Source organism: Sturnira hondurensis, unplaced genomic scaffold (assembly GCF_014824575.4).
Source record: "Sturnira hondurensis isolate 20B ecotype Veracruz unplaced genomic scaffold, ASM1482457v3 Scaffold0023817, whole genome shotgun sequence".
In the NCBI taxonomy this organism is placed as follows: domain Eukaryota; kingdom Metazoa; phylum Chordata; class Mammalia; order Chiroptera; family Phyllostomidae; genus Sturnira; species Sturnira hondurensis.
In genome coordinates, this window is record NW_028096448.1 from 12,790,653 (window position 1) to 12,862,331 (window position 71,679).

Here is a 71,679-nt window from a genome sequence, read left to right on the forward strand (position 1 = left end):
AGGTCAGCTGCACGGATTTTTCACAAGTGGAGGTAACACGTGAAGTGTGCAAACACCACTGTTCATTCCTTTGTCCCTGCTCTCCCCGACCCTCTCCACCAGCTCTCTCGGCTTGGCACGCGTCCTACTTTCCAAACAGCAGCTGTGCACAGTTGAATAGTAAATCAAACACCCTAAAAAACCGTTGTTTTAAAACAATGTCTCAGATTTCCCAGATATTTCATTTCTATTTTCCTTCCCCCAAACACTCCCGCCTCAGACGGTAGTGGTGGTGAACCCGTTCAGGTAGTGAGCCTCTACCGTTCACTGGGGCCTCGTGAGTGATTTCCCATTGAGAAGTGGTTTTAGGGGCAGAATTTGCAGGCACGTGCATTTCAGGCTGATCCCGTATGTTGTTAGGGAGCATGTTGGTAACAAATGCTCTTGAACAGGGAGGGATAGGGTGGCTAAGGTTTTCTGGGGACAGATTTCCCCAGGGCAAGCCCTAAGTTTCCAAGGCTGGCATTGTGAGGGTTTTCCATGCCCGTGGTTCTGCAAACCATTTTACAGAAAGCCTTTGCTAGCAGCCCCCAGCAAAAGCTATGCAGGTTCCAAATTCACTGTGTGGGGAGGCAGTTTTCCTAGGGAAAAAGGCTAATGGTTGTGGTGAGGGCTTTTCTAGAAGGGGCAGTGCCAGGCTTCCGGGCAAATCTCATGCCTGTGCACGCACACACAAACACACACCTACAAACCCTGGTGCTAGGAGTGCCTCAGCTACTAACCAAAGTCACGGCTTCCCAGTCTCACAACTGACATCTGGGTCCGACTGGTCTTGATTGAGGGAAATTGTGGGAACTGAGAAAGGTTGGATGGCTCACCGAAGTGGCATGCTATTAAGTCACAGAGCTATCGGGCAGTCACTCAACAAACATGCCGTACCACCTATTGTGTGTTGAGCATTATTATAGGCACTGTCAGCCAGCAAGTTTTTATTGAACATCTGTAAGATGTCAATACTACAGATACAAGAGAGAACCAGACAGACCTTCTCACTGTGGAGGAGATGGAAAATAAATACGTAAGCCAGAATTTCTCAGCACTGGTGATATTTGGGACTGAGTCATACTCCGCTGTGGGGCTGCTGAAACTGAGGGTCCTTATGACTTTGGTTAAAGTTAGCTTTCAACTCTAGCTCTGGAAATTGTGTCTCTCTCTACATATGTATATAGATACATATCCCTCAGAGACCTAGCTTTCCCCTGGAGAATCGGCAGCCCCTGATGCGGCAGAAGACAGTAGCCTGGACCCGACTAAGGGTCACCGATTCAGACCCCTGGCAGTCTAAAGATAACATCTTGACCTAGGTTACAATGATCCCCTGTCTACTTCCCCGTGAAAACAGACAGAGGGATACCAGAACTGACCTCAGAACTGTCCCCCAGACCTGAAGAAATGATTTATTACCCTTCTGTACCTTTGACCAACCAGCTCCCAGCACGGCTCCAAGCCCTAACCAGGTGTCTTGTGATCTTGCCCTATCTACTCTGTAACTCACATGCCATCACAAGTTTGGGCCTTTGAGCATTAGATTCCTATCCTTCTGGGTGGTGCCATTCACAATAAAATAGCCAGTCTTTCTCCTCTGCAATCTCCGTGTCCAGTGTCTGGCTCTCCTAGCACCAGGTGGATGAACTCTCTCTGTTGGATAACACTGCCGGGTGCACTGAAGGATGTTTAGCAGCATCTTTGTCCTCTACTAGGTTTGAGTAGCATCTTCCAAGTACAACAACCAAAAACACCTCCAGAGAATGCTGAGTGTTCTTTGGGGGACAAAATCAACCCCTGTTGAGAACCATTTGGCATACAGGGAATTTAAGAAAACAGCCTTAAAATAGGATGAGTAATCTAAGTAAGAGGAGAAACCTGTCTGTCCAGAGGAAAACAAATGTGTTCTGGAGCTAGCCTCCCTCCGGCAGGGCTACCCCGAGATAAGAGCTGCGCCTCGAGTAAAACAGTCAACCCAACCCAGACGGAAGGCACTAGCTTAGTCCATTACTGGACTGGCCAATAATACATGAAATACCTTCTGAAGCCATCAGTGTCCCTTGCTAAATGGTAAAGTCTACGAGATCAGGGACTCTGTCCCTCTAGGTGACTGTAATATTCCCAGAACCTGGAAGAGTACCAGAGACAAAACCCTGGACTATAAGTGAAAGAATGAATGAGTCTGGACAACCTCCTTTTTAAGAGGCCTGTGTGGGTTTTGCCCACCATTTCCTTACCCTCTCTCACTTTTCCCACTTTGTCTCTCTGGCCTCTTCTCTCTTTTCATGGGTACCAACACATACACACACAGACGTACACACAGGCACACACAAACACAAACACACTAATGCTCCCGTAAACAGACACACAACCCACCAACACATAGAAGTAAAGACCGAAAACATGTCTTTGACTCAACATTCTGAGAAAATGAACCATAGTGAATGAACCCAACAGTAGACTGCAGGGACGCAGAATGTACCAAAAATGTCAACAAGCCTTTGAGCCTCTTGGCATCTCTTGATTTGTCACCACTGGAAGCCTTGCTGCCCTCACCACAAGGTCACCAGAAGTTCTGTGCACAGGCCAGGAAATTGTGTGATCCTTTGCATTCAAAGCAATTCACTTTACCGTCACATCTGTAGTGAAAAATAACATTAAATAGCCACTCCCTCCTCCCCCATCAAAAAAGTAAAATGAAATAAAAACAACACAACCACTCTGTGGTTATGAAGCCCATATAAAGTGGTTCCAGTCTCTTGGCAAAGATTATTAAAGGCTGGCAGAGCCAGCAGAGACGCAGTTCAGAAAACATAATCTTTTATTTACCCAGATAAATATGATCCTTGCTACATAAATTTGAGGCCACTTTGTTAAACACTTTATATGCTGTACTACCCCCAAAAGACCGTAACTGCCTTTAGATTGAGGACGATGATTGGGAAATAGCAAACCAGGCAAATAAATAAATTATATGTATTTATTTATTTTTAACAGGCTTTTCTAGACAGGCCACAAGGCCTTTCTCAGGTAACACACACTTGGCAACCTAAAATAAAAAGTGACCTCCTGATCGGGAACAACTGAACTCCAACTCAGTTTCCTCCTTGGTTGCGGCTGAATAGTCGTCCATCTGCCGTTCTTGGTGAGACACAGGAAGTTCAGGCCCAGTGGCTGCTGTGCTAAAGCAGAGCACCCCCTTCTTGTTCTAAACTCCACACGGAGGAACCATCACAAATTAGGAGGCAAAGTCTAATCAGTGCATAGAGTCAACCCGGACACTGTATTTGAGCTGAAGGAGGAACCAAGGTATCCATGGAAACCGTGCCATACCACATAGGGGATTGAGTCTGAGAAATAAGCAGAGTTTAGCATTCTTCCCAAATGCCAGCTGGTCTCCTGTGATTAGGGATATTATGATGTCTTATGACTTATGAAGTCTCTGAGGAACCTTCTTAATCTTTACAGGTCCCTTTGCTCTTTTCAATCCCCCCTGATAACATTTATGGAGCATTTTCTATGTGTGAGCTGGTTCTAAACACTTTACATGACCATAATGTTATCTAAAATGCTATGAGGTACTGTCGTCATCTGTGTTTTACAAATAAATAATTAAGACCTAGGGAGTTGAGATAAATCTCCAAAATTAACACAGTCATTGAGAGGGGGCAATGGGACACAAATCCAAGTCATTTCCTGTCAGAGCTAACACTCTTGCCATTGCAGCTGTGTGTTTTACCAGGTGTCAGCTTCCAATGCAGTTCACTCCTCCCTCACCACACTGGGTACCCCAACCCCTCCATAGCTCCAGGCATCACCTCTATGAGAGCCATCAAGAAGATTTCAATTGCCATGCCAGCTCCAATCTATTGGTAATGACTGCCTGAATTGTGGTGCTTAAGCAGCCAAACTCAATGAAAAAGACTCCATGATTGATTAGTGATGCCTGTTCTGGGTGCAGAAGTGAGGATTAGTGGCACGTTTGCTACCTATTTGCCATTCTCTTTCCATGTGCTGATGACTGTCCAATTTCTATTGCTAGCCAATATTTAATCATCCAAACTCCACAGGATGTTTTTAAACTGCCTACTAGACATCACTGGTATATCCCACTGGCATCTCAGGCTCTTCAGAGATGTCCTCTTCTCTCACGGTCCCTAATCAGGTTTGAAAAATAACTGTCCACAGAGATTTCTGGCTGGAAACCTGAGAGGGAGGCTTGACTCTTCTCACCCCTTCATTCAATACTAGAGTCAATCATGCAGCTTTTCAGTGTTACTTTTCAAAAAATTTGAGAACTTGCTGTGATCTGTCATTTCCCCACTCCTTGCATCTAAGACATGCTCTTATTTAAACTATTGAAATAATCACCCTGGCTGATGTAGCTCAGTGGATTGAGCGCGGACCTGCAAACCACGTGATCGCAGTTCGATTCCCAGTCTGGGCACATGCCTGGGTTGCAGGCCAGTTCCCAGCAGTGGACTCATGAAAAGTAACCATACATTGATGTTTCTCTCCTTCTCTCCTTCCCTTCTTCTCTAAAGATAAATAAATAAATCTTTTTTAAAAAAAGAAATAATTGACTAGCTAGTGCTCTTGTGTCCAGACTTGCCCACCCACAGCCAAGCATTTCTTCTAAAGCACAAACCTGTATGTACATGGTCTGGTACAAATAACGCCCCTGATAAATATGTAAAATATTTAATAATTATTTAATAAATAAAGAAAAACAAGTGTGCATAATACTACAAATGTGCATATTCATTTATGACATTTTAAGTGAAACGTTCAAATTGCTGTCCATCTCATGCGAGACATTCACGAGTCCTACCAACCACACTCCATGGCATTATTTCTGCCGGACCCTCTATATTTCCCTGCCCAAGTGTCTCTGTAGCTCCCTGAAGGTCCAAACTCTTCAGCTAGCATAGGAGACCCTTCACTATGAGGCCTCCGTCTAACTGTTCAGACACTCCCATGCTGCTCCATTAGACATCTCATCACACATTACTTGTGCTTGACCTGTGTAGTCACCTCGCTCTATTATTCCATCATCACTCACACCTATGTGCCTTTGCACAAGCTATTTCTTCCACTAAGAATGGCCTCTACGATCGAGTGATTCCTCATAGAGAAATCCGTGCCCTTGAATGGCAGGAGCCAACAGGCACAGACTTCATCCTGAGCTCTAAGAAGCATTGTCTGAAGGCCCCAGTGTGGCTATGTGCACAGGGGCGGGCCTTACCCCAGCTGACTCTTTTTTTTTTTTTAAGTCCCCTTCAAAGGAGCAGCTATTAGAATGAGACTTACAGCCTATATGTCCATAAACAAGAGGCACCCTTTGCATAGTGTCCCCAAGGAGGCCGATGGTGAGACCTATGGCCCTCACTCACCCCCTAACTGTGTCAGCTGTACTCCAGGCACCTTCGGTAGATTTGTGCACCAGCCTACAGCTGTCATTGGCATTTGGACCTCACTTTTTCAGGCCACACAGCTCACAGTCAGCCTTGCGACATTTGGCTATTACTCAAGAATGTAAGTAAGCTCCTTGAAGGCAGGGGCCAGAGACATCCTTACCTTCCTGTTGTACCTGAGCTTGGTACCTGGTACAACACAGGCATTCAAGAAATGGCTGTCCATACACTGAGTGGAATGAACCAGAGAATTAGATGAGTCAGTCTCAGAACCATTTTTTATTAGCTGGGTAATCTTGGTCCTATTTTTTAACCTTTATATGCCTCAGTTCCTTCAACTGAAGAACTGGGATAATAGTTTCGATATAATACTAGGTTCTTCAGACCTTGCTATCAATAGGTAGAGGATGGGTGGATGGTTGAGTGGGTAGATAAATATCCCTATTGACTAGTGATTGGATTAAAAGATATAAAAGTTTTTTGATAGAATCACTTTATTATGTAATTAAGAAGAATGTCCTTCCATCACTGCCAGAAACTACGAACCATTCACATGCTAAATTAAGTGACCCAAACACAAATAGCCCATCAGAAAACAATCAAATAATAGTAACTTTTGCAGCCCTAGAGATAAAGTGAAGGCTTCCTCTGGGCACTCTTTACCAAACACCCTTCCCAAAAAGAAAAGGAAAGGGAAGGGAGGAAAGAAGAAGGAAGAAGAGGGGAAGGGAGGGGAGGGGGGACACAGGGAAAAGAGCACACAGGGCTATACTCTCAGATAAATGACTTAAAGGGGCAGCTTCCTTTTAAAAATACTGTCACTCTACCAAAGCCTCTTCCCTCATCCCTAGTCTTCAGGTCTGAAGTTTTGCCTGGCCTTGAGCATGAGGGCCGGCTGCCCCTGGAGGCTTCTCTAACCTATTAGAGGTCACCCCTCACCTGCTTTGGATTTCTTGTCTGTGGCTAAAAGACCTAGAGCACCCTGAAAACCCTGACCCTCCTGTTGGGGCGCTCTATGGACCCCCACACTGCTTCAGCCCCTCCCTGGCTCCTCGTATCAGCTGAGTAATCTCCCCAAGCATTCTGACACACAGCTGCAAGAGATGAAAACTGTACTGTTGATAGATGAAACTTTGGATAAGATTACATGGTTTTGAATATCTTGATGACATATTTGTCTGAAAAGTCTTTTAGAGGACGGCCTAATATAAATGCACGGAAATGTTTCTAATGACTAGCATTTGTCTACAGACTTCGTGGGAGAAATTAGCATTCATGTGTCTCAGAGATGCCATTTGCATTTGTATGTAGGGACCAACTTTTGAATAATCATTTCTTCCAGCCCAGAAGAGTTAACTATTTACTCTGAACATAGGCTGGCTTCTTTCTCAGGCTAGCTGGTTTGGTCTGTGGGGTCCAGAAATAGGCAACGAGGTTCTAGCCATCTATCCCACGGCTCTAGTACCACTGGAACCTTCTAAATAGTCCTGAGATACCATTTGGACTAGCAAATATTTAACTTGGCTTTGCTCTGCTCTGCTCTGCCCTTATGCACCTAGTTATTGTAGGTACCTCCCGTGTCCCAGGAGTTACTATGAACTCCAGGCCCACTAGACTGAGACCTACCTGGTCACAAGGATGCCTGGAATTCTCCCCATAGTAACACTGCCTGCATTGGCAACCCAGAGAAGCAGCAAGTATAGAGGCAGCCTGGGTCTCATTTTCTAAGGCAGTTTCTTAGAGGTCCACTGGCTGAAGTCCAGGGTAATTTTCCTGGTCCATTTCACATGAAGCTCACGGAGAAGAGAAGGCCTGGATAAAGTCAAGCAGAGCTAAGCCTTCTAACAAGGCTCTTATCTGCTCTGGGATGTCCAGAAAGAAAACTCTGATGTCCAGAACTAAACTTGTTAGGTACAATTTATTTATCTATGATTTGGAGAGGTAATTCCACCAATTGCCCAGCACTGAGAAGGCAAGTATTGATATTGTATGTAACATCCCAGGACTTGGCCCACAGTTGATGTTCAATAAATGTTATTTCCTGTCCTGACTCCCCAACATTTCCTAATGCTGGCTTCAGTGTGAAGTTCAGCTGGGAGAGTTTCATGGAGGGCCCTTGTATTTGCTGGTAGCTGGACAGCTATGGGATTCATTCACCGTGTGAGCTCTGGGTCTCTAGTAAAAGGCCTCAGTGTCTATATTCTCTGACATCTTCCCAGCAGCATCAGAAGGGACCCCCAGTCTTGTTCTGTCTGAGTGGCTGACTCTGGAGTCAGAAGGCCCAAGGTCAGGTGTGGTCTGCAGCCCAGCTCAGATCTGGGACCCAGTGCTGTGCATGCAGCAGGCGTGTCCCAAGTGCCCAGTAAATGCACTGATATGCGTTAAGGAGTCCTGCCAGCACCTCGCTGCCTCCTCCTAGAATGTGGAACAGGAGCGTTGATGGTCTACATTCCAAGAGATAAGTATCTTCAATTATAAGATAGAAGATGAACACTAGCAGCAGCAATGATCATAATCTTTCTGGAGCTTCTACTCCAGGCCAGACTTTGTGTTAGGTGCTACATGGTGGTGTTTAACTCAGACACCACAGGCCCCCAGTCCTCAGCTGTCACCTCCTATCGAAACCGGAGACTGAATGGGGAATGGAAAGAGGTGGTTTGGAAGCCCTAAGGCCATTGTCAAGGAGGCCAGCCTCTAGACACCTCCACCTGCCATTCCTCCCACTCAGCATGCCCCTGCTCTGTTCTGTTTTGGAGCACAAGTAGCTCATTTCCCCCAGGAATCTCCTCTCAACCTCCAGGTTTGGGGACCTGTGCCCCCAGACTGGCTGGATTCAACCTTTTAGAGGCTCCAAGAACTGGAAGATGCTGGTAATTTTACATGCATTTAAACACGGAAACAATATTAGACTGGTACAGAAGTAAAAGAAGTCTAAAAAAGTCAGCCCGTCCCATAATCTTGACTACGATTTGTGTTTTAAATTGCTGTCAACAGAAATGTGTCTTTGTAGAGTGGGGGAACAGTTGCTTTGCTGGCATCTTCAGCCTGTGCCTTGCATGACGCAAGTTGGCACAGGTCCTGGGCATCCCCTGCTTCCATCTACGTTGGAGGATGTTACCACCCTTGTAACCGCGGCCTGCCTGTCTGTCTCCCCACCACATGAAACCTCCTGCAGGGCAGGTCCTGGTGCTGAGCGCCGGGGCTGACCCAGAGAAAGTGCTCCGTGCATGTCTTCAGTATGATGCATGTTTTCTCAATTTGCTGGTGTGTCCCAACTGGAAAATGACTGTTCTATAAACTGGGATCTCTCTCTATGGCTGTGTCTGTCTGTCTGTCTGTCTCTCTTTCTCTGTCTTTTTCTGGTGCTGGCAAAGAGGAAAGGAGGATTGAAACCGAATTTGCCAAAATTATTTGAGCTGTTTCCACTTTTCGGTTGGGCCCTGAGTGCACACCCGGCTGAGCTCTCTGCCACTGTGTCAATGCCTCCTGTGATGCTATCTGGTGGCCCACATCCCCTGCCAGGGGCAACGCCTGCTCCAGAAGATGCCCAGGCCATGACCCACCCTTTTCGTATCTGTGAGGGCAGGTTGGGAGAGGCAAAGCTGGTCATCCTTGAAGCCAGGATTTTTCCTTTTAATCGCTCCACCTTGAGAACATTTTTATGTGCCTCTTGCCACTCCTGAAACTCGGTGTTGGAATCTGCAGTGCTGCTCCGAGACTCAGAGCACGCCCGACCACTCCCAACACAATACGCATTTCCTAAGCACCCGACAGCTAGCTACAGCTCATCCTCAGGGTAGGAGCCGCTCAGGGGAATGGCACAAGATCTTCTAGAGTCACTTTTCATTGTTCTCTCAAAAGGAGTACATGAACTATGGATGTGGCTACTGTAGATAGCCCTTATTTTGACTGAGTTGACGGTCCACTGGGCAAACGTGTTAATAAATAAATTTATACACATATATGTGTATGTAATTGATATGTACATGACTTCCCCTTTCCTTTTGTCACCAGCCCTTTGTTTTAAATGTCTACTGCCTGCTTGCAAATCATGTAGTTCTTAACTGCATTACCATTTAAAGGAAAATGTATGAATAACGCCTCCCCCATTCATTCCACCCAGTCCCTTAAGGAAACTCATGTTCTTAGAACTTGAATCATATAATTTATAGAAGAAAAGGATATAGTGACAAAACTGGCACTGAGTGTGCCTCACCAAGGTGCCACTCCCTGGAGCATATCTAGGAGAAAACACAACCGAGGGTATTTCTAATCTCCTGTCATAAAATTTGGAGCATGGGCTGGACTGTGAAAACAGGCAGGCAGTCAGGCACTGTGGGTAAAGGCAGAGCTGGCCACAGCAAAGCGGCTTTGTCCTATACATGAGTCCCGTCTTCAATCACCCCATGGAAACTTCTGGAACCTTCAATGGTGGGGATCACTGCACCAGCATAAAGGTCAGGCTGTGTTATCAGCCTCTTTTCCCTCACGCAGTTTTGTGCTGGATGTCCTTTTGTTGGGCACCCCCCACCCCACATCCTTTCTCCACCTTTCCTCACTCAGCCCTATGCTTGGAGGCCCATCTACACAGATACATGAGTGGACACCCCGAGCTCTCCAACACCCTTTGGGTCAGATCTGTGAGCGACAGTGGACATGGGGTGGGCGGGCATGTTATCTGCTGCCTCCCTCCCAGGGGGGTCACTATGGGCTGCTGTGTCTTTGGAGCGATGATTATAGCTAGAGTCAGACTGTACTGTCTACTCAACCCTCTCTCCCCTCTCACTTTCTCCCTGGGTGGACTGACGCTCACAATGGGTGTGCTTCTCCTACAGTGCTTGGAGGTGGACCACAGGGGGTCTCCTTTGTCGTTCTCCACTTCTCCCCTTAGACACAATCAGGAATCTATACAGAAGATTGTGAATTCAGGGGTCAAAACTCTGGACCCCTGAATCAGAGCCAAGGTGTGCAAAAACGCAGAGCTACGCTGTGACTTTGGCTCATATACATGCTTTCTCAAGGCCATCCACCAAGTTAATGTGACAGCCTGAGTCCAGTTCTCATCGAGGCCTTCAAAGGATAGGAAGAGTATAGGAAGACAACTCAGCAACTGAAACTTGTCATGCAGTTAGCCAGTGCATTTGCTCTATTTTTGGTTAGTGTCATCACAGACTCCCCAGTTAGCCAGGAGTTCTTTTGGGTCAGGAACAGTAGCTTGTGCATAATTTTCTATTCCTCTGCAAGATCTACCCCAGTGCCCTGCACCTGGGAGCTTGTGAAATGATAGCTGATCAGCAGTGATTATTTACTTTGTGATTTTTAAAAGAATGCAAAAGACAGTCTTCTGGGGCTTCAGAGAGGCAGGCAAAGGGTGCCCACCACATTCAGACTCTTGAACGTAGAGGAAGAATTACTTTGCCTAAATCTGAAATTATACCACAAGTCTGCAAGTCCAATGATATTTAAGTAGGTAGTTTTAAAATAAGGAAATCTGAGGACACTATGGCAAGTACTGTAAGTTTACTGCTCAAATGTTTTTGCTCTTATCTGTGTCTACTACAGAAGCTGATAAATCTAAAAAGAGGATTAATATTTTTTGAATCACTCTATAGGTATTCTTGTAGCTAAGAGTGGCCATGTACTCAGTTCTCATGAGTAAGATGTAAGTATTCCAATGGTGCCATCAATTTTCTTTTTTCTTTTCCTGAATGCAGATGTGATGGCTGGAACTTGAGCAGCTACCTTAGGAAGATGAGGTGACAGCAAGAAGGGAAGGACATGAGGATTGTAGAGGTGGTGACCTTGATAGTATTACACCATTGAGCTAATGTGAGCACCCAGCTACCTCCAGAATGGGGGGTGTGTGGGTGTGTGAGAGAGAGAGAGAATATTCACTCTTCTTTGTGTGATTGTATATTTCTTTGTTAATAGGCTACTCTGTTGCTTGCAGCAAAAGGCATCCCTATGTGACACAGTGAATAATGTGTCAATAAAATGACTTCCTTTTCTCTAACATCCCGTATGCTTTGTAAATTGAAATCTGTGGACCATAGGCTTTTATTTTTAAGGGAGAAGACTCCATCAGGATTAATTTACAACCAGCTGACTCCAACCCTGCCTAATCCCATAACCTCATTTCACCCTCTTCTCAACAACTCCTGCAGCTTCTTGACACTAAATACCATGTTGACATTTATAACCCTAGATACCAACATAAGGCTCTTCATATAATCGGCATTCCATTAAAGACTGAGGCTCAAAGAAAGAAAACAAGCTTCAGAAGGTCCAGAGAAGATATTAGCAGAAACTATCATTTATTGAGAGATTAATATAGGCAAAGCACTTTCCCATCTCTATCTGAGACATAGACTATCTCTAAAACTAGCATTTTACTTCCATTTTACAGATGAATATCCTGAAGCTCAGAGTTTTCATAATTTGGCCAGCATCCTGAGGCTTCTGAATGCTCCAGAGAAATGTGTGAGCCCCAGTCTCCCAGCTCCAGTGGAGATGTCTCCCTGAGAGACAAAGAATTCACAATGTGGAAACCACCTGCAGGAGATTGTTTTTCTCATTCGAGCCTCTGAAGCTACCAGCAGACCGGGCCAGGTGCCAATGTGCGTTTAACCAGACTCCGCATTACTGCACCTTCAAAGTGTCGGCCCACCGTTCAATCCATGGAGGTTCAGAGGGTGATGGTTTGGGGCTATTGAGAAAGTGGCTTTCCACTCTCTAATTTGCATGCTGGATGTCTATTGAAAGTTGCTATGGTGATCCGTTTGACCAGAAGTTTCCGCTGAATCATCCCAACACATACATAAAAACATAAATGTGGTTTGAGGACCCAGAGCCTGGCAGCCAGGGGAGACGGCTCCTGTTTTCAGTTGTGACTCACTGGTGGTCATGCGTGGGCCCATCTGTGAGGAAGACGAAAGCTCTGCGGGCAGGTGTCCCTCCCTGGAGAGGGCTTTTGATGCGGGACACATTGCAGTCGCCCCTGGACAACCTGAGCACTGAGGAAGGACCCAGGGGGTGCCCACCGCTGGGCAGTGCCCTGCTCCTCCGGGTAATTCCATCATTCCAAAGCTGTGGGGGCTTTTCAGTGAACGACTTCATTTGGAGACCCCTAGTGTCTCCGTGTGGAGAGCTGAAGAGAGCAGAAGAGAGGGAGTGGGGGTTCTCAGACAGCAAGGAGGAAAGCCAACGTGAGAGCACGCAGGCCTGGAGGCTGCTGGAGGCAGCCGTCTGCTTTAAGACTCAGTGACAAGGGAACGTGGGGCTTGGAGCAGACAGACTTGGGTCCAGACCTCCTCTCTGTCATCTAAGTGCTGGCTGCAGGCCTCGGCCAGTTTCTACACATTGGCACTGATTTCTCTAGGCGCAGAAATGTACAAAAGAGTATCTTGTGCCGCTTATAAGAAAGAATACGCACAATGGAGCCTAATACAGAGGCATGGGGTATATCCTCAGTCAGTTTTGCTTTCTTTATTTCCTCTCTTCACCAAAGAGATTCAGCTCAATTATACTGCTGTTCTTGGCCCTGGACCAGGATATTGTACACAAACAGTTAATTGGAAAATGTTATAAATACACATACATGCACACACAAAGATTTAGAGTTCTCAAAGCTTGCCCTTTATTTTTTCTTTTGAGGTAAACATTAGTTGGCATTTGATCTTCGTTTGATGTATGCACTGTGTGACTACATGAACATGCATATAGATAGCTTTATAGATAAACAAACGTAGAGCTATAGAGAAAGAGTCATCTAATTAGTCCTTTTTTTTTTTTGCTGCTTGGAGACATTTGAGCAAGGCCAATGGATATGAGGGTGGAGTTGTTTGGAACAAGAATGTGGAAGAATTGTTAAAGAGAAAAATTCGGGACAAGGGGAGATACTGTAGTTCAAACTGACAGATAGGGCTTTGCGACTGTGTCACACGTTACACTAGCAAGAGTGTGGAAGGACGGATACGACTCTGCTAGAGAATATTTAGTCAGAGCAAAGCCCTAAAATATTTATACCTTTTCGCCTGTGAGTCAGGGGCCCAGCTCACCTGATAATGGAGGCTGAGAGGTTTCTCAATCTGCCGTCTGTAAGCTGGAGGCCCAGGAGAGCGGTGGTGAAAGTCAGCCGGAGTCCACAAACCCAAGGACCCAGGGAGCCAACTCATAGCAACAGTGGACCCCAGTCTGAAGAGGGTAGAAGATGAAATGAAATAGTCTAGTTCATACAGTGAGATAGAAAAACGGGGGGGGGGAGCAAAGCCCTCCCTCTCTGCCTTTTGTTCTGTGCAGCCCCTCCATGGACTGGACGATGCCCCCTGCATTCGGAGGGGCGTCTGCTGTACTGAGCCCATGAGTCAGATGCGAACCCCATCCAGCATCACCCTCAGTAACGTGTAATCTGGGCACCCCAAGGACTGCTCAAGTCGGCAAGTAAAATTAACCATTGTAACCAAGAAGCCCAACTTTTTATACTTATCTTAGAAAAATGATCAGAGATTCAGCAATTGTACAAGGATATAGATCAAAGTAGTATGCATATTACTGGAAAAATTGGAAAAGATTTAAATGTCTTCAAGTAAGCAAAATAATCAAATAAATTATTTTATAATTACATGATTAAATTGTATGTGGCCAATAAAGACACAGTCTCAAAGAGTTCTCAATGATCTGGAAGAGTATTGATGGTATATTACTAAGTAAAAAGTTGGACATAAAGAGTAGGTTCAATCTGCTCCCAACTCCATTAAAATATCTTAGTTATACATTTGCATATTCATGTGTGTATTTTATATATTTACTACAAATGATAACTTACAGGAAAACACTGTTAACAACCACTGTTTCTATGTCATCTTCACTTTATTCTTTCTCCTATTTGTAGTCTCCAAAGTTTCTGTAATGAGCAAACAAATACTATCATAATTAGAAAAAGAGGAGATAGATGTGATTTACAAAAATGCTAAACAAGGCAAACTTCAGAATTCTGGCATAATCTTTGTCTGTGAGGCAGCTGGATCTGCTCCAGAAAGGGGGTGCTAGTTGGCCGCAGGGCCAGGGAGAGTCAGGGAAAGGCGCTCTCACACTTGGCCTCTGACTCGAGGACAGAACCGCAAAGAAGAGAGCCAGGTGGGTGAGTCAGGCAGGGGTCTGCAACCACACTGAGTGACGGCTCTCAGGGGACAGCAGGGATTGTGGGTGAGCCTCTGGAGGACTCTGGGGGTATGACTCATCACAGTGATTACTGTCACTTTGGACCTTTGGGGGCTCCGAACATCCTGACCTTAATATCATCCCCATTTCTGCTTTCTCCCCTTTGGTAGCACCTCCATTTCCACACCCTCCCTCCTCCCTGTGGCCCCCAGCTGTGTTCCCTGCAGGCTCACCCGGCTCTTGGGTCCAGGGCTGCTTCTACTCACACTGGGGTGCTATAGCACAGCCACGGTCCCCTCTTTTCCCCAATATCACGTGTCCCTGCACCACAATGCCAGAGAATCACAAGGAGACAGTGAACGCAGCTGCACCCCCACGGAGGTTTCCGAGGCCCCTAGACTGAGGCTGTGTGGACAGGTAGCAGAGCAGCAGAATCGGAGTCTGAAGGGCTGGGTTTGCTTCTCTCTCTGCCCCCTCACAAGCTGCATGGGCTTGAGTAGGTATTTTCTCTGAACTTCAGTTTCTTGACTTATAACCAAAAGAGAGTAACATACAGCTTACAGGCTTATCACGAGAATGCAACGACTCTATAAGCAACAGTCACTATTGCAATGAGAGCTGCAATAGTTTTCTACCGCTGCCCAGCAGATACCACAAACGTGGCAGCTTAAAGCAATAGCTACCTATTATACTACAGTCTGCAGGTTTGAAGTCTGAGGGCGCTCAGTTGACTTCTCTGAGAAAGGGCCTATGCAGGGCCAGAATCTAGGTGCCACCTGGGCTGAGCTCCTAACTGGAGACCCTGGGGGAGACTCTGCCTTTCAGCTCATTCCGCTCGTTGGTAGAGTTAGTTTCTCTGTAGCTGTGGGATTGCAGTCCCTATTTCCTTGCTGACTGTCAGCAGTGGGGGTGGCACTCTCAGCTCCTGGAGAACACCTGCATTTCTTGTCACCTGCCCCCTACGTCTTGAAGCCAACAACATGACCTTCTTGTGCTTTGAATCTTTCTGACTTTTGCTTCTGCCTCCAGCTAGAGAAAACCATCTGCTTTCAAAGGACTTTGGGAAATTAAAGATGGTGCCTGTAAATCACTCAGAACAGTGCCTGGTGTATCGTAGTAGATGATCCATCCAGGTCAACTTTGGGGACAAATACAGGGCACAATACATAGACTCAGGTGGAACAACTTAGTAAGAGAATAAATACATGAATGAATGAACCAATGGGGAAAAATCAGCAATGAAGGTAAACGTCCCTGTTTTGGGAGGCAGAGGAAGTCAGTGCGGGACATCTCCAACAGCCAGGGGGTATTGTGATATGAATTCCATCCATCCACATGATGTGAGGATTCAATTAATACAGCTACTAAATAAGGTTTCATCCCGCTGCGTGAGAGTACCTGGGGTGCGTCTTCTGAGCCTGGCGCGCTGCTTGGAACAATCCAGCTCCAAGACCCCAGGAAGTCGCACTAGCAATTAAAGCCAAAGGAGCAAAGCTCCGTCTCTAAGCACTTCCCCCTTAAGCTTCAAATTGCTCTCGGGACCCTTCTGTTCCTCCAGCCCAGACTCGGCACTAGGCCCCCAGCAGCCTTCCCACCACAGGGAGAGGCAAGGAGGCAGATGCCGGTGTGGGTTCTGGCTGGAGGGAATTGGGTGGTCACGCCCTGAATGGCTCAAGTGTTTGTCACCTTAAGAGTTGTCTGAGTGTTATCTAATCATTATTAGTAGCTCTAATACCTGCAAAACAACCCAGGTACTGAAGAAAAACAGAACAAAGATGGAACCTAGTGTTTGATGGATGAAGGCGTGCCTGATAAACATACAAAGCCTCCTCCAAAGAGTTTTCATAACTTCCTGGGAATGATCTAGCATTGGGTTTTAATTAAACCCTTGATATACATCATAGAAATTTATTAATTCTGCCCAGGGGAAAAAGATGAATCTTGCGTTTGGACATCTCCAGCTAAGATGACTTGTATTTCCACGGGGGGTTACTAGTGGGGCTTCAGGTCACACCCCGCCAATTTCGAGCAGCCCTGCAGGAGCTGGGAAGCATCCTGAATTGGGAAGTCTCAGAGCCATTGTGTTAATTTCTGCTTCTCAGACTCAGGCCTGTGACTAAGTCTAGAGAAGATGCAAGCTGTTCAAATTAACATGAAGCGCTTACAAATGAACCCCTTCCCCAGGGTCTCTTTCTCTGACCATGTGTTCCCCTTTCCTGTTCCCATGACTACTCTAAAGTTTTGGTCTTTTAGAAAGAATGAGCCAAGGTACCCGGAACAACACTTTGTAGAAACGGCTCCCTGAAGGGCAAGGTTATACTACCTGCCTAACCCAGGGTGTTTGGGAACCCCATTATGCTGATATGCCCCCAAATTCTGAAAGACTGAGGAATCTGGTAAATCAAATATTCTCATAAAGTGCATATCTATCACAAATTCTTTGGGATTCCAAGTTTATTGACAAAATGTCCTCTGAACTCATATAGGTCTTATTTCCCAACGTATTAAAGAGAAACAGGGAAAAAGTCTCTCTCTGCTGAGTAGGGATTGGACATGCCCTTGACTGTGTTCGGCACCGAGAGTCACTGAGAAGACACAGTTGTAAAGCAGTGGTTCTCAGCAGGACAATTCTCTCCCTCACCCCCAAGGACCCTGACAGTGTTTGGATACGTCTATGGTCGTCATGACTGAGGATGTGGGGAGATTGCTGTTGGCACACAGTGAGTGGAGACCAGGGGTGCCTAAATGTGTCCTCCAGTTCACAAGACAGCTTCCACCCCAAAGAAGTCATGATCCCAGATGTTGATAACACTGAGGTCCACTAACCCTGGCCCAGAGGTAGGAGAGGGTCTTCAGGACAGGTTCGTGCACTAGGGGATCATCTAGGAGAGCTTCAAAACAAACACAACAGTCGTTGATGTGAGAATCTGGGGGCGGAGCACTCTGCCATCAGACAGCTGTGTGGCCTTGAGCATATTAATGTATTGAATGCATTGGATTCTATGGATGTGTTCATTCATTGGCCAGCTTTGTGAAGAACAGCCTGTTCTAATTCAGGCAGAGGAGACAAAATAGAGGCTGCATGCAGAGGTGCAGTGCTGGAAAGAGCCAGGGTCCAATGAAGGCCAGACTGGAAAACACTGAGAGGCAGGGCGAAGTAGAGGCAGAGGAGACCCTTCCAGACCTTCTAGACCTTACTCAGGAGCTGCGCTTTCATTCCAGGTATAATGAACTATTTTGAGCAGCATGCAACAAGTAACGTGACCCAGCTTATGCCTGAAGTTCTTTGTCTGTGTTGTTCCCTATGCAAGTTCTAAAGGTGCCTGTCGGATGAGAGACTGCTCCCTGCCGCTATGGTAAGGAGGTGAGGTGGGAAGGAGGGGGGAGCCCTGGGGGCAAAGAAAACACTCAAGACCGCCATTGTGTGGTCCTGGGGAAAAAATTGAAGAGGTGGAAAGCAGGCAGTTCCTCAAACAATTAAATATTGCTTTATCACATGCCCCAACAATCCTGCTCCTAGGTATATATATACCCAAGACAAATGAAAATACGTGTCTGCACAACAACTTGCACACAGCTGTTCATAGCAGCATTGTTCACAGTGGCCAACAGGGGAAGGTAACACAGATGTTCATCGACAGATAAATGAATAAACCAAATGTGGTGCAGCTGTGCATTGGAATATTATGCAGCCATAAAAAGGAATAAAGCACTGATTCATGCTATGACATGAATGAACTTTAGAAACATTAGGCTAAATGAAAGAAGCCAGAGACAAAGGGCCCCATTTTCCATGGTTCTGTTTATACTCAATGTCCAGAACTGGCAAATCCACAGACACAGACTAGAGTGGCAGTTACTGGGGTCTGGGGGAAAGGGAATGATGAGTGACTGCTAAGGGGTACAGTTTGTGGGGGAAAGGGTGAGAACGCACCAGAATTAGAGACCGGTGACCGTTGCACAAATCTGTGATGGTATTTTAAAGGTATGGATTGTGCACTGGGTGAATTGTTTACTATCTGAATTATATCCCAATAAAGCTGTTTCAAAAAGGTGACACATACACAAAAAATGGGTGAGGATGGACCAAGGGTGGACCCAAGATGGGACCCACAAACTTTAGAGACAGATGTCACGTGAGGGAGGGAAGGAGGACAACAAAGGCTGGCTGCGTGGCATTTCAGCTGATGTTGCTGCAGAGGCTCGTGACAATTCCTTTCTTTTGTCCCCTTTAATAACCACCCGATGGTTTTCTCAAACGCTACCTCTTTCTTCTCATCAGAGTCTAAAGCGGTGGGGGAATGCTTCGGGGAAGGAGATTTGCTTCTTGAGAGAAATCAAAACACCTACTTCTTGGTGACATTTTTACTCTTCGTTGCCAGAAGACCTTTGACCCCATGGATGCTGGGTCAGGGAGGGGGTCACAGGCTCAGGCCAAGGAAGTACTGAAAATGCATCGGGTTTTTCATTGAAAGGATGTGGTGCATATTAATGCAAATGGCTGCTCCAATGTTGCAGTCAATGCACAAGGGGACATCCGTATTGCTTCCTTTAGTTAGAAACTTATCTTAGCTTTTTGTGTACATGCAAGTGTGACTTCTGGTAAAGTCAAAAACAAAAAAAAAGAGAGCATTCTTTTGTACTGTACTGATGAGAAATGTAGATTAAAAAGGGAAAACCAAAAAAAGACCCACAAACACATAATTCATTAACATTAGGTAGCAAGTCCTGTTCTTATGTATTTAGTCTTTCAGTGGGTGCCTTTTTATCTGGTTGTAATTGTAATGACAAATAACAAGTACGCTTTAGCCTTCAGGGAGTGTGCAAGTCTGGAGCAAGAGTCAGATTTCCTTGTGGGATCCTGAGACAAGGAAATTCCCTCGGGGCCCAGGAGCCACCCAAGAAACGCCCTCTCTTATATTTTTAGCAATATCTAGTTTCCAAAGTTATTGACTTTTCATTCATCCATCCCCTTATTCATGTAATAAACCATTTTCTACTATACTCATGTGGAGATGTGAGGATAAGGTTCCAGCCCTGCGCTAGAAGAGCTCACAGGTATGTAGAGAAAATGACAGGTAACAGTTCAAGATAAACTCTGTAAAAGAAGTGTGTACCAGGTGACCTGGAGACGGGCACATCATGAAGGTTATTAAGGTGGGCAGGTTATGAAGATGCATGTGGTCTTTTGTGGGGTACCCCAAAACCCATGCATTGGGGGTTTTGGAAAGTAACACAAGAGACTTGAATCATTGTTTTTTCTTATATTCAAACATCATCTCTGAAGTCTGCACTAGAATTAAAGGACCTGGAGTTATTCTCTTGCGATGTCTCAAGGCTTAGGTTAGACCTCAAGTCCAATCCACCAAAAGCCAAGTGGTTTTGGTGGCTCCGTGCCCCCCACCAGGCCCCTCTGCTGGCCTCAGCTTCCCACCAGGGTAGACAGAGGAGCTGGGTTTTGTTTCCCAAGCCTGCACCTCCTCCCCACACTCTGCGCCCTCGCCCGCGCTCTGTGCAGTCATCTCGGCTCCTTGGTGTGGGAGGATGTTCACCGCAGGCTGGTCTGAGCCCGGGCTCCTCAGCCCGCCACACTCCCCCACAGCCCTCTCGGTGACTCTGCGCCTGGGGAGGCTCTAGTGCCGGGCTTCTGCCTCACACAGGTCCTCCTTTCCCAGGCCCTGCTGCCCCCACCTCCTTGGCAGGTGGCCCGTCACAGTTGACCGACAGTGGGTCTGTGATTTTTTTTCCTTCCTGCTTGGGCAAAGCCAGGGTGGGCGTGTTGAGGGGGAACCCAAACTGTGGTCTCCCTCACCATCCCAGGGCCCCTCCTAACTTCCTGGCTGCTGGCTTAGAGGCCCAGAAGGAGCTGCCAAGCCATCCCGTCTGAACAACCAGCTTGTGACCAGCAAACTGAACAAATTTAATGCAGGAATCTCCAAGAGAATAAGCAGACCCTGTGGACTGTGTCATCTTCACAGAGTGATGCCCCCATTGCTCTGGTCTCCAGCCCAATTAGAACCTGGCTAATTAGCATTGTGCTCAGCACATTTGGGGGAAAAGGTCACTTTGGTATATATGATTTTCTTTCTCTTTTTTTTCTGAGCCAAAGAACTTCCTCTGAGGAACAAGCACTAACCTCTGATTCTCAGAAACAAAAACAAGCCAAGCCACACATTTCTATGAATTCTCTCCATAGGCTGATGATTAGTGATAACGGCAGCAGCCCTACTGATTGGGTGCAGGTGCCGGACTTCACCGAGCTCGGCTATAGTGGAGCCTCCCAGAGCGAGGGGAGCCGTCTGGTACCTAAGGAAGCTCATCTCAGCGAGGACGAGGACGAAGAGGAGAGGCGGTGCAGGCTTGTGGCCATCACAAGTCCGGAGAGATCTGGTCCTGGCCCTGCCCATTCCCACTGTGACTTGGGCAAGACTTTTCCTTCCCATGGAAATTCAGAAGCACTGTATAAAGGAGTGTTAGCTTTAACGATAATATATGTCTTGGTTGATAGTTTGAGTGAAACTAACTGTTTCTGCAACAGAGATGATACTCCAGTGGGTATACTGACACCTCCCAGGGGTTCCCAAGATGAAATAAGATGAAAAGCAGGTGTTGCTTCTGGCTACCATGGACCAGGCACTGGGCGGGGACACAGCCACATGCTTTGAAACAGAAGTAGCTTTGAAAAACATGGACACACATACAGATGTGTGGACTTGGAGGATGGCAGTTCCTGTGGTCCTTTGGCATGGCTCCCACATTTTAGGGAGAAGAAGCAGAGCCTCGAGAGCCGAAATGACTCTCCCAAATGATCCTGAACATCCCATCCATCAGGGTTTGTTAAGACAAGATGTAAGTGTCGACTCTCTTAGAGCAATGAGAAAAGTCCTGTCTCTGAATGTGCTGTCAGTAATAATTCTCTTAACCTCATAAGTCATGTAAAGATATGTGTCTGTACCAACTTCATGCCAGTGAACTTGAAGACACCACAGTGCCCCAATCCAGTTACATTCCACTTTCTCACACCCATCATAGCGTCTCTGCTCCTGTAAGACACCAGCGAGGGCACAATTTTAAGTACTGGCTTTATTTTCCCTGTATCTTTTCTCCTTCCCTTCACTGGCTCACTGTGCCTTTTCTCTGTCCAACTTCCAGCAGCATAATGTAAAGATTTGTGCAAAATCTATATAGATAAGAATTTGCCATAAGGGTACTTACCATGAGAATATATCACTGTATTTGAATAAATTAGGTGACCAGCCAGTTATATTTTATTTCTAATAGCTGGAGAAGATCAGTGCAGCACAGAATGATAGGAGCTTTCATCATATGGCACCTACCCTCTGTTGTTTCAGGTGAGCACTTGAACCCATAAACTGGGTTCCAGATCACACACCTTTAAACTTCAAGAGAATGTTCGATCCATCCAAGGCAGTTGGCCTTCACGATTGAGACAAATGAGAAGGGGACCCCTGATGTGGACTTCTGGGTGGACTTCTGACTGTGAGGTGTGGTCCATCACAGGGGAACCTGGTGAAGGCTTTACTGAGGTTGTTAGGAGGTTCTTGTTCTTCCCCTGGTGAAACGAAATAATCGCAGTGCATTCCACGGGCAGTAGATTCCCCTGGAGATGTGAACCGATACCAGTGAGGAAGAAAATAATATTCCATGAGTTTTCACTTCTGGTAAACCAAAACTTAAAATATATTAAGTACTGGGGATGGGGGTGGGGAACATATCCACAACACTAGTTTCCTTTTCTGTTCAGCTGCTCAAGTTTATTTCCTACTTAAAGCAGGAGGAAAATAACGTTGGTTCTTTTTGTCATGGATAAGCTCTTTCGCATATATTCTGAGGGGTCAGTGTTCTTGTGTCTGAGAGGCAAAGATATGTTTATGCCTAGAAGATATTGCAGACACATTCAAAAGACTACGGCTGGCTCAGTGGCCTTTCTCATGTCCTCTGGGGTTACAAACAAGTTTTGCACTCTGGACCTAAAAATGGATGGATGGATGGATGATTGGATGGATGGGCGGATGAATGGGCAGGCAGGCAGATGGAATGATGTATGAATGAGTGACAGGATTTCTTTACCCCTTTATCTGCACAGCTAGTGCAAAGCCTGACATACAATAAGCCTTTTCCTTATGTGAAGACCTGACACTTAATGATCTCAATGATGGGTCAACTGGTCACTGTCTTTTCAATTCCTGGGCTTGGCATGCTTTGACACCTGTTCATTCAATGGAACCTAGCAAGTCGGAAGTCTCACAGGCATCTTCTTGCATCAGTGAGGCACATGACTAGGTAGTTGGGGATCATTTAAGGGTCCCTGCTACTCCAAGACATTTTCTGAAAATTCCTCCACTAGTAGGATGAAATGCAAGAGTTGGGCTAAGCCCAGTGGAAGAAAACTTGCCCTCTGCCAAGTCTGTCGTGACATAGTCTAGAGGAGACAAATCCCGAGACTCGTGCCAGGTGCCTCCAACTCCTTGCTCAGATTGCTTGCCCACCAGGCCTAACATGTCCCCAGTCCGTAATTTTCGAGTGCATTAAACTCAAAGCCCCCATATTCATGGAAAGACGATGCCAAAGGAAGCAAATTAGAACCAGAAAATAAAAGTCTGGTGTTCATGCTTCATTTCACAGAGAAATCCGTGCCTCCCCTGCTTCAAGTCTCTCTTCGTTATCGCCCGAACAGGTGATTGTTGAAGGCAGTTACCCCTGAGATCTTCACAATCCTCTATGGAAGAAAAGGCCCAATACGTTGTGTCTCTTTAGTACTTTGCTACTTCGGATGTTTTCCCTCCCTCTTTCCCAAAGCCTTCCTAATTCCCCACTCTCTTAGTGTCGCAGAATTTGAACCTATTCCACGGCAATCACGCGGGACCCCCTAAAAGCCATGTGCCGGTTGGAGTTAGCACAAACCAGGACACAGAGATTAAACATAAGACCCCTGGCTTGTGGTACCCAGGGAACGATGAGGGAAACAGATAAGGAAAAGGCCATTAAAAAGGCCTGCAGGAGGGGTCGTTGTGACACAAATGTTCTGTCTCTTGGTGGCAGTGGTGGTAGTCAAATGAATGTACACGTACAGTAAATATTATTGTGTATTACTCCTTTTAACTGCATGTGGACTTCAATTACCTCCATTTTTTTAAATTAAAAAGATGTATAATTGCAATGTTCAGTCTCAGAAGTCATGCCAGGGGGCCCTTCGAGCAGCGAGTGGAAACGCATCACCCCTCTCAGATGAGGAGAGCCCGTCAAAGAAGGCCTCCCCACGGAGGGCATCTCACAGGTCAGAGTCAGCCAGGGTGGAGGGGGAGGCGTGGGAAAGGGAAGGCAGTGTGGGCAGCACATGCGTCTGCTCCTCCCTCCAGGCAGCTCTCTCACTGGTCCGCTGCCGTGAGCCACCTCCCAAAAGACGGTCTGTCCCCATTGCAACAGTCCTCCCCCACCCCTGTCTTTTCCAGGTTATTTAATGGTGCAAGAAACTAGAACACATGTCTCATAGAATTTCCCATATTCCGGATTTTAATTGCTGCTTCTTCATGGAGTTTGCATCATTTGTCCCTCCCCAGTATTCCCTGTGCACTGGTAGCTCTATTATTCTTCTCATTGTTGTTGTTGTCATCACCATTATTATTACATCACCACTAAATCACACCGGTGTTGCTGAAAAGGTAAGAATGTGGACAATAGAGTGCTAGCTTCTAGAAGCTGAATTCTGCCAGCAGGTAGCTTTAAGCCGAGCCTTGCCTCCTGGTCACATAAATATGGATAGCAGCCTCATGCCGGTGCCCACATTTGGGAAGTGATTCCACTACAAAGAAAACACACGGACTTGTGCAGTGGCCAAGAGGGACCGGCACAACAGCTACATTCGGCTCAGGGAGTTTCTGGAGACAGACCTTTCTGACAGTAAATTTCAATAAAGTTGGTGGGTGTTATATTAATGCCTAGACTCTTAGTCACCACAAGGGAACTGAAATCAGATGACTCCAGGATGGCAGAGGGAGGCGAGATATTGGCAATTCTGATTGTAGATGTGAACATAATTTCAGGGGCATTATTGGAATTGTTTTGTGCTTTGATTAAATGCCTCACAAAATAACACAAGGCTGTAAGGTGGGAGGAGGAATGGAGTGAGGAAACCCAAGGGTTTTTATTGGCCTTCACAGGTGCTCTGTGAGAAGGTCAGGAGGGGGACACGCTCATGATTGAACAAGACACAAAGTCTTCATTTCTCAGCACATCCCATGCACTTCAACACGCAAAACCAACCTGCAAACGGACCCACGCATGTTTGTGTGCGGTCAACGCCGATTTAGGGATCATCACAAAAATTTCAAAAGATAGACTTTTTTTTTTAAGAAAAGGAAAAGATGAAGTTAGGAAAGCTCTGTATCAGTCACATTTGCCATTTCACTCCTTTTCCACCCACCCGTAAAGCCGTCTTCCTCGGGTGGTTTCCACCAAGAGTGTCAGGCAGACGGTCTAAGGTGAGCAGGGTCAGCCCGACACCTGTAGGCACCCACCACCACTGGAAGCCAGGGTGGCGCAGGTCTACAGAGTTCAGCTCACTTGATCTGTCTTTGGTGTTGTCCTTTTAATCACGTGTTCTTCTCGTGTGACTGAGACAAGTATAGGACTGTAATAATAATGACATCGCCATGGCAGAAACAGGACTTTTAGATCAAAGGTGTCACACTGCACAGGTAAAATGATTCATTTGGTCAGCTGGCCCATCCTCACTAGACATCTCTGATGCTCCAGACTGGTGATGGGTGTTCTTGAGATGGATACAAAGCAGGGCTGCCCCTTACCAAAGCCTGCCATGTGATATGATACAGTACGGTATGATATACAATGCTGTTGTGTTATGTTATCTTATATTACATTATACTACACTAAACTACATTACATTACTTTATAGTTAGGATAGTATATCTTTTTTAAAAATATGGCTCTTTTTATTTTTCCATTATTTTTTTATCCTCACCCAGGGACACACTTATTGATTTCCGAGACAAGGAGAGGGAGAGAGTTAGAGAAATATCAATTGGTTGCCTCTCACGCATGCCCTGACCAGGGACTGAACCTGCAACCTAGGCAGGTGCCCTGACCGGGACTGAACGAACCCACGACCTTCCAGTTAACGGTACAATACGCCAACCAACTGAGCCACACCGGCCAAGGCCGAAATAGTGTATCTCCATCTGTCCATTACTTTATTACCCATCTCCTTCTTGTGATAGATAATGAAGGGAAACAACTACTGGGAGCAGGGATTTTTCAACCACACCTGGATTCACACCTTGTACCACTCACCTGCTGAGTGACCTTGGAAAAACCCTGTAATAGCTCTGTACCGTAGCTTCCTCCTCAGTCAAATGCAAATAACAGCAACACGTATCTCAGAGGACCATTGTCAAGATCAATGAGTTACCACTGAGGACAAGCCCTGGGGGAGGAGCGTGTACATGTTGGCAGTTAGTAATATTACCACTTAGGGGTGGGGCTCCATGGTCTTGAAGTGGGGGTGGCTCCTCCACCACATTCAGAGAGGCGCAGAGAAGTCCCCCAGGCCCTGCCCACTCCACGGTGGACTCCGAGACAATCAGCATATTTCATCCTTCGCCACAGAGACTGGTTCAAGCGTGGGTGGATAACAAAATGACCCAGACCAATTTGTTGACTCAAACCATCATTTTGATATGCCCTTTGGGGACTCAGATTGACTCTCATTGGACCTTCCCTGGGGGGATTTAGAACTGAAGCTGTTATAACCATCATCTCCTGTAGGAAGCCCTGTTGGAGTCCAATCAGTAAAGCACAGGGACTACGGGTAAAAAAAGGCACATCAGTGACATCATATGACTCCAATCCCCTAGTCACCCCTGAAACCAGCTTTGTCTTTACACCTTCTGGTCATGTGGGCACAGACCTTCCCATTCTGCCAAGCCAATTTAGACCAAAATGTTTTCACCTACAACTCAAAGAAAGCTCATTGGTATTCCACCCTTTGCTGACAACCAAGAGTCAAAGGGCCCATAAAGAACTCCTCAGAGACAGCACAGTGAGTAAGTAACAGAGCCCCACCGTAAGTCCTTCTCTGCCTGAACTACTATATTTTGCTGCTCCCCAAAGCTAGAGAAGGTTCCAGAAGACTGGTCAAGCTCTAACTGTGGGGATCTGCAAATGAAAGGCAGGAGCCAGTGAGGCTTCTGGGAGGCGGTGGCATTGCATTAACCACAAACCTTTATTAAATGCTTTTTAGACACCAGTCCCTGCGCTGCACTTCGTGTGCAGCCTTGCACTCGAGCTGCGCCTTGAAAAATGAGCACGATGTGGGCATGTGAACTCGGGGATGGGCCAGCATTCTTATTTGATGCTCACAAAATAGTGTCCGTGTGCCTTTAAGCAGCTGTGACTCAAGGCTGAAAAGGGCCCTCTTCAGCGGCGGCAGTGGCTGGTGCTGGAAAAGGAACGATGCACCTTCCCTACCCAGATATTTCACTGCATCCCTTCATTCAGCCAAAATTTCATCCCAGCAAGAGGTACTGATTTCCACTTTGGTTCCTGGTCCCAAACATCTGAACCATGTTTTCCACCCAGCTCCATCTGGGGAAGATATAGGCTAATTAGTGAACAAGATAAGCATCCTGGTAATTGAGGGACGTGCCCGTTGGACTAGGGAGAGGTGAGTGTAAGATTGCCTTGTTGCGACACGGCAACCAGACACCCTGTCCCTGTCGAAGTCACGTTTTCTGGGACACTTGGCAGCACATTCTGTGTGGGTTATTACTTCATAAACGAGGTGGTAATCTAAGCGTGTGTTTAGTCACTTTCATTTAATGAGCACTTCTTGAGTACCTGCTGTATGCCAAGCACTGCAGTGAGCAAAGGAGATGGAGCGATGAGAGGTGTCAGTTCAGGCTTCACACAGGGTCGGTGGGGAACTAATGTGGTACCATGAGGACTTTATGGCAGTGAGTGCAGAGACTGGACACCTTGCCTGCTTTGGAGCCAGTGGGCACAAGCACTCAGGTGAGCCCTTTGAGAGGAAATCCAAGACCTGAAGAAGAGTAGAAAGTAGTCAGGAGATAGGACGGAGGCAGGGAAGAAGAACAGAAACGGAGTTCCAGGTGAGCAAATTCTGCAAAACTCAGGAGAGAGAAAACAATCTACTCAAGGTTCAGAGTAACTATAAGTCAGAAGCATAAAACACAGAAGAAAAGAAAACATTTCCTGGGTCCCTCCCATGCACTAGAATCATTAATGTGTAAGAAGAATATCAACACAGATGTTGGTGCAGGCCGATAGATTTCTTCCGTTTGAGCACCCGCCAGGGTGACATGTGCCCAGCACAGATGCACATGCCCGTTGTGACCACAAAAACCTCTTGACCTTTGATGGAAGAGGACACTGAGGCCCAGCTTGGTCAACTCACTAGCCCACACCTCACTCCTGGGATGGAGTAGCATTCACACACTTGCCAGCCTGCTGCCAAAGCACAGCATCTCCTGAATATGTCTCCTTGCCTGCCCAGTGACCCTGAGAAATCCATGCTTTCCCCCCTCATTGCTCTGCCACCAGAGGCTCTGAAACCACAGCCCCCTGTGGCGTGGAGGTGAGGGAGGGTGTGGCCCTGCTATTCCGCCCCCAAAGGCGTTCCAACTTCATCCCACTGGCTCAGCAGTGTTCTACAACAGCCAGCACCTTAGCTGCAGGTGTCCCTGTTTGCCCACCTCTGTTCAACCTCAAGGGCCGAAAACATTCCCTCCACGCAATCCAGAGGTTTTTTTAAACATCTTCAAGAAGTTTAATCCCTTTGCAGCCTGGGGGAAAAATGAGTTAGAGGAAGACAGTGGAGCATTTTGCTGAGGTCACAGGGTGAATTAATAGCCTGTCTTCAGGAGGGCCCTTCTTCCCCCACCCCAACCTGCTGTCACCCACATCATTCGTCCCTGACCAGCAAGCAACTCCTCATGAAGCCTGGAGTCCACAGTCAGTGACACTTGTCTGAAGAGTCTCTGTCATTCCTCCAGAGCCAGTCAGCACCAAGGCCTTAGGCAGGACCCCGACCAGAGCTGGCAGGTCATAAATACCTCACAGGCTCCTTGCTGCTCTCATTCCCAGGCAGCTCTGACAGGGGCGAGATGAGAGCCATGAAGGCAGCTCCTGCAAAAGCCATTCGAGAGACCAGGGGGAACCTGTTGCAGCTCAAGGTGGTCGCTGGAAACTCTGAACTCTTTCTGTTCAAGAAAACAGCTCGGAGCCTCCCAGCTTCAAAACTGGCATCAGGAAACGACAGGGAAGCTGGCAATGTACGCCACAGCAACCACAAAAACCAGGGATGGAAGAACAGATCTCAGAGATGCTTTCAACGTAAACAGAGCTCTTCTGCATAGTTTTCCTAGGTTCCATCTATTTTTCACTAGTCTCCGAGGTCCCAACGTTAGACAACTCCTACACATTTCTGACAGGTCAACGCTTTGTAAAGATCAGGATGGGTGACATACCAGAGAATTAACTAATCTGCCCTCTTTGACAGAGAGCTTTGTCTACACCATAGGAAAGTAAAGTTATTTTAGAATTAATTAGAGAAATATGTGGACGACATTCAGATGGGGTAATTTAGTTCCAAATTACCCCAATTACCAAATAGGCTAATTCAGTTTTTTCAGCTTTGTTGGGGTATAATTGACAAATAGAAATTATATATATTTAAGGTGCACAATGTAATGTTTTGCTATACATATACATTGTGAACTGATTACCTCAAACTATTAAAAATATACATTACCTCATATAGTTACTATTTCCTGTGTGTGTGTGTGTGTGTAGCAAGAACACAAGAGCTATCCTCTTAGCAAAGTCCAGGCATCCAATGCTGTGGTAACTCTGTCATCACTGCGCTACACATTAAGACACCAGAACTTACTCACCCTGCGTAACTGAAAGTCTATACCTTTCACCAGCGTCTCCCCATTTCCCCCACCCCCAGCCCCTGACAAGCACCATTCCACTCTCTGCTTCTGTGAGTGTGACTTGTTTTAGATTCCACATATAAGTGAGGTCGTACAGTATTGGTCTTTCTGTATCTGGCTTATCTCACTTGGCATAATAGCCTTCAGGTTCACCCAGGTGGTCACGAACGCCAGGATTTCCTTATTTTTTAAGGCTGTGTCATATCTCATACTGTATATCACATCACGTTTTCTTCACCCACTCCCTGGGGGTGGCGACTGAGGCTCAGGCCACTGTGCGTGCTGCTGCCATGAACACGGCAGCGCAGGAGCCCGTCGAGGTCCTGGTTTCACTGCCTTTGAATGGACACCAGAAGTGGGGTTTCTGGACCATATGGTGGTTCTGTTTTTAGCTTTTGAGAAAGCTTCACACTGTTTTCCATAATGGCTGCACCAACTTACATTCTTACCACCAGTGTATAAGGCTTCCCTTTATGCCACATCCTCACCAACGCTTATTTTTTGTCTTTTTGATAATAGCCATAACAGGTGTGAAGTGATATCTTATCATGGCTTTGCTGTGCATTCCCCTGATTATTAGAGATGTTATAAGCCCATTTTAATTGAAAATGTCCACTGGGAGACTTGAATAATCGGGCAGGTCATTTTGTGTAATGATTAGGGTTGGGAAGGACAGTCTCTACTGAGATGCCAGGGGGTTCGCCCTTCCAATGCTGTTCCCAACAACTCAGGGAGGTGGTAGGAAATTCAAAGAGCAACCAACCATTCACGGAGTTCCTCCATAGCTTCGCACCACAGGCACAATCTCTGATCCCAACCGTATCTGATTTTGCAGGTGAGGGACCTGCTTCAGAGAAGTTAAGACACTTAAACACACACACACACACACACACACACACATCAATTTCATTTGCAGCTGGCACAAAGCTGGGTAGCAGATTAAAACCAGTCGATGGCACATTCTAGATCCATAGAGATTCAGACAAGCAGGGAACAGGCTGAACCTAATAAGAAGCCAACTAGGCATGGTGCACATTTCTGTGCTTGGGTTCAAACGGATGGGCACACAAAGAGAAGATGGGGAAATGTGAGAAGAAAAGACCTGGGGCCGCACGCGATGAGTCACTGGTGTTACGTGTCTGCCGAGAGGCTGGTGCAATTACGGTCTGCAGGGGCAGCAGCCAGAATGTGGCTCTGGGAGGTGGAGGCTGGCAGTTTCTCTGTGATGAGGGGTTCACACCTGGCGATCTGGATTCAGTTCTAGGACCTGAACCGTCTGAGGGGAACAATAGCTAGGTGGGCCCATCTGGGAGTCAGCTGCCTGGAGGCGGGGGTACTTAAAATTCAGGCCTAAGTGGAATGCTAAAGGCACTGACTTTGTTTAGAATGGAATACCAAAGGCAGGGAGGTGTCATCACACCGGTTGCCTTCTACTTCCCAGAGAGCATGGGGGATATCCAGACTCATTATACCTGGCCTCATGAGTGTATGAAATTAGGACTTGTGTACAGAAGACGGGGATACGACTTCATACTAGACAAACAAACAAACCAAAAGATTTCCTGACAACCTTAAGAACTGTAGGAAAATAGATGGAGAGGATGTAAGGTAACATTGATAGGTAGTGAGCACCCTGTCACTGGAGGCAATCAAGCACATGCTGTGGGGACGACACTTGAACTTATGTGGGTCCTAGTCATTTCAGTTTCTGTGGTCCCCTTCTTCCATAAAAATTTAATTATATAACTATGTTGGTAAAATGACAGATATAATCCACACAACATTATATTCATTTCTTTCCCATTGATTTTAGAAGAAACTTACATGTTTCCCTGGGCTCCAAACAGTCTCATGGGTCCTAGGCACCGTGTCTGCTGGGCCTAGTAAAATTGATCTTGCATGCTGTCCACTCCTGTGCCAGAATGTCGTAAAAAGATTCTGATCATTGATTGGTAGGAGCAGTTTAAGGCCAGATCTCTGAACTCCCCACCCACCCCAGTCTGAGAGTCTATTACATGAATTCTGCCAACAAAGAGAGGGGTGCTTCAAGCCACTCTTTGCAGTTTAGGTAGATACATGTTTTGTAGGAAACCCAAGTTAAAGAACTGTATATATACCACGGTTCCATTCTGTAAAAGGTATATGCATAGGCCTAAATTATGGCAGATGGTAACACCTGAAACAAGGATTCGATTGGGGTGCAGATGAAACATGGTAGTTCCTTTGTCTGATATCTTCTTATTTCTGCCTTGTTCAAATGTGTGTATTTAACAGATTGCATGCATCACTGCCTTAAAATAACTAAATAAAAACACTGGCGAAAGGTCTATACATGTGACTTTAAGTTTCAATGTGAGGAGGGTCATTTAGCCCAATTCTCTGTTCTGTGTTCTCTGTCCGATCAGGAGCACTATCGTGATGCATGATGCTGGGAGAGTGTCCCTGGGCACGTTGGGTGTGTTCAACTAAGAGAACAGTATGTGAGAAAGCTCAGCAAAACCCATTGCGCAACCAAGAACCGAGATCTAAAGCAGAGCCACAGGGGTCCCTTCCCTCAGCCCCCCCCCCCCCAGCCAACCTCATTCAGAAGCTCACCAATTCAGCAATCAGCCGCATCAACACACTCCCCCTGGTAATCACACAAGCAGTTAAGTCTAGTCTGTGCTTTCTAAAACCCCAGCTTCCATTTCCCAGGCTGAATGGCTGCTAAATGCCTCTGGAACAGGTCCTGTGAGTCACCCCATCCCCAGGGGCAGGAGAGTGACCCAACCTTTCAGACCTAGCACCACCAACAACCCGTCTTCTGAGTTACCAGGTATAAAAGAAGCAGCCTAATAAACACTGTCCCAATATTAGGTCTCTCTTTTCATTAGTGCCTTTTTAAAAATCAGTTCTGATTTCATCCCAGTAAGAATGTGTGAAGGGTTGAATGCTTTTGAGACAAATTCCCTCCTGGGTGTAAGCTGTGAATAGGACCAAAAGGGATGACAATGGAGGAGTGAATCACAGGCAGTCCCTAATTGAAGCAGTCCCTAAAGGGAGGGCTATGCATTGAAACCAGAACTAGAGAAAAAAGGCGGCTTGGGGACCTGCTAATTTGGAATGGCCCTAGTGGGCAGAGGCCTGTCCTTTTGTTTTTCTGTCTGTTGCCCTAAAACCAATAAAAGTCCTTGCATGCAATTGTTCATGTTTGCACAAAACTATTAATCACGGCCTGCCTGCTGGAAAGATTGGGTGTCTTTTTCAGGTGAAGGACGGGAAGGGAACAGAGCACATTTTGGGAGACCTGCCCAGGAATTCTCACTGGAGAAAACATCTGGGTTTTTCACATCGTTTATGCAAAACAAACAATGTGTATTGTGTTCTCTGGTGGAACTCTAGGGAGACACAAACACACAAACAAACAAACAAACAAACTCAACATACAATAAGCAAACCCACACTCTGTCCATGAGATGTACTTGCTATCATGGTCCTTACGAAGGTGTAGGTGATAAGTTGCAGGCGTTTTCAGAACACGCAGTCCACGCTGAGACAGCCAGTGAGCAATCTAAACAGTGTAGGGAGAGCCTGGGCCCTTTTCCAACACTTTGCCCCCAGCCCACCCCAGGAAGGCACCCCCTCCAAATAACAGCCCCTTGAAAGAAACCTACCAACTTCGCTTGTCTGAATGCTGCCTCCTTCTGCAGCTTAGCCCCCACCCTTGCAGCCTCATTTTGCCGAAACCAAATGCGAGTTGTTCTTTAACAGCACCGGAAAATCAGAATTTATTGTACATATGTTTGCGTTCCACTTAATAAAAAGACCTATATTTTAAGATAAACTTTGTTAGTAATTCATGAGGTAAGTGACTATTTATGCTAATCAGGTAGAAATATATTCTCAAGCATAATACATTACATAAATTTGAATGCAAAATGTTCAATGATGAAGTAAATACAGGTAATGCAAATAATAAATTACCTCCAATAAAAATTATAAAAGATGTGTCTTCAAAGAGAGAGCGGCTTTAACTTACAACTGTGAATCACTTAAAGAGAAAAGAATTAATAAATGCTGAATTACTCTGATGATTATTTAACACATAATTCACCTATTCATAACGACTCCTAGTAATCAGACTGTTGTTTCACATTCTGCAATATGAGGCGAGACTGTTTCCCCAGCAAGTCTGCCCTTATCAGATTATCTCATCTGATCCTATTAATTTTCTTCCATGAATCTGCTAATAATGATTTGTGATTTACTTACCCTGCTAACTAAAGACTGTTAAAAGGCTGTATCTAACATCCAACCTAAAACCAGTCTATGCCTTTTCCTTCAATTACTTCTCTCAAATCCCTTTAGTCGGTTTCACAGTGAAATTTGGTGGACTCTGGCTAGCTCTGTACCTTCAAAAGCAGCCTCTGGAGAAACAAAGGGTGCAGCCAGCACACTTGATGCATTTTGTTCTTCTTTAGGTTCTCTACGTCAGATTCCAGCCTGACATACCTGAGTAGGGTAACTCGCCATTAGGAAAAACAGACATTGTTTCTTAGCTTTCAATCTTGGTAATCTGGATCTGAACAGGATCTTTCTTCTTTTTGCATATAGTTGTGTATGTACTGACATGAATCTACAACTGTGTTTTGGATGTGACTGTTTCGCAATCATCTACATGATTCGACTCACGCCCTCCTCCCTCCCAAAATTCTTCTATAAATACTCACGGCTTTCAGAAACTTTAATGCCACTGGTTGGAATTGGTCAATAATGACAAATGCATGGTTTCGGAATTACTCCGTATTGTTCTATGGAGATTACCAGCATATATATATAGTAAGGGGACATTAAGCAGCACGAAACACGGCTCCTGTCATATTTGGATTAGCTCGGCTTGGGGAGAAGTGAAACAAACAATGTGAGCAACGAAGTCGATGGAAATGTGGCCGGCTGTAATTGCACAGAATCAAAAACCTGAATAGTGCTAATTAAAATGAGAGAGCTCAATTGTTGGGAAAGAAACACCACTCACAGAGAACTGTAAATGTTTAGACACCCCTGTGAATCCCTAAATAATAAAGTAAAAAGGACAAAAATGAGAATTAAGTGATAAGCTTGAGAGCACCCCTACTACACATCTACAAAATAATTCTGACCCTCTCTCTTTTTTTTTCAAGAAAAATAGGGAGACTGTAAAATACTCTGCAATAAGAGGAGGAAAAATACCATGGCTTGACAGCAATGTACAAAACTAAACCATGAAAAATGTGCAGATAATAATACATCTACTGCCCAAACATGGGCATTTAATTTCTAGAAATGATATATAATTGCAACAATTAGGTGCATGGCCATGAATCGCTATCGAATGGTCTTCATCAGGAGCAAACTTTATTTATAAATGTTGTTTATGAATCCAGAAGTTTCAGTGTGCCTGGCCAAAAACACTTTCATGAGAGGCAAATAACCTCTCTTACAGCTTTTAACAAAAATGTGACACGAAAGGATAAAAAACACTTATCATAAACAAAAAAGAATCAATTCTTCCTAACTGCATTTAAATTTGTGTTTTACATGAAAAATTATAAACTTCAGACATTTGTGGCTAATGATTTTTAAAGAGCCTAGAAAACTGCTACTATGAACAATGCTAAATGACATAATATGTTTATGTAGTTCAAGATTTTCCTCTGAATAAATAAGCTATAATCCCTAAACTTCATTAGTAAGTGAAATACTGTTTAAGATGTGGCAAGCAAAGGAATTCTGTTCGGTTGCCTAAATATTGACATAGCCATCAATCTTTCTTCTCCAAACTGGTAATAGACATACTTCACTCCATCCCTACAAAGTATTTCCATAAAAACCAAACTACCCTTACTACAGATTCACTGCAGGAATGGTGAAAAGAAAAGGTCCTTTTCTAGAAAATGCCAACAGCACTGGCTTTTTAGGATTACGATGTGCCTACAAACCTCTTTTTTTGAGGGGGGAGGCGGCAGCGGGGTATCTCTTTAGGCACTCGGGGTCTACTGAAACCGAAGGTTGCAAGCATCTGAGAAATGAACACAAATTTAATCTGCTGTCTAAAGCCAGTGAGTGACACCTAAGTTCTCGTTATAAACAGTAAAGTATGCTTCGGGGTGGGTGAGAGCATTCTGAAGTGCAACGTTCGAGAGGCGGGCTTAATATATGACTAAGTGTCAGAAGTCAGGTTTTCTGAGAATTACTTTTCAGATAAACAACTTTATAGCACTGCACTTAATCTTACTTACGAGAGGCATCTCATTTATCACTGAATTACACGTAACTTTAATTCTATTGATATTGCCATAAAGCCCGCTGGAAATCCATCCTGACACTTTGAAAGGGTTTGCGGCCCTGTTAGAGGGGATCCACTTGCTAAAAGTCTCTCAGCCGGAATTACACTCCGAAGGCTTCTATGTCCCCTGGCCCCTTGATCGACAATCAAGGGGCACAGTGGGAGAAAAATGACTCACATCTGCCCGCACTACTTTCAGCCCTTTTCCTACAACGTCGGATTCTCCCACCACAGTTATACTAACTTTCTGCGCCTGTTCCCTCCCATTTTGGGAAACCAGTTTCTTTTCACTTCATCAACAAAACTGGACACCGATCAATTTCAACTGACCTTTGCCGAAAGGTGGCGCTGTTGAGGTAAAAACCAACTCGGTCCAACAATAGTTTTCACTCTTCGATCCTTTTGCAGGCTTTTCAGAATTTTTTTTAATGCACCTTCCTAACGTCTCCCCCACCCCGACAGTAAAAGTATGTATATTACTAACACCAAATGCACTTCATTAATTGGAGGAATCAACAGTTCCAACATCCAAGCAAGCAGGCAGGCTGGTCTTCCAAACGCCGGGTCCGCTAGCGCTCTTGCTTTCCCCCAAATAAATCTCGGTCTCTCCGACTTGCCTATCGCTTTAAAATCTTAGAAACAGAGTTGTTAGTTCTTTTTCTTCTCCTTCCTTTTTCTTTTTGCATAAGCTTTAAAAGAATCGATCTAGAACATTGAACAGTTATTAGCCTCGGCAACGGGGAGGGGGAGAAGCAGTTCCCCACCCCACCCCCACTCTGGGTTTCCGGGCTTGTCCGAGAAACCGCGGTTTAAAATTTAACCCTTAGCGGGGAGCTGCAAAGGCTGGGGTGTTGTTTTCCCCCTAGTTCCTCGCCACGATCGAGTATAAGATAATTAGTGAAACGTAAAAGTGCAAAGGGCGCGCGGACCCTGATAAACAGGGGTCAGATTTCATAGGGGTGGTTGAGCCTGTGTATGAATGTGTGTGTAAGAATGTGTGTGTGAGTGACGGGGGGCGAGGGGGAGAGAGGAGAGAGAGAGGCTGGGAGAGAGAGAGAAACGAATATGAATCTCAAAGGTCAAACTCAAGCCGGAGTCAGAAGCCGGAGGGCTGAGCGGGACTGACCTGACTCTGAGCTTTCCCGGAGTTAACTCTCGTAGGCGTTCGCTACCCACTAGGGTACACCACGTCTTCGAGCAGTCAGTCCCTGAGCGTAATGGCCCCTGAACAACTTATTTCGCCTCCTATAAAAGAGGGTGATTAAAACGGACTTGCTCCGCAGATCCGCATCACCCTGGCCGCAGGGCAGCTGAGCAGTGTCCTGCGCGCAGTCAGGACGCCTGCACCTCCGCGCGCAGGGACCAGGAGAGGGACAAAGACCAAGTTTGAGCTCCGGGCACAGCCAGGCTGGGGAAAGGAAGGTCCCCAAGGCAGACACCTGGGTGCCGAAGGTGGAAGGAGGAGGGGAGGCTGCCAAGCTAATTCACAATCCTGGGCACCGAGGCAGGCAGGGGAGGGCAGTCAGGCAGAGTGAAGGGTGGGCCAGTTGGGGCTCCGGAAGGCAGGCCTCTGTCGAACTCAGAAGTAAAGCAAACCATTCTCTCGATCCTCCTGGGTTCCCGCAGGCCCTCTGGAAAACTCTTTCCCCTCTTGCACCAAACTTTGCGCCTGGTTTTGCTCTCTCCCCGGGAGACAGCGGCGTTGGAAGGGTTAAGCCGGTGCGTCCCAGCTGACAGTCAGCTGATTGGGCCCTGATTGACAGCTCCGAAAAGTTTCCTTGTTTCTATACTATTATGCTAATCGCAGCCGCTCTCGCTGCTTCCCATTGGCCTGGAGTAGCAGTCAATTTCCCATCTGGTCCTGACGTCACAAGTGCTATAAAGCTCAGCAATTGCTTTAAACTCTTCTTGCTGGATCAGAGGCTTTAAAATCTTTTTTCATCTTCGAACTGTAGCTCGGGCTGCTCTTCGGCTCAGCCACCCCCCTTTTACTCTCTGCCTCGCCTTTCCCCAGGACTTCGCAATTTTTTTTTTTAAAAGGCAAGAAAAGAACTAAACTCCCCCTCCCTTTCCTCCAGCCGGCTACACCTCTGTCTTGCACTTTGCACGGAGAGAGCGCGCGAGGGAGAAAGAGAGGAAAGAAAAAAAAATAAAAAGAGCCAGGCAGAAGAGGAGGCGAGAAGCATGAAGTGTTAACTCCCCCGTGCCAAGGCCTGCGCCGCCCGGACAGCCGCCAGCCGAGCCGACAGCCCAGAGCTGCCGCCGCGCGCGCCCCGCCTGCAGCCCGGCCGGCTAGGCGAGCCCTCCTTATGCAAAGCGCGCAGCGGAGCACCGAGCTGGGGACGCCGCGCACAGGGCCGGGCTCCTCCGGCTTCGCCGCCGCCGCCGCCGCAACACCCCGCGGAGGACCTTCCCGAGCCTGAAGCCGCTGGCTCGGCGCGCAAGAAGGCGAGCAGGCGAGGAGGGGCCGGGGCGAGAGAGCACATTGGCGTGAGCAGGGGGGAGGGAGGGCGGACGCGGGGGGCGCGGGCAGGGCGGGGGGTGTGCGCGCGCTCCGAGGTTTCGGGCCAGCCACCGCCGCGCTAGCTAGAAGCGCCCCAGCCCGGCAAGCTGGCTCACCCGCTGGCCACCCAGCACAGCCCGCTGGCCCCTCTCCTGCAGCCCATCTGGCGGAGCGGCGGCGGCGGCGGCAGGAGAATGGCATCAGAACTGGCAATGAGCAACTCCGACCTGCCCACCAGTCCCCTGGCCATGGAATATGTTAATGACTTCGATCTGATGAAGTTTGAAGTGAAAAAGGAACCGGTGGAGACCGACCGCATCATCAGCCAGTGCGGCCGTCTCATCGCCGGGGGCTCGCTGTCCTCCACCCCCATGAGCACGCCTTGCAGCTCAGTGCCGCCTTCTCCCAGCTTCTCGGCACCCAGCCCGGGCTCGGGCAGTGAGCAGAAGGCGCACCTGGAAGACTACTACTGGATGACCGGCTACCCGCAGCAGCTGAACCCCGAGGCGCTGGGCTTCAGCCCCGAGGACGCAGTCGAGGCGCTCATCAGCAACAGTCACCAGCTCCAGAGCGGCTTCGATGGCTACGCGCGCGGGGCGCAGCAGCTGGCCTCGGCGGCCGGTGCCGGCGCCGGCGCTTCCCTGGGCAGCAGCGGCGAAGAGATGGGCCCCGCTGCCGCCGTGGTGTCCGCCGTGATCGCCGCGGCCGCTGCGCAGAGCGGCGCGGGCCCGCACTACCACCACCACCACCACCACCACCCCGCCGGCCACCACCACCACCCGACGGCCGGCGCGCCGGGCGCCGCGGGCAGCGCGTCCGCCTCGGCCGGTGGCGCGGGAGGCACGGGCGGCGGGGGCCCGGCCAGCGCCGGGGGCGGCGGCGGAGGTGGCGGCGGCGGCGGCGGGGGCGCGGCGGGGGCGGGGGGCACCCTGCACCCGCACCACACCGCCGGAGGCCTGCACTTCGACGACCGCTTCTCCGACGAGCAGCTGGTGACCATGTCGGTGCGCGAGCTGAACCGGCAGCTGCGCGGGGTCAGCAAGGAGGAGGTGATCCGGCTGAAGCAGAAGAGGCGGACCCTGAAAAACCGCGGCTATGCCCAGTCCTGCCGCTTCAAGAGGGTGCAGCAGAGACACGTCCTGGAGTCCGAGAAGAACCAGCTGCTGCAGCAGGTCGACCACCTCAAGCAGGAGATCTCCAGGCTCGTGCGCGAGAGGGACGCGTACAAGGAGAAATACGAGAAGTTGGTGAGCAGCGGCTTCCGAGAAAACGGCTCCAGCAGCGACAACCCGTCCTCTCCCGAGTTTTTCATGTGAGTCTGACACGCGACCCCAGCTAGCCAGCTTGATAAGTGCTCCGTAGGGGTCCCACTCGGGTGTGGGCTTGCTAGTTTCAGAGCCATGCTCGCCACCACCTTACCCATTCCCCTACTGAGTTCCACACACCCCCACTTGCCCCCCACACGTACACACACACAACCCTGCTCCTAGTTGGATGGTGGTGGTGGCTGTTTTTTAAATTGGGGAGGGAATGGATGTCTGGCTCATGGATTGCCAATCTGAAATTCTCCATAACTTGGTAGCTTGTTTTTTTAACGCCCCCCCCCACTTGCACAACGTTCAAAGATCTCTGCCGAGTTCTTCATGCTCACCTTTGAAGCCTGCATCATTTACATAATTTTTTTTTTCTTTTTCTTCTTCAGTTCATGAGCTGGTGTTCCATTTTCTGTGTGTGTTTTCATTTTGTTTGGACTTTTTTTATTTTAATTTTTGGAGCTTGCTGTGTTACCGTTTTTTCCAAACCTCCACCCTCACTCCCTCTCCACCCATCTCCTCTGAGATAAAAGAAAAAAAAAGTTAAGTTTTTTTTTCTCCTCCTGAGTTCTACATGTGAGATTGAGCTTGCAAAGGAAAAAAATGTGAAATGTTAGAGACTTGCAGCGTGCTGAGTTCCATCGGGTTTTTTTTAGCACTGTTATGCTAAAATAGAGAAAAATCCTCATGAACCTGCCACAATCAAGCCTGCATCAACCTTCTGGGTATGACTTGCGAGTTTTGGCCTTACGATGCCAAATCTGAGAGTTTAGTCTGCCATTAAAAAACTCATTCTCATCTCATGCATTATTATGCTTGCTACTTTCTCTTAGCAACAATGAACTATAACTGTTTCAAAGACTTTATGGAAAAGAGACATTATATTAATAAAAAAAGCCTGCATGCTGGACATGTACGGTATAATTATTTTTCTTTTTTTTTTCCTTTTGGCTTGGAAATGGACGTTCGAAGACGTATGGCATGGCATTCATACTTTTGTTTTATTGCCTCATGACTTCTTTGAGTTCAGAACGAAAACGTGCAACCCTAGAGCCTTCTTCCCATGAAAGTTTGCATCTGCTCCAAACCTGCTTTGAGTTACTCAGAACTTCAGCTTCCCATTGTAAATGCACTGAAGGCGTTCCTTATCAAAGATGCCAGAATGGGGTCAAAATCTGACATGGCACACAGGAAAGGATTCTTAATGTTTCCTTTTTAATAAGATGACACCTCACTTTGGGGACTCAAATTGTGCTGTTGCCGAAAGCAGTCTAAAATTTATTTTTTAAGGAAAACAAAATCTGCCCCGTTGGTTTTTTTTGTTTGTTTGTTTAATTTTATTTTTTTTATTTTATCTTTTTTTTTTTTGGCTTTTGGTCATTGTCAAATGTGGAATGCTATGGGTTTCTAGTATATAATTTAATTCTAGTTTTTATAATCTGTTAGCCCAGTTAAAATGTATGCTACAGATAAAGGAATGTTATAGATAAATTTGAAAGAGTTAGGTCTGTTTAGCTGTAGATTTTTTAAGAGATTGATGCACTAAATTGTTTACTGTTGTGATGTTAAGGGGGGTAGAGTTTGCAAGGGGACTGTTTAAAAAGTAGCTTATACAGCATGTGCTTGCAACTTAAATATAAGTTGGGTATGTGTAGTCTTTGCTATACCACTGACTGTATTGAAAACCAAAGTATTAAAAGGGGAAACACCCCTGTTTATATCTGTAGGGGTATTTTACATTCAAAATGTATGTTTTTTTTCAAAATTAAAGTATTTGGGACTGAATTGCACTAAGATATAACCTGCAAGCATATAATACAAAAAATTGCAAAACTGTTTAGAACGCTAATAAAATTTATGCAGTTATAAAAATGGCATTACTGCACAGTTTGAAAATGATGCAGATTTTTTTACAGTTGTATTGTGGTGCAGAACTGGATTTTCTGTAACTTAAAAAAAATCCACAGTTTTCAAGGCAATAATCAGTAAATGTTATTTTCAGGGACTGACATCCTGTCTTTAAAAAAATGAAAAGTAAATCTTACCACAATAAATATAAAAAAATCTTGTCAGTTACTTTTCTTTTACATATTTTGCTGTGCAAAATTGTTTTATACCTTGAGTTACTAACCAACCACGCGTGATGTTCCTATGTGCTTTCCTTTCATTTTCAATTCTGGTTATATCGAGAGAAAGAATAATCTACAATAATAAACTGCATTTTTTTTGATTCTGTACTCAGTTTCTTAGTGTGCAGTTTAACTGGGCCCAACACCGCATTAGAAGTGTAAAATGCATCCTTTTCTCCAGAGGAAGGATTAATGGAGGAGCAGGGAGGCAATAATTCAAAGTGAAACATAGGCCGTTTTGCGAGGCGGGAGGCCAGTCCCTTTTAATAATTAGCAATATTTAATGTAAATGTACGTGATAACCTCTCAAATCCACCCCCACCCCACCACCAAAGTTTTCAGTTTTTAAATGAGTTGAGCTATCATTGCCCTCTGGTGAAAACAAACACAATTCCCAGCCAGACAGCAGGACCCTCTCAGCGTCGACCTGAGCGTATGATCCAGCCTGGTGCCCATCTAGTGGGAAATAAGCCAGGAAAATTAGGTGTGGAGGAGGTGGCTTGGGCGCCTATGCATTGAATGGTAGAGATCAGCAGTTCTTGCTTGGGGGTTAAAATTGATTTTTTTCCCTTCTTCCCGTGCACACCATGATTTTCTCGTTAGCAAGGCCTGACAAGATTTAACATCAACACTTTGGACGAATCAAAGTTGTTTGTGTATAAACTTTGAAGGTCATTTTTCCTCAGTGAGTAGGAAAAAGAAAAACCCACTCCTCACTTACAGAACTCCAAGTCCATATCTGTGTTTAAACTCTGTTATCAAATCCCATGTCCCTGTGAGAACACTTAGTAGAGGTTTCTCCACTGAGACAAGCTGGTAATGATTTCAGATCACCTTCACTCTAGGGAAATACACACCAAAAAGTAACGGAATAAAGGATGTGCTTTGAGTGATTGGTATCTACCCCCTAAAATATACTGTGTATCACTTGGGAAGTCTTGAGCTACTACCTTCACGAACAGCTCTGACCTATTTTAAAATGACACAAATTCGTGCGACTCTTGGTCAACTTCCCCTAGAACACTAATAGAATGTTAGAGAAAGCCAAGGCTGTTTTGAAAATAGAGCCAAACACGATGACTTTTGTTTTATTTCATTTTCCGTTCCTTTTTTTTAAAAGATAATATTGCAACTCTGACCGAAGGCCTTATTTTGGAGAAAACAGGTTGTGCTTGGCGCTGATGAGTGCTGGCCACTTTATCATCTTGTCTTCCTTCCCCCCTTTTTTTTGTTTTCACAGACAGCACATACCCTGTGCATTTTGACCTTCCTTTCCGTGCCAGTATAGATAATCTCCCAAATCCACATATAATTTTGCTTAACAAAAGTCTTAAGAGTAAACCCACTCCCGTGTGCTGGATGTTAGTTGTTCTCTGCTTCCGAGATATTTTTTCCTTCTCTCTGAGCCCAATTAGGAGATAGGCAGTCACCCCCTGGAGAAGCAGAAATGAAGAGGTCTCTGATGCAAAAAGCTCAGCAAATGACAGATTTTAGGCAAATACAAATTTTAAAATAAGAGTGACATTCAGGATGGAGTTATCGCAATTACCTCACGAAGAATTTGACTTGGGAGGAAAATACAGTTGGGCAACAATTAGGCCTTTTTTGCAGAACCTACAAGGCAGTTCGATGTAATAAGGAGGCTTTGGCCCCGAAGATTAGCAGGCAAAATAGAGCAGTGCCGACAGAAATGGGTTTTTGGTGCCTGGCTTTACGAGAAGGCTAGTGCCCAGTGAGAGGCGTTTTTAGAAATAATCGTTACTAAAAACTTTGAACGGGAGTGGGGTGGTGAACACAAATACATGCTTTTTTAACAAAGAAATCCTAAATCCTGTGTAAGTGCCCCTATTACAAGTAAGTCTCTAAGTTTAAAAAAATCATATAAGGAACTCTAGCTTTCCCTTTACACTGCATTTGAGTCTTTGTCTAAATAGTGTTAAAATTCCTTTCATTCCAATTACAGAACTGAGCCCACTCGCCAAGTTGGAGCCATCAGTGGGATACGCCACATTTTGGAAGCCCCAGCAGCACGTACTTACCAGTGTATTCATTAAATGAAATTTGTGTGAGAACTGTGAATTAAAAATACATTGTTAGTAGTGGTAGCATTATCTGCAGTGGTAGAATACAGCTTGCTCCTGACTTCTGTCTAGTCTCCTTTTTAAAGAAAAATGTTTGCATTAAAGAAGGCTGTTAAATACATAACCTCCATACCCATGAACTATGCCTCCTGTCTGAGAGTCGTCTGTACAGACCCATAGCAGAGGGCACTGGTGCTTCTGGCTCAAGATGCGCGAAACTGAATACATTGTTTCATCCTGTCCCGTTAGCTTTCATCTTGTGCACGGTTTGCATCCTGTCCGGTTAGTTTTAAAAAGCCACCAAAATTTAAAAGGTAGCTACATGGACATTGATCAGAAAGGAAGTATCCCAGAAGGTAGCAGCTAGCGTTTGTAAAGTGTATGTGGAGATGCACATTCTAAATAGTACTTCTTCACGCTTCATTGTTTGTCTGGCAGATAATTCTACTAAGAAGAAAAAAAATATTTGACTCCCCCTCGCCCCAAGCAGATGCCGTGGGCAGAAGCTTTAGTGGACTCGGCACCCTGGCTTTCTCGTAGGCTCTAGGCAGTATTGTATTTATGAGCGATGTCAAATGTGTTCATTTACCAGACACAGCCCTAAATGAAAACAACATGTGGCAAAATACAAAGTTAAGTTAAATACACACCTTCCCTGTGTGCTTTCTTTGCCCTTTTCTGTTCTCGAACAGAAATCACAAAATCACTTCCCTTTAATTCCCACCCCCTACCCGCCATTCCTTGCATGCCTCCTTTTTCAAAACCATATAATAATTTTTTACAATGTATCTGACACGTTAATAGATTGACATCAAAGAGGCAGAGATTCCACTTCCTGATCTTGGTGAGGAAATTATGTCTCAATATCATATTTGTTTATCTGTCTCACAGCCATAACCACTGGGCCCCTTTCAACACAGGCCGCGCTTGGTGGGGGGATACTCTGTATGTATTACTGAATGCTAGATCCTAATGCTCTTGGTGTTTTCGCCCTTATACCTTTCCCCCAGTAATTTTTATTTAGTAACCTCAATTCTAGATCCTTCTGTTCTTAAACAGGATCTCCCCTTGCCAAACCACCTGCCTCACTGCTCAGCGCGGTGAGCAGAGGGCGAGTGGTAGCCACCCTCACAAACATGGGCACAGCTGTCACAGTAGCTCCATTCCTCGCATTTCCCTCAATGAAATGACCGAAGTGGCCTGACACACACAGAGGTTCTCAAGTACAGGACGGGGGAGGCTTCTGTTGCCGCTGTTGGTTTTGTCAAAGCCAAAGCCAACTGACTTCCGTATTCACACCCTCTTGGCTTTATAAAATGTACTCCTCCAGTGTTCCAGGCCAATCAATAAATTTAAAAGTCTGCTTGCCACACAGGTATCTCTATTTGTTGCCTGTCAGTAGTTAAAGACTAACTGACACAGATCAGAAGACTAAAATACATGAGTGACAACCTTCAGCCATCTGATTTCCAAGTCAGTAAAACACGCAGCCAAGCTCTGGGGCCTTTCTCCCCAAATAAACAGGCGATAGATAAGAGGAAAGAGCAAGCCAGACTCACCAGCTTGAGATCGCTGATTTGCAAGGCAATTCTTTTCATTCTTTAGGTATATTTTTAAATAATTTTACCCCTTTCTTTAAAGAAAGATCTTCATTTCTTTCAGGGAAGCTTTATTTATAGTGACGTTATATATATATATATATATATATTTTACCACTCCTGATTATTTCCTCAGGACTCTGAATGAGTAATTTGGAGGGGAATGCCTTGTTGTTTTGAGGAAAAATAAGAGAAGCCCTGAAGTTTGTTTCCACTCTTGGCCCATCCTAAATTTCAAAGATGTCCCAAGTCCAAGGTCTCAAGTCCAAGGCAGGGCATTTGGTAGCCATCAGAGAGGTGGTCCATGGCCCAGCCATCAGTATCAGCGTTTGTTTGTTTATACATTGGTTTCAAAACAGAGCAGGGGCCTTAACCCACCTTCTGATAACATTGCTTTTGTCACTTTCGATATAAATCTTCAAAACCTAGACATCCAACAGCCCCAGAAAAGGGGAATTCTCTCCAAGCCTCGCTCCGCCCAGGCCCCGGAACAAACCCAGCTCTGTCTAGCAACTTTTCTCTAGTGGGGGTAGGGGCCAGGGCGGGAGGCGCTCAGTCTCCCAGGCTGTCTCATGATTGTCGGGGCATAAAGGAGTACAGTCCTGCAACAATGTGGGAACATCTTTACCCTTTAGAGAGGGACAAAACAAAAAACAAAGCAAGTCAAATTGCTGTGCACGCAGGCAGAGCAAAACCCCAGGCTCCCTGTCCTCTGCACCATCTGTAGGAGGTGAGAAATGAGGGGAGCAAGAGAGAACGGAGAGGAGGACCTCAAAGGCAAGGGTCCCAGGAATAACCCCGGGGCCAGCCTGAATTTCACTCACTCCCTGGCTAAAGTCAGATCCAGAGCACTCACACGCCAGGTGCGAACAAGACTCAGCCATCTATGCCTTTCAAATACGCTCCCATGTGCTTCCTTTTTGAAAACCATTTTAGAGATCAAACCCAGATCTGGGGAAATTGTTACTGTCTTAACTTTAGGAGCATTTATAAACATGGCAACCTGTGATTTCAGGGTGGTGATGTGTTTGACCAGTCAGCCATGTTATGCCAATATTTATGTGGTCACTACAATAAGTTTGACGGCCCCATGACGGCTTTGATTGTTTACGTTTGAAAGCCCTTTGTACGTTTCCCATAAGTGTGCCCAATATAACAAGGCTAAGATAGAAAGAATGCATCAACAGGCTGCAGAATCCAGATCTTTATATGAATTTGCAGCAGAGTGGGGCAATTTTAAGAAACTCACGAGACATCTTTTCCACAGGGAGGCTAGGATCGAACGCACAGCTCCTTCCCTGAACCATAATCATCCACAGAGCACCTCACACCTTGTTCAGAAAACTCATTTTCTTTTTCATTCTTTTTGTTAAATAACAATTTTTTTTCTATAACTAGGATTTGGGATTGCAAAATCACATCCCTCCCTTCACAGATTCTTGGATCTTTAGTTAGGACTAGAAAGGGCCCTTATTTTCAGAAGGGAGGATGAGGGAGGGGTTTCTGTGGAGGTTTGGGAAGGGGAGGGGGAGGAGAGGAAATAGTTCTGCGTTCAGTCCCCACACCCCCTGGCCCCACCCAGCCCAGGCCTGGCTGTGAGCTGTACCCTGGGGGTTTCGGTTGAGTTTCTGTATTTTAAATAGTCTGATCACCAAACTTGAGCGTTTCCAAGCTAAAATTCCAACGAGCTGCTTTTGCTTGGAGCCGGTTCGTTCAGTTGGGGAATAGGAGGCCAGGAAACCCTATGGAGCCGGGCGGTGAGGGGTGAAAACCACTGTCCTGAAGGACTCCCCAGCAAGGATGGCTGTGAAAAGAGCCCTGGGCTGGGAAATCCGGTCAGTGGTGCAGATCCTCTTTGCAACACAAACTTGCCCTGGATCTACTGGCCACTTCCAGAGGCCCGTACAAGTGGGTTTCCGGTTCCTTTGGGGGTTCTCCTGGAGGAAAGCAGGCTGGAGGATCCCAGCACGACAGGCTAGCCCAAAGGAGGCCCAGAAGAGCAGAGGGCAGGGAGACGCTGGTGTGCTGGGGCTGGGAGAGTATTACTAACAGAAGCCCACCTTGGTCCTTAGTACCCAGGCTTTGGCCTCTTACTGCCTGAACACTGTTCCGCCCTAGTGTCCTGTCTATAATTTTTGGCACTTCTTCCCATGCCCTGTCACTCAGGGCTATCAGAGAGACTCAGAAGGCAGTCACCTAAGCTGAGGACTTGGACCCATTAAGTCACTCCGGCTCCAGGTTCAGTAGACAAAGGCCAGGATGGGGAGAAGGGCCTGGGAGCTGCCCTTGGAGAAGAAAAGACGCGGGGCCTGGAATGTCTAACAGTGGCTGGAGCCTCTGGTGCAGAGGAAGGATCTTGAAGCCTGGAATGAAGGCCGTGCAGGCAGGGAGGATGCCTTCTCTCTCCGTTTCCGTGCAGCCTCCCCTCCAACACACACACACTCACCAGCCTCCCATGTATACTGGTACTTGCTTTTTTGGGACCTTTAGCCCTGGTCATGACTGCCCCCAGGGGGCCCTAGTGGCTGCGTTACAGCAGGGCCAGGTGTGCACCTCCTCCTGGGGGTTCCCTGGAGGACTCCCGAGTACGGAACGACCGGAGGCAGGGCTGTGTGGGCGGGTCCCAGCGGCCTCTTGAGGTCTTCGGGTTGTCCCTGCCTGCCCGGCCCGAAGCCCCAAAGCCGCAGCTGCGCTCAGGAGGCCGGTGCTCTCCTAAATGAGCAGCGCGACGCTGTTCGCAGATGCCCCCAAACCGCCCAGCGCCTGGGGACGTCCACAGAAGCTTACCCCGCTCACCCGTGGCCCCGCGCCACGCTGCGCCCGCGCCCCAGCATGGGACTCGAGTTTGTATTGGAATTTGGTTTTAGTTTTCCGAGAGGACTGCCCGGCTATAGCGGAGCTCCGAGGGAAGTCAAAACTAGCTGCTCTGCTGCGCTCCTGGGCTGGCACAAGAGCGAGGGAACGGTATTCGGCCCCGTTGGCTCTGCCCTTCATCCTGGGACCCCGCCCCCCTGTCCGCCACCCGCCAGCTGCCCCAGGAACCTTCTGTACATAAGCCCGTGGCTCCTGATCTGCTCTATTATTAATCTCCCGGCCCATTTTCCAGATCTATCTGGTTAGAGAAGGAGTAAAGAGGGGGGGAAAAAGAAAGGAAGACAAAGAAAGGGAAGAAGGAAATCCAGAAAGCCTGTTTTTAAATCTTTATATCGCCGGGATTTTCTGGGCCATAGTTCGATGCTCATTATAAAGGAATGCGGGTTCAGCAAACTTTACCAGAGTTTTGCCAACAGCTCCAGCCTGGCGGTCCTGCCTGCCTTCCGAAATTTAACCCAGTTTCAGTGGGGCCCCGGGCCCTCAGAAACTGTCTTAGGAGGACAGTCTTTAACAGGACTGATTTCAGAGAGGAACCCAGCTTTTGCTCACAGGAATGTTCCGTTTTTTAGATCTTTGAGTATGGAGGAGTTAGGCAAGTATCACTGTGGCTTCTTAGATAAATTTCTCCTTTTTCTGTTTCTTTTTCTTTCTCTTAGGGAAGGATTCATTAATGTTCAGAAAAATATACTGAAACTAAAAGCTAATGATCTCAGTATCTAAGACACTTTGATAGATTATACTAACATCCTTGTTGATGAAATAAGGGGGGGAAGAACCTGTGGTAATCATAAGATTAAATCTGGTAAAAATGATATTTGGGCCTGGCTGGGTAGCTCAGTTGATTAGAGCATTGCCCTGATACACCAAGGTTGCAGGTTCAATCCCCTGTCAGGGCACATGTAGAAATCAACCCAACCATCAAATGCATAAATAAGTGGAATAAACTGATGTCTCTCCCCCAACCCTCTCTGATCAATAAACTTTAAAAAATGATATTTGATGTTTTTGTATGTAACTCCAACATAGTTTTTCATTATCTATCTATCTATCTATCTATCTATCTACCTATCTATCTCTGGAACACTTTAAAGTAACATTGTAGAGGGGGAAACTATTAAACTATAAACCCTTGGTTCCCACACCATGAAATAAAAATAACGAGCAGAACCTTGCCTGCTGGACCGTCAGTCTTTGCGTGATTTTCCCGTAAAACCTCCACCCCAGCCGGCTGGACTCTGGGCAGCAGGGGACACACATTTGAAGGAACTCTGTCCATTTTATTTCCCTGCACTGTATAGTACCGAGACCTTTTAAAATCTTCCTTGGAAGATCACTGCACATTCCTATGCCATTAAAAATATTATATAATCATTAGGTAAATAGATCTGACTGTTAGACACTTGGTGCTGGCAGATGTCTGGCTTGGACTGCACCACAGTGGTCCAGCTCCCAGATCTCTCCTGCTTTCGCCGGAGAACCCCTTGCCCCCACCACCCTCCCCCCATGACTAGCCTGGGTGAAGGCAACAAGAACAGAGAAACCACAATGTCTTTTGGACTCTATTCAGGTGTGCAAACAGAATCTCTCTCCCCTCCTCTTTGAAAGTAAATGCCTTGATAATAGGATGGGTTCTCCAGGTAGCCAGAGAATGGAGGTTATCTTGAGCAAAATGACACCAATGATCTAAAAAGGACATCTCCTTTATGAGATTTCAGGCCGGATGCCAAAGATCACATTTAATGAGGCCTGATTCTTTTTCTCCAAAAATAACAGAGACTATCATTGAGACGGTCAGGAAGGCAAAGGGGCATTTTGCAAAGTCTATGTTCAGTGATTGCTTTGTCACATTTTTCCAAAATTGAAAAATGCTTCACAAGTATATGATCTCATGTAAATATTCCTTGCAGAAGCTTAACATATGCTTGCAATGCCCCAAAGGAATTACAAAAATATTCTCTCCACAACCTCTCAAGCTTTTAAGCATTCGCTTGCATTTCTAAAAGAATCTGTTGTTTCTAAAGATTAAAAACAAGTCAACGTATAGGGGAAGTTTGTTTTTATTTTTGTTTTAGATTAGCCATTTGAACTTCAAATGGAGAACAACTGCTGTTACTGATAACCCTCCCAGGTTTTATAATTTCAGTATATTTCTTATTTCCTTTTCTTTTTGGCACAGAAATAATGTATTTGGCAAAAGATTAATGTATCCTGTTACATGAAGAAGAGTAGTTTGTACCGTAAGATTTTAAAAGCATTTTTAATGTGAAATGTGAATGGGGGCAGTTCTGGCAGATACAAGAGTACAAACTGTTTATCTGTTTTGATGCAGGCTCGAAGCCCTTAGACAAAGGGCATTTGAAATAGAGGTGTGCTAAATGAACATTTAAATAAAGAATAATTCTATGTTCCACCATGCAGCCTACAGATTTTAGTAGATACATGAGTGTGTTGTATCTATTTATACCAATGGTAGAGCGATCCAAATAAACGCAGGGAAGATTAAAGAAAAATACTGACTATTGTGTTGGAAAAAAATTAGATCGACTTCCTAGTTTATCGCAATTACTGTACACAGATTTTCTGTAACCATGTTGAATTTTTAAAATGAGATTTTAAATATATTTTGACAGTCTAAACTTGTACAGTGTGACTAACTGTAGGGAGAAATGACAGGTCTGCTTTGTTATTAAACTGCTGTCTGGAAAATATTGGACTCCGCACAGTAAATGATAATTATTTTGCCACTTACATTAGTACAGCTAATAGCAATAAGGGTTTTTTGAACCATAGAAAGCTAACTACTTTGAATTACTGTGCTTTGTTATTCACTGTGAAGCAAAAGGCTTTTTTTTAAAAAAGCAACCTCATTTTCATATTACTGTTCTAAGCATTCCCTGCTACTAATTTAAGCAGAGGAAGTTAGTAAATAAAAGGGTGGTATCTAAATGGTTCTATTTGTTAAGAGAACATTTGCAGTTAAGGTCAGTGGTACAGCAGAATAGACCAGAGCAATGAAGGAGGAGTGGGGACACGGGACAGGATATGCCCTAGTGAAGGGCCAGAGAGAGACGGACCAGGGTGGGGCTCTGAGGGATGGGCAGTCTGTGAACACTTGAGAGACACCCACCAGAGCCCAGATTGTTCAAATCCTCCCCCACTCTGAACCCAGAATCACTTAGTTCTCTGAAGGAAGGGCAGCTTCAAAGCTCATCCAGGCTGCCAGGCCAGTGGGTATCACTATCTCAGCCTCCCTGGGGTGGGAGCCATAGTCAGAGGAAGTGACCTTGCATTCCAAGCCATTCCCTTCCATAGGAACCCCTCCTCATGCAGGGCTGGGGACAGGAAGCCAAAGCGAGTGGAACTGAATCACTCTTTTTGGGGTCTCAGCCTGCCCTTTTCATACATAGATAGTTAGACTGCCTTTAACATACTGTCCCTGAAACCCTCTGCGTGGTTATTAATTGCCCTTTGTTTATTTTAATATATTTACTAAATCAGGTACCCAAGGGAATCCTCTACATCAGTGATGTGAAAAAGCCTGTTGCCTGAAGTCAAAGAGGTACATCTTGATTTCTGATTTGCATGTGCTTGTTTTACTGAGTTTTCCATGCCGGGAAAGCAAGCAAGCGAGGAATGCTGATCGGTCCTTGGGTGTGAAAACCTCTGTTTCAGTAGTTGCAGTATCTGGGTTTCACAAGTAACATAAAGGGTGATATGAGGTGAAGGGAAGTGATGCAATATGTGTGACCAGCATGCATGGATTTCGTGTTTATTTCATTTCGTAGGTCTGGTGTACAGAGTAGTTCACCCAGCTGGAGTGAATCTCAGATCTGTAGTCTTAACCAGCTTCTGTGTACGGGCACTCAAAAAGAGCGAGCCAGTCCCTCTACATGAAGGTCAGAAAATTTGGTTGAATCTGAACAGCCAGTGCCCATACCTGGGGCTCCTGAGCATGCCAAATTTAGTGTCTTATAATTCCCTCCACACTCACATTTGGAAAAGTTAGTGCAATTCCAAAGCATGGTGTGCCCCCCCTCCTGCATTCAAATGTGACTTTGGAGCTACTCTCTACTTTGGTTGTAGGCAGAGAGGGGACAAGATGGGTAGAAGGCAGAAATATGATTTTCATCTACTAAAAAAATGAAATTAAGCTTTTTAAATGGGCTTTCAATGCCAAGTGTTCCAGTGTGAATTTAATTATGAATCCTCTTTGTTCAGAGAACTAGACCAACACTCTCACACCAATAATCATTGAATATCATCCTATTACATATACTGGTTACCTCTTATTGGCTAATGGAAAGAAGTTTGATTTTTTTATTAAAATTTTTGCTTGCCAAGACATTTGCATGAAATACAAAGTTTCTTTTTTCTAGAAAAACTGAGAAGGAGACAAATGTCACACTGGCAAACTGCAACTCTTGGCAAAGGAGACACTTTCAGGACGCAGCGAATTTAGAGTGTCACAAAACAAAACCCCATTATTTCCCACTGTGCAAAAAACCTATCTGGTTACTTACTTCTCCGCACTACCATTATGAGTGTCTTGGAGTTACTGGACTATGAATTAACATGATTTTTTCCCTTACACAAAATTAACATTTTCTTTAACAGTTCTCATATGCAGATTTTAACGCAATGTGTACCTTTGGGATTGATTTGTGTCCACGTATGTGCATGCAGGACTTTATTCTGTTCTTCTGTGTTTGTGCCTTTTAGTCTTGTCTTTATGGTTGAAATTTGAAAGCCGTCTATTAAATATGATGATCTATGTCCACCAGCCAGTTTTATTACATCTATTTTGAACAAGGAATTAATGAACTTTTAAGGCAAGGTTCACACTAGTCCTGACCTCCCTGGTAATATTTCATATAAGATTACTGGTGGGAGAGAAATCAAATTTCAGCTGTGACCATGATTGACAGGTGAGAGCAAGCAAGAGAAAGGCATTTGGCCAGATGGGGAATTTGGGGAAAGGAGGAAGACAATTCCTCAAAGTTACTCTGTGATATTAGATATTATAAGCTGATATATGAAAAGCTCAATACTTGATACTCTTGGGAGAGTTACTTAGTTTAATTTTCAGAAAGTCACTTTGGTTAAGGGATTTCAGTGGTGGAGCCAAAAATGGGAAACCACTAGCTTTCCGCTCTCTGGGAAATTTCCACTCTGCACAGCTTTGTGGCTTATTTCTGGCAATTTTCTAGGCTAAGGTATGAAAAGTAAATCACAAACCATTGGAGAAGCCATTTAATTGCCTTTCATTTACTCTCAGAAACACAGTCTAGATTATATTACGAGTTCAAATAATATGAGTTCTCGAGCACATTACAAAATATTTATCTGAACAGTATCACAAAAATTAAATTTTCCCTTTTGGAGCATCCCTTGTTTCTGAGTAATATTTTCCATTAGTCCCTGTTACAACTTCATATGTGCAAATCTATCAAAATGTGTGATTTGTCAAGGTTTTGCCTCCTCAAGAAAGGTCTGCTAACATGAAGAGCAACAGAGATGATCGTGTGCTGATGTTCAATGCAAATTACTCCACGGCAGCATCTTTGGGTAAGGGGTGCTGGTAGCATCGTCGCCATGGGAGCAAGTCATGATGTTGCTTGGCCCTAATACCAAGGGCGGTTTTGGAATTCATCTTAAAGTCTGTCTCCTCACTTGAATTGTCAAAAAGAGGTAACATGCTGGATTGCACCAAACTTGAAAGTTGGCCTTTAAAACCCCTTCTTCCATTGTGTGTGCTGAACACTAATTCTGAAGGTGGTGATCCCAGGACCTCAGCCTGCTCATGTCTATGCTCTGCCCATTTCAGATGTTCCTGGCATTGGCTAAGATGCATAGAATGCAACCGAGCCTTACAGAGCCACTTCGGGCAGGGCAGGTGGGATGCAGACATAGGGGAGAGGCCCGTGGTTAGCTTTCCTGTCGCCTATGGGAGAAACTGGTGGAACTGGTAGAAACAGTTCTTGAGTTCTGAGTACCCATCCATTTTTCTTTTCTGATCTGACAACTAGCAGAGTGAACATGTTCCCTCCCGATTGTATCTATCCTGACGCAAATTCAAACAAATAAGAAAGGCTTTATTATTTGATGGCCTGAGATAAAAGACAAAAAAATCCCACCCCCCAAACTGTAAAAGTACTTAGAAATCTTGTTTCTCTTCTGAAGAACTTGCCTTCCTGCATTGCCCACGATCATCCAGTTATCAAAGGCAAGCGTGGTTTCCTGATGCCCGGTGTCGACGCGGATGCCTTAGCCCAGCTATTTAATTCAAACACAAAATTAAGGATACAACCTCACTCCGCCTGCAGAGCACATCAAAATATTTTAACAGAAATGGGGAATCAGATGTTCTCCATGCAAAGGACATGTGAAAACACAGACTGTGAGTTTTGATTTCTGGTGTCTCTGTTTGAAAAGCTCAAGTGAAAACAGTGGCCAGTCTTGACTCTGTTTCCACCACAGGCCCCTTGGAGTTTCTAAATAGTCTCTAGCAGAAATCTCCTCCTCCGAGCCAGCAAAGAGCAGGATGCTGTTGTACAAGCCGCTGCGGAGGGAGGGACAATCCCCCCATCACAGCTTCCATGACTACGTCTTAAGCAAATCACATCAGTGCATTTGTTGGCACGGAGAAAATAAGAGGAAATAATTCTGTCTAGAGTGTTTTCTTACTGGGACTTACCTAATTGTTTGCTGTTGTTGTTTGTTTATTTAGATTGTGTTCCCCTAATCACCACCACACCCTCTTTTCTTACAAGGCTGTTTTTCTTTCTGTGAGCTCTGACCCACCAGTGAGCTGATTTAATCAATTAATTATAGCCAAGCAGGTACAGAGTGACTAGCCTAACGATGCTGTTTGAACTCATATTATTTTTCGTCAACCCTAGGATACTATTGAAGGGGACAACTTGAAGGAAGGAGCATCATACGTGTAGGGAGACAAACAGGAGGAAGGGATTTTTGCCAAAGTACAGCGCTCATTACTCAAAACTAAACGATGCCTCTGTAAAGAGCTTTTGTTTTAAAAGCACATGTTCAGTCACCTGCCAAAATCTCAGGTTTACTGCTCCCATTCACAGACGCCAGTGTTGAAACTCTTCACCTGCCGCTTGCTGCGTCTTTCATGTCCTCCATCCAAAAATGACTGTCGAGTTGTTGTGTGGTGTCCACATTTTTTTCCATTTTCCTGACACTTAAATGAAATTATCAGCAAAAAATGAGCTAAGCGGAAGGGTTGGTTTCGTTTTTTGATTATTTGCTTGTTTACAATATTTGGAAAACACCGTGACAGGGCTAATCCAGTGGGAAATTTCAGTGTGCTGTTCTTTCCAGCATCTCCAGAAAATATAATAAAGCTATTAACACATACAATTTCAGATGGGAAGTAGTGCCCATTGGGGGAAAGGGGGAAACAACTTTAGGTATTGAGTGGGAAGGTCATTCTAGCTGTGGGAATCCCAGGTATTGTCACCTGAGCAGTGACCTTGGATATAAGCTACTGGAACATATTAACACCTAATTAACCATGGAGGGGTGCACCCTACTGCTTAATCACAGGTGAGGTGAGAATGACAAGAGAGAGGAAGGGAGAACTAGTTGGGTTTTTGTTCACCTTTCTCTCAATAACATCATCTAATAACATTCTATACTTATGTGCAGCTAGCGCTGATTTCTTTTTAGTCATTCTGGTCTATTGAAAAGCACAGTAAGTTCTTTTGCTACAAAGTAGGCAGTGGAGGTAAGAATTAAATTGATTTGAAATTGACCTTGAGGTCAGCCTCCTTTAAATTGAGTTCTATAGACAAAGTTTCTTTTCTTCTTTGCTGGGTCCTGCCAGCCGCGGAGTTTTTGAGTTAGGGTTTGTAATTATTTAAAGGGATTCTGATGCCAGAGTTCACCCCCACCTGCCCTGCCCTGCCCCACCCAAAGTTAATCCAAATAGATTATCTTTTGTTGCCATTGGTGGTTAATTAAAGGGCTTGAATCTGCTGCTGAGCTGTGCCTCGTGCTTGTTTATATTTTAAAACGAGGGTCACTCCTGATGTACAGGATATGGGGGAAAAGCAGACACGGGTCTCTTACTGGGCTAAACATTTTGAATAGGAGAATAAAAGGTTCTGTTTACTTTCCTTCTCTTTCTTATTTTCCTGCTCTTTCTCTCTTTTTAATGGAGCGATTAGAACCCTTTCAAATCATCCTAAAGTGCACACAGCCGGTGTGACGGTGTTGTGACAGTGTGTGGAATCGCGCACTGCGTTTCGGAAAGCCACTGCGTTTCAGAAAGCCACGCAGGCCTGCCAGAGCGGAGGCCCGCCTCCTCCCTCCTCTCCGCAGCGAGGGTGCGCGGGGCAGATCAGAAATTCCTCACTCCTGTCGACCTTCCTATCCAGGCTAAGAGCTGCCTTCTCACTCTTTGCTCCAGCGGTATCACATATCTGAAGTTCCGTCCTGATGTTCAAAGGCTGTTTTGTTTTGTTTAGTTGTCATTGGGGGTTCTCTGGCTTTTTGTTTTCTTTCTTCCCCCCCTTTCTCCTCTTAAAGAAAGCCTCGAAGCACTCTCACGCCACTGCCGAGGAGAATGAAGGTGCAAAGTGCGTGGGCTAGCTGGAGCTTTAACAGGTGTGTGTGGAGGTTGGCCCCTGGTCCCCTCTTCCAGGATAGGACACAGTTTGTGAGGCAGACAGACTTTCGGTTAGCCTCCGGGACGCCGTGCCGCCCGGGGCTGAGGCTCCCAGCTGCCCTCCTCCCCATGGCCTCTGGGGAGTCACTGTGACATTGGGGGCTGCCTGGCATCTTGCTGTTTTCCTGGACACATCACCTTCCAATACGCTCTGTTAGCAGTTCTGAGAACTTCCATTTTTTAGAATGTTACCTCTGTTTGTTCCGATCTGTGCTTATTAAGTAGCATCCTGATGTAAAAGACCCTAGTCTAAAGGCAAAAAGATCAGTGGTCACAAAATAGCAGAAATAGAGTGAGATGATAGGCAGATGATAGGCCCAGCCCCCCAGCTCAACTGGTGGGATTTGAGTTTGAGAGTTTGGCCCTTGACCCCGGAAGTAAAGTGCAAATCGAACTTTTTTCCTGCCTCAGAGTGGGAAGGTTATTTGTCCAGCGAGAGCTTTCCTAGTGACGAGGTGAAAGTCACCATCTCAGAGAAGGAAGCAAAAAAAAAAAGAAAAGGAAGCGTTTGTTTTTATTGTTACCCCTCTGTTTTATTTTACCTGGCTGACATTGGTAATAAAAAACTTCCCATTCCTGTTTTGGGAAAATTTTAAGGCATTGATGGTATGTGGGAGGGGGTGTGTGGGGCGTGTGATACTGGGGAGTGCAGCTCCTGCAAGGTGCTTCTGTCCGTCTTTACCCAGCATTTTACGGCAACCTTCAGATTCCCCATCCTCTCCAGCATCATCACCTTCCACAATAGAAGAGGCACCTGTCCATGTTTGCCTTGGGTCACTGGTCAAATTTTCACTTCAGGAAAGATGAGGCCCGGGTGTGTGATTTTATTGTAAATTTGTCAAGTGTTATTTCCAGAGGTCTCGAGGATGCAGTTATTCTGAGAATGCATCTTTTTACTACTTCTTTAAAATTTAATTGGGATCAGGCCACTGCATGGGTTCAACTTGACAGTTTCTCCTTCCTTCCTTCCTTCCTTCCTTCCTTCCTTCCTCCCTCCCTCCCTCCCTTCCTTCCTTCCTTCCTTATTTCTTTATTACCTTCCTTTTTCTTTTTCCATTTTGCTGTTGCAAGGTGCAATAAAGTGACATGTAAGTTATAATCAAAGTTTGGTATCGTTAAACTAAACTGTAAAAACCGGCTTTAAGGTTATGCTCATAAAATAAATATTTGAAAAAATATAGCAATGGGGTTTGTACAATAAAGGCAAAGTCAGAACATATAAACCTGTGTATATGAATGTGTAGGTAAGTATTTTTTTTTCTGGAGACTCTTAATACTAGCCTTGAAAAAGCATAGTACAAAACTGACTTTCTGTGAGCACCCAAGCACGAGGGGCCCCTGAGAAGAATGGAAGAACGTTGTCTGTAATGAACTTCCAATTTGGTTTTTAAACACCACGCGTAATTCCCGTGAACTGACTTTTCAGTTGCAGTATTTCTGCACTAAAGACTCCGTGTGTATGTGCTACAACTCCCTGTGTGTAGTAAGCCCTGGTGCTCCTTAGCTGTGGGAAGAGCTTTTTTTCTTTCTTCCTAACAAGGAAGCTCATTTAGAAAGAAATCTTTATGTGAAGTGCTTGTCAGTTGGCATTTTTACTGGTTTGCTAACCCAAAGGTAAAATATAAAGCCATGTCTTTTCCTCACTGGCTTGTTGTTACTAGAAGGGTCCCTCCCTTGTTAGCTTGATAAATAATTTTACTAGGGGGACTCTGCTGTATTTTTATGCTTGCTGTCTATTTTCTGCTTGCTGCAAATAAATTCCTGTACTCAGAGGGCAGTAAAACTCCAAACACATGGTATTTCCCCATTTTGCTGCTGGTCGCCTGAAATATTTATTCCATCTCTTGTTTTTAATTAATTTTTAAAAGAAGATATAATTTGTGATGAATAGCAAACAAAAATTAGTCACGTGTTTCTCAGGGCTGTTGGGTTTGAACCTGGGAGTTGAACTCTTTGAGAGGCTGCAGGGGTCAAACCCTGACTCACGTTTGTCAGACTGGCAACACGAGTTATTTACTGGGGAGTCCTGAAGTTTTCTCATTATAGACTTCCTTGTCTGTGTTTCCAACCTTAAATATTAGTCGTTAATATGAGAAATGAAGAGGGCTGTAGAATTCTATCTAGAAACCAGGCACTACACAATAAAACCTTTATGTTTGAAAAATGATACATCGGGTGAAAGTGGAAATGAAATGGATAGGTGTCAATATAAATGTTGCATCCACCCATGTCCTGGGCAGTTCGACTTGGGGTTCCTTACTAATGGGGAGAGCTCGGTGTGGACCACTGAGGCAAAGTAGGTGGTCCTCTGGGACAAACATAAACAAACACCCCCCCGAATACTCCATTAAAATAATAAATTAATGTATTCTATACATCACAAACACAATGAATATGGCACATAATAGGCATATGATAAAATGTTTGACAAGGGAATGACATTTATGCGTTGTGGTAACATAAGTGTTCATTGTAAATGAACGCCATATTATCATATTCATCAAAATACAATTTTTTTCCAAAGCAGATACTCTGCTTGATATTTGCTAGTTTTTTTTCCCTTTCCTTTTTTTAAGTGGAGTTTTATGTTCTGAAATTGGAAAGTATTTTTACAAAGGTACCAGAGACGCAAACTTGGAACCAGAATGCTGCTGTCATGAGCCACCAGTATCCAGGGCGTGGGGGAGGCTGGCCCAGCAGGTGCCCGAAGCTCAGTTTACCCAAAGATCACAAAAGATGAAGAGAAAGACCTAGAAAAAAGGGGCCCGTGCGTAGGTACTCAAGTGTATGCGGAGCTCCAAAGAGCAGGGCTTCGAGCATTCAGTTTCTTAGGCTTTGAACATGACATTTAATCATTTTCACCACGGTACAAATAGTATAGGTTACTTATTCAACATGTGTCCAGATTTTATTTTCATACCCCACTTCTCAGGCATGTCAGAAGTTGGCTAGACTTTGAGCTGATGGTTCCCCTCACCCACTCCCCATACCTCTGCCATTATAGAGAGTACTGAGAATCAGATTTTTAAGTGTTTAATGAGGACTTAATATTCAGCATTTCTTTAATGAAGACTTGATATTCAGCATTTCTTCTGGTCATCTGGGGCATACCACGTAGCTGGGAGTTAGAGGAAAATTTTGTGGAGTTGAAGACCATGAGGTTCCACGTAGCCCTGCCCTTGGGAGGTCATCCAGAGATAGGCAATGGTGACAACGGCCACCATGGATCAAGGGTCTAGGGGGCTAGGACCTATGCCATCCTCTGATCTTTACAACAAGTACAGAGGTAGATACCTTGATGCTGTTTGTATAGATAAGGAAACTGAAGCACAAAGCCATTAAGATTTCATTTGAACCTGTACCCTGATCATGCCAGTATTTCGAGGCATACTCCAGGACACCCTGCCCCAGGCAGTTTCTTCCCTCCTTCCCAGTTAAAAAAGCCCAGTGTCCAACCTTTGCACATGCAGTATAAGCTCAGTTGCCCTCTCTCCTTGGTCATCTTTCTCTTAGTGGGGTTGAGTCAGGCCTAGAAAAAAATGCTTTATAAGCTGAGTAGTGTCTAGAAGACCAGCGCTCATTGTTCTCCTGGTCTTGACTCCAAGGACCACTTCAGCCCTAAAAACGAATTATTCCGTGGCTTGATTTTGGTAGGTAACAGGGCAGCCTTTCCAGAGACGAGATAAAGATTGTCATTTCAAGAGCGTTTAAAAAATAATAGATGGTGCATTTCCTTAATACTCTGTACTGTGTAAAGTACCAGGTATACAACTGACTCTCAGGAAATTGCTGGATAGTGAAGATAAATCGGCGTTAAATCACTCCATTGAAAGCCCTATTTAATAAAAAGTTGTCAGCAAAATCTGTGGTTACATGAAAAAGAGTACACAGTTTCTGCATCTGTACAATAGGGCTAGTTCCTCCGAGGCCTGTGCAAAGGATTAAATACAATAATGTGTGTAAAGTGCTTGGCACGGAATAAACACCCACCATGCTTGGCCTGGATAGGTATTACAGAGAATAAAACTTTCACCTTGACACACTGCAAGTTTTGGTTTGTTAACTTTATGATTATAACATTAAAATAAATGTCAAAATTGGAAGATTGAGAAGAACCTAGAACAGGAGTTTATAACTAGTATCTGCTCTCCCATGAGAAATTCTACCACCCCTGAAAAAAGTTGTGTTATTTTTTAAAGGTGTGCTTGGAGAGTTCTGCAGTCAAATAATTTAGGGAAATTATGGATTCGACAAAATTAAGTATTAATTTTGCTATTGTACCCCTCAGAGGCTTTAGTGCTAGCAAGCGTGCGGACCCTCGGCAGGGAAGAACCAATGGGGAGGCACAATATCTCCCAAACATACTTAACCGTAGAACCTGCTTTCTAATTGGATAACCACCTCAGGGAACTAGCATCACGTAGGGCAGTTTTGGAAAATGACTGTGGAAACATCAAGTCTCTTATTTCTTTTAGTACCAAAGGACCCCTTTACCAATTCCCACTTGAAACCCATGCTCCGAAAGATTCATTTGTAATTCTGTGTTTGCTTTATTAATCAGAATCCTCTCTAATAGCTGTGGGGCTTCAAGAGAAGCTCTCTTGCTGACCCTCTCTGGTCACCAAGAGAAATGGTATAATTCCTCTGATGTTTATTCAATCAAAAGCATTAAAAGACCTTATCAGAGGGTTATCTCACAGGCGGTCATAATGACAATGACTCATAGGTGCCCTTACTACATTCATGTGCTCCCTATGTGGTTTCAGGACCCCTGTTTGGGATCTTCTGCTCCAACAGAAATCCAAGGTCACTGTCAAATTCAACCTGGCCCTTTGTGATGAGATAAGCTTTCCGAGGAAATCAGAGGTCCTGTAAGGGAGATGCTCATTTCTAGAACCTTGGACATAAAAACCCTGCCTTCAGGTTTCTATTAGGTCATTATTAAGGCATGAAGTACAAGCACGGGTGAGGGGTGGGGGGAGTTGGGAACGACAGTTCAGTCCTCTGTCCCTCTTCCTTCCCTTCTCTGTGTACATCTGCTTCATTATCCCCGTGGAAGACAGGCCTTCTGTGCTTTGGAGAACAAGTGATTCCCACTCTCACCTCTTGTTTTCCTCCTAAACATCCCCAGCAGAGGTTGGTCAGAGATTCTAAGTTCCAGTTTTCAGAAGAGACAGCTGATTGTCTCACCTTAGTCAGGTGTCTATCTCTCATGCAGTCAGCAGTGGCTAGGGGTGGACCCTCACAGCCAGCTACCTGATTAATCCAATTTTCTGAAAATGATGTTGGGCAGGGCTTGGGAGATGGGCACTTCACAACATGGGGGAGGGAACCTGGTACCCAAGAATCATGGACACTCCTTTAGAAGATAGGCATGAGTAGAATTTATGGCATGAAGAAGTCTCTGAACCAAGAGTCTGGGTCGTCAACCCTAGATATACCTTTTAAAGGTGTATAAAGGAGAGCTTTTAAAATGATGTCCTAACTCAGACCACTTAAACCAGAACATCTAGGGGCTGATTGGAGGCACACATCAGTATTTTTTGGAACAGTTCTCAGTAATTCTAATGCACAATCAGGACTGAGAATTCCTAGTAGGAGAATCCAGGCACACGGTTATCTATAGAAACCCAGAAAGTGAAAAATCCACTGGTGAATTTCCCATATTTTATTGTTATGTCTTACAACTCAGCATTTTTCAGGTTCCGTTTAAAACTAAGAGGGATGAACAATTGCTTTGTCTTTTTCCTGCTTCACCTGGTCTTCCCGGCCGCCTATTAAAATCAACTCTATTCTTTAGAAGGAAGGCGAAGGCAGTCGGATAATGGAGGCAGAAAAAGTGAGTTGGAGTTGGTGTCCAGAAGCCTCTATCATAGACCTGCTTTGGCCACTAAGCAGCCATGTGACCTGGGCAGGCCACATCCCTTGGTGACCTTGCTGGGTCTCATTTTTTTTTCCTTTGGGGAAACAGGTCATTTGAGGTAGAATCAGAAGCCTTCTGTGAGTCTACACAATCAGCTAAGTGACAGTTCACCTCAGGTGCAGCCCCTGAGCCAGGGAAGATAATGAGAATTTTGAGCTAGCAAAATGGCTAATTTTAAACATAAGACGGCATTTTTCTTCTAATCCTGCATGAAAAAGAGAATAAGATATTTAGTTATTGAGTTACAAGAATAGATGTATTTCAAATTATTTGCACAAACCTTCGCAGATACCAATGAGATACTTGCATTATTGGTCATCGTTACCAGGGGGCACTTATTTACTGTGTCGTCGGGGTTACGGTGGAAACAGGACCGAGGAAAATGGGGCTGGCTGGAGTGAACCAAGATGTTTGATCACACACGGTCAGACACATTGATCGTCCACTGAAGCATCACACTGAACCACACAGAAATGGCCCACTCTGAAGGCACTCTTCACTCCACCTTGTAAGACAATTACCTTTTAAATTTCTCATCTCCTCCTGGGCTGTAAACTCTGTGAGCGTGGAGTTCACGCCTCATTTATTTTCGTGTCCAGCACACAGCCCTGTATCGGTGAGCAGCACGCGGCGTCTGCCTCGGATCCTCTCCGCGAAGTGGCAGGGTGTTCCTGAATCAGCAGTCAGGTGCACGAACAAACAAACAAACAAATGGGCAATAAGGACCCAGTGAAAGTTTCTTAAAGGATGGAGATGACGTCTTTGCAGTCTGTCAAAATTCGAGGTTGTTCTCTTAATCGTCTCCCAGCATTTCAAAGGACCCCTATGTATCCTGACATTTCCTTGACACATTCATGAGCCAAGTTTCCTTTCCTGGACAGCTTGTTAAATATAGTCTGCAGCAGACCTATTTCTCAATGTCCTCTTTCAGAGAGCTATTGGAATAGAGACCCCTTTTCTCTGGCTGGTCTAGTGTCCAAGTTATGCTTTATTTTAAGCTTTGATTTGATGAACACTCACTGTATGCCCTCTAAATACTAGAATATGGATTCGGTTCTGGGAGATTCGGAAACAAATAGGACACAGCGTGCGCTCCCAAGATGTACGACTGGCGCAGACAGACAGTTAATAGGTAAATGCTGGCCCTGTCTGACAAGCGCTCTCCGGAAGACGGGGTTTCGTGGGGTGAACAAGAGGGTAGTCATTTTCATTGTTTTGTGAATGCCATAAGCAAAAGCAAAAGCTGCAAAAGTAACCAAAGGAACCTGGATTTTTTTCTGCTTGTTTGTTTGTTTGTTCTTTTAATGTGGGGTGGGGAAGCTCTTCCTCAGTCTGATGCACCACCCAGATGCCACATAGAAATGGGTGGATGGATTTGGCTACAGAAGCAGACTGCACATAGCCAATGTGCGGGAAGCAAGATCTAAAGACAAACAACGTGGCGGGAAAAATTACAAACCACAAGATAGTCAGAGATCTGGTTCCTTTATTAGGAGGGGCTCTTAGAAGCCCATAAGAAAGATGCTAAACAACCGGATAGGGAAATGGACAGAGGGATGGAAAATCGTTCATAAGATTTTCATAAAAAAAAAAATCTTTCATAAGATTTTTTGGAAATAATCTTATGAAAGATTAAAAAAATCTTATGAAATAATGTTTGTCATCACTCATAAGCAAATAATAACAATAAAAATAACATTTCCTTCTGGCTGAAATGTGGGGTGATGGGCAGTCTCATACACTATCGTGAGTCTCTAAATTGGGCAACCTCTTAGGGGGCTAATTTTAATAATATGTTATAGTACAGATTATTCACAGCCCAAACACCCTTTTATACTCATTTTGTGGTAGGGATTTTAATTCAATACAGGAGGCTGGGTAGAGCTGGAATAAACAGTGTGTTTTTGGGTGTGAGGTGGGGAAGGAAGGATTGGACTGAGGTGGGCAAATAGGGGTCAGATGGAGAAGCTGAAAGGCCAGGCCACGGGGGGGGGCATGGAAACGGAAAACAAAGATGAGAGAGAGAGGAATGAACTAAGGTGTTGGGTGCCCTGACAGCTTGCATTTTTTTGCCTGCCCTGAAGCCACTTCTACCTAGGCTAGAGTTTATTTCTGCAACTGTGAACCACCCAGCTGTCCATCTGCCTCTTGATCAGTCTGAATTAGCTCCACGCCCCCCACCGGATAAAGACTCATAGGTGTTAAGCGCATGGAGGCCTGTAATGTTCTTTGAGCCATAGCAGTGGTTTCTCTATCTCAGCCCTTCACCATATCATCTGCAGTGTCACAAAGTATTGGGGGAAAGCAAGGGAGGGGCATTTTTCAAAGAACTACAGAGAGATTTGGTCACATGCCTGCCATTCACATCAATCACAGAGGCAGGGTGGAGATGCTCTCAGGTCCCTCCACGCACCTCTTTGAAAAAACGTCCCCTCTGGTCTTGCTACCAGGCTCCCCTCCACTGCTACAGGATTTGGGGCCTTTGAAGTCGGTTGTGGAAATTTCACTGCTTTCTTTGACTCTAGCAAATTGCTCCAAAATGCTACAAATGTAAAAAAGACTAAAGGAGCTTTAGCAGCAGCTTAGAGGTGGAATCCCCTTAAGCCACTGACAGAAAAATGTGTTTCTTCTTTCAGTTTTTAATTTGTGAGTTATAGTTTAGAATGCAGTGATGCCGTTTCGGTACCACATAGGCAAAGAAAAACGAGACTGCGTCGGATGCCGGGTGGGTAGGAGATGGGTCGATTCTGCAGCTCTAGGCCTTTGAAGTTGTTGCGTTGGGGGGGGGGGGGTCCTGACTCAGGGGCAGAGCTGCCTGCAAAGAAATTGTGTGAGAGATTTTGTCCAATGTGGTTGAAAAGCATGTCCAAGGGGGATCTGGATGTGACTGGGTGTTGAGGGAAATCGTCAACTCCAAGTCTGGAAATCCCGTAGCCTCATGTGAAATGCACCCAAGAGTGGACAGTATAGGGAAATTTTAATGCACTGCTTCAGTCCTGGGGCTGTGGTTACTGACATACTTAAAATTTTGCCTCAGGAGTTCTTCTGTTTAGGGGTAGGTAATTGAGCTTGGGTGCATTTTCTGAAAATTTCCTCGAGGTTATTTATTTTATTCCTGTAGTATGCTAACACTGTAATGGGTGAGAAAAAAATACAGGTTGGTGGAATGATCGCTAGAAGCTCCCCAGGCTTCAGTTACCAGCTCCATACATTTAAGGATTTGTCACGAATCAGAGGTTTTCAAACTTGGGTTATTTTGTTTTGTTACAGCCCAGGACCCACCTGTAAAATGAGAGTGGGATCACTGTGTAAAAGAAAAATAGGAAGCTGCTGAAGGTGGAGCTGGCCCTGCAGGTTCTCATCTTTTCTCTCTTCTTCCTTTGCCCCATAGGACCTCATGACCTCTATGGCCAGCTCCAGAGCACTTCGGGGAAGTGTTCTCTAAGGAAATGCCAGGTCAGATGGTCTTTGAGGTAACAGAAGACCCCATCTCTCACTGGAAACAGAAATTCCTCAGGGTGGAGCAGATGTCAATGTCACATGATCGGACCTTTGTGACTTTGGGGCAAGACCCCTCCCTCCTATCCCTCTGTAGATGGGGGTGATAGAACGAGCCCCATTGGCTTCCTAGGCAGGTTAAACAAGCAAGTCAGGCAGCATCTACTAAGTGCAATGTCAGTAGGCTGTTCTCATAACTCAGGTGGCAGCAGAGTGACCAGCCATAACTGTGTGTTTTTTTGCTCAAAAACTTTGAGGATTTTTTTCCTTAGGATTCAAGGCACTTGTATAGTCTGGTTGGCAAAAGTGGACTGCTGCCTGTCACACGTCTGAGTTTTCCTTCACACCACACTAGTCTGTCATCCAGGGGCTGCCTGGGCAGCGTTTAGCTCGGGGATTCGCACAGTGGATGTTTGCTGGGCTGACTCTCAGCGGTGTGCTCATGCCCATTCCTATAGGCTGGCAAGAGCCAGCTCTGTGCATCTCTTCTCAGGCCTATATTCAGGACTTCACCTTGGTAACATGACATAGGCCATGGTAGGAATATGTGCAGCACATGCTACAAAATCAGAGCCCCCCCCCCCCCATGAGAGAGCACGCTGTTAAGCGCTAGCACAGCTCCACTTTAGATGCCCAGGCAAAAATATGGAAATCGACCAGAGCAGCATCAAGTTTGTCGAATGCACTGCTCGCATTGCTGCTCTGACTGTAAGTACAAGGGAAGCAGAGAAGGGGCGCTTGGTGTGAGCTGAAGGCATCGAAGAGGACCTTAGGGGACAGAGAGGTTATGGGTACGTAGGAAGAAGTGAAAGGCCGTTCCAGGCTATGGAGGTCAGGATGAGTTAGTAAAGGAATGACTTGGGAATTTACAAAGTGGGGTGAGCTTGGCTCGCCCAGGGTTTAGGAGGGGCAAATAGCAGGACAGCTGTGGAAGGCGATGGCTGGAGGGATGGAATAGAACTAGGAGGGCCTCGAAGGATCCTTAGGTGATGTGAAAAGTGGAATTTCATCTCCACCCACAGCAATGATTCCTTCACTTTGCAGATATGTATGTCCGACTTAATACAAAGCATTACCCTGCCAGTTTTAGTGGCTTCCTTAACCTGCCAGTTTTAGTGGCCTCCTTAACCTCTTGATCTTGTGCAGAGTCCAACTAAATGGCTTCCAGAGTATTTAGAAATTTAGGTAAATCAATGGAGAAGGGATCCAAAAAAGGCACAGTGAGAGCAGCGGGGCTGTCTGGGGCTGTGGTTTGAGGCCAAGAGCAAAGGGAAACGCTGCACGATTCTTGCTGCTTCTGTCCAACATTTGGGCTGAAGGGTCAGGGACCAACCTCAGTGGTTTCTCATTTGAGCGCTTGGTCTTTGACTGGTGTCTCCCTGAGAACTGGGGTCAGCTCCCTCATGGTCAGTGGTTCTCAACCTCAGCTACCCATGAGAATCATCTGGAAGTCTTTACGAATCCAAGTGCCTGAACCCCAGCCCAAATCAATTAAATCAGAATCCTGAGGTGGTACCCCAGCATCAACACTGTTCTCAAAGGTGTGTGGGAGATTGTAGCGCTCAGCCAAGGCTCAGATGCGCTGCCTGCAGATTCATTAAACCTCTGATACGTAGCCACCACCCCTAGAACTTCCAGTTCAGGCTGTCTGGGGGTGGGCACTGCTCATTTGCATTTCTAATGAGTTCCCAGGTAGGACTGGAATGGGTGGCATAGCAGAGCCACTGCCGGAAGGTAACCGAAGCAGCATTTGGGAAATAGTCTGGTGGAGGAGTCAGGTGCACTGGGGCCCATTCCTGGCTCTGAAGTTCTCACTTGCATCACCTCCCCATTTGTTTAAAGCAATGGATCTTAACCAGGGTGATATTGCTTCTCAGGGGACCTTTGGCAACATCTGGAGGCGATTTTGCTTGTCATGACTCAGGGACTGGGTGTTCCTGGCACCTACTGGGTAGAAGGTAGAGACGCTGCTAAGCGTCCTGCAGTGCATGGGACAGATCCTATGGTCCAGATCAGAATGTGAACCATGATGAAATTGAGAGACCCTGGATTAAAGTCTTCATGTTTCTTTTGGTTTCATAAATTAAGTGGGAATACTCATACTTGTTTTTCTAGGCTGTGGCTAAGAGTAAATGAGGTCCTGTAGATAAAGTGCTATGAGCAGGAAGAGCTCAGTAAACAGCAGTAGTTCTTAACCTCCCAGCAGAGTCTCTGTGAGTTAAAGTGTTGTAAACTTGACTGAGGAACTTGACCTCCACTGACCCGGTTTCTCATCTGTGAAATGGGCACAGTGGTAGCACCAAACTCCTGAAGGGGGGTGTAAAGATTAAGTGAGATAATCCATGTAAAGCCCTCAGAAGTGCTCAGTAATCATTAGCTGTTATTTGGTTTTCCATTACATTCTTCCACAAACCTGATTCTCTTCCTCGGAGCATCCAAGATGCTGACTTCGCCGCTTCTTACTTTGCAGGTCTGTGGTGTAGGTGGGAAGTCGGCCAATTTCTGGTTTCCAGGTTGTGGAGTCTCAGGAACAGCAGCAGGAATAGGGTGACCTCTTAGCATCCCAAGACTCCTGGGCCAGATGGTGCTCCAGAGTGCCCCACTGCATGCGGCTGCTCAGAAAACCTGCTGTTTAATTTTTGCTTACACATTTCCAGCCTTTGTACAGGTCTGCTCTCATGAGAATTTGGTGACCTGAGATGTTTAGAAGACAAAACACTTCTGGTGCCCACATTTCATAGGTAGACAGGTTCAAGGCCATGAGTGACATGGGATGGCTTCCCCACCCCCTCAGCCCTCCCCACTTTCCAGATGGAGCAGTAATTTGAACCCAGGTCTGTTTGACTCCACTGCTTGGTTTTCACCAGCCAGTGGCTCCTGATGGGAGTTACAAAAGAAGCCCAGCAGGGGACCCCAGGGAGCACCAAGGGCCACCCGCAGACAGGGTCCTGCCAGTCCTCCTAGGCAAAGAGCCTCCCACTCCCATGCCAACAACAGCCTCACAGGTGGAATGTCCTTCCTCTAATCTGCATGCAAAATGGATTTTAGCCACTGGATTTTATTGAGAAACCTACTCCCTCTTCCCCACCCCCAGCATTCGAAAACATATTGTCTTCTTCACTGTAGTTCATTTCGCTTTCGGTGGTGATTAATGAATTAAAGATGCAGTGTATTTATTCTTTTGCCTGATTACCATTCTGTAATAAATCTAAGTGCTGGAGTCTGTCGATACAGGAAAGCCAACCTGCCTCTTTGGAAAATAAAGGTTTGTACATTAAGCTTAACTTCCAGCCCTCCGATGCAGAGGGAAAGAAATCACCTTTGAGCCTTTTCAAAATAAGTGGGAAGCTCAAACCAACACTGGCTGGCAGCTGGAAGAGTCCTTTTCCGTGAGTGAGACAGCGTTTTGCACACACCTCCTCGGACACGGGAAGGCCAGTTGACCTTTAGATGAGATTTCTTTGTTAGGCATACAGCAGACCAAACTATTCATGGAGGTAATGATGGGGAGGAAGGTGACGTCATGAAAACCTTGTCCCTGCCCTGTGGGATCTTACCGTCAGTTTAGATGGTGCTCTCTGAGTTGCACTGATCTGGCTGAATGGCCATCTCCTTAATGTCATTTGAGCAGGTTAGAGTGGGTGGCTGGTCCCTGGGAGAGTTCATGGAAGGCAGGCGCTGTGGCTTGCAGGAGTGCACGGTGGCCAGGAGCACGGCTGATGGAGTCAGTTAGCCCCTCGTCCAGCCTGCCTCATCATTCTCCAGCTGTGTGACCCTGGGCAAACGCGATTTCTTCACCGCTCCGAAGGGAGCTCTCCCCTCTACTCCCCAGGGCTGTGGGGAGGCAGAGTGGCCCCCAGGACACGTGGCAGGACAAGAAAAAGAAATGAACAAAATTAGGTTTGTAGTATCAATGACAATTTCCTTTTTCCTTCTTTATTTTTTTAAAGAGAAAGCAAAAAACAAAACAAAATAAAACCATTCATTTGGCTGATGGCTTATATAGTCCCATTTCTCAGCTGCCACTGATTGGACATTATATGTATTCATTTATATTTTATATATATATAATTCATACTAAGGTAGTGATCAAAAGTCAGATTGAATGAGCCCTCCTTCTAGCTAATAGTTCCATTTTAGTGGTAGGTGGTCTCTCTTTATATGCAGTTTATCCATCCTTAGTCAGCCCAAGGATTACCTTCAGGACTCTATAAAATTTTTTTAAAAGGTATTCAAAGTTCTGTTCAAGTCCACTTTTCTTGGAAGAGGGTCCCTACATTCATCAGAGCCTCAAACAATCCAATAGCCAAAGAGTTTGGAAATGAAACCGCAGATTCTGGGGCCTTGTGAGGTTCGTGGGGCTGGGACTGTAGGGGTCAAGCCAGTGCCTGCAACTAAGGATACAGGCAATCTGGACCCCAGTTCAGGGCACCGCTAACACGTGGGGCACTATACATCACTCTTCCAACTCAGTTCCCTCCTCCAGAAAATTGGGAAAACGGGGGACACATTGTGGCATGCTCAGAGGGTGAGGTGGCCGGGACACAGTGGGAAGCAGGGGGCCAGACCAGGATCAATAACCCCGCCCACCTCCCCTGCAACTCTCCCCCTTACATGCTTGGTTGGCAAGAAGCTTCCAAGGTTTCTTCCCCAGGGGAGAGCCGCAGCCCTTTCCCCAGCTGCCCTTCAGCTTGCAGGGCTGGACAGCAGGCAGGGTGAAAGGACTTGCGGGTGGCCCCTAGTCCTGACCTGCACCCCCTCTCCCCACCAGCCCCAGCCCCTCCGACCCCTCTCCCAGTTCTCCCCTCCAGAGCACTGACGAGGTGAAGTCCCACTCCAGTGGGATGTTATTAGACTCACAGATACATTGTTTTTAAATGAGCCAGTGTGACCAGTTCACAACGTCTTCCCCTCCCCTGGCTCAGGTTCCACTCTGTGACCACTGACCTTACTCACTCAGCTCAGGACTGATTCCTCGACCTTCCTCCCCCAGATTCCTCCTTCCACTTCCCCTGCAACCAGAAAATAAACTTTCTAGAAACATTACCAGAAAGAAGTATTCCAGCAAGAAATACTCCTCCCTTCTCACCAAAAAAGCAAAATATTGCAGAGGAGCGAGGCTGCCCCACAGGACTTGCACTTAATTATGCAGTGGGAGCCTCTTAGTGGGAAGT

At 45.7% G+C, this 71,679-nt stretch overlaps 1 protein-coding gene and 1 long non-coding RNA gene across 5 annotated transcripts; one reads left to right on the plus strand and one right to left on the minus strand.

The window, feature by feature from the left end:
• Window positions 1-26,788: 26,788 nt before the first annotated feature.
• Window positions 26,789-37,707, minus strand: LOC118981157 (uncharacterized). 3 transcript variants are annotated; one of them, XR_005065279.1, is made up of 4 exons: window positions 36,225-37,707; window positions 31,415-31,502; window positions 30,354-30,434; window positions 26,789-27,221 (listed from the first exon to the last, which is right to left on the minus strand). It is a non-coding gene; the product is annotated as an uncharacterized LOC118981157 (long non-coding RNA). The 3 variants fall into 3 exon arrangements; XR_005065280.1 differs by lacking the exon at window positions 26,789-27,221 and having other exon boundaries at window positions 29,876-30,437; XR_005065278.1 differs by lacking the exon at window positions 26,789-27,221 and having other exon boundaries at window positions 29,877-30,434.
• A 683-nt stretch (window positions 37,708-38,390) lies between these two features.
• MAF (MAF bZIP transcription factor) lies at window positions 38,391-44,060 on the plus strand. Of its 2 annotated transcripts, none has more exons than XM_037037876.1 (2): window positions 38,391-39,709; window positions 43,803-44,060. In XM_037037876.1, the coding sequence occupies exons 1-2, from the start codon at window positions 38,592-38,594 to the stop codon at window positions 43,891-43,893; spliced, it is 1,209 nt and encodes a 402-aa protein (XP_036893771.1). In that variant the 5' UTR covers window positions 38,391-38,591; the 3' UTR covers window positions 43,894-44,060. The 2 variants fall into 2 exon arrangements, with proteins under 2 accessions (XP_036893771.1, XP_036893772.1); XM_037037877.1 differs by lacking the exon at window positions 43,803-44,060 and adding an exon at window positions 40,100-41,947.
• The last annotated feature ends 27,619 nt before the right edge of the window (window positions 44,061-71,679 follow it).

Coding starts and splice junctions, on each gene's coding strand:
- MAF (XM_037037876.1), top strand. CDS start 38,592: ATGGCATCAGAACTGGCAATGAGCAACTCCGACCTGCCCACCAGTCCC. Junction 39,710..43,802: donor TCCTCTCCCGAGTTTTTCAT/GTGAGTCTGACA, acceptor TTCCAATTACAG/AACTGAGCCCACTCGCCAAG.